The sequence below is a fragment of the Cibotium barometz genome, chromosome 31 (genome assembly GCF_041138505.1).
Source record: "Cibotium barometz isolate CiBa-2024 chromosome 31, ASM4113850v1, whole genome shotgun sequence".
NCBI lineage: Eukaryota > Viridiplantae > Streptophyta > Polypodiopsida > Cyatheales > Cibotiaceae > Cibotium > Cibotium barometz.
In genome coordinates, this window is record NC_141076.1 from 28,998,287 (window position 1) to 29,070,375 (window position 72,089).

General features: G+C 44.3%; 1 protein-coding gene across 1 annotated transcript; it reads left to right on the forward strand.

The window, feature by feature from the left end:
- Nucleotides 1-13,671: 13,671 nt before the first annotated feature.
- On the forward strand, nucleotides 13,672-56,882 carry LOC147620708 (uncharacterized). The gene is made up of 16 exons (XM_086824981.1): nucleotides 13,672-13,842; nucleotides 22,683-23,442; nucleotides 23,558-24,064; nucleotides 28,444-29,291; nucleotides 29,374-29,439; nucleotides 29,537-29,819; nucleotides 31,331-31,470; nucleotides 31,609-31,721; nucleotides 50,783-50,932; nucleotides 51,026-51,251; nucleotides 51,329-51,486; nucleotides 51,636-51,725; nucleotides 51,874-51,972; nucleotides 52,116-52,264; nucleotides 56,419-56,514; nucleotides 56,652-56,882. The coding sequence occupies exons 2-15, from the start codon at nucleotides 22,692-22,694 to the stop codon at nucleotides 56,478-56,480; spliced, it is 3,642 nt and encodes a 1,213-aa protein (XP_086681107.1). The 5' UTR covers nucleotides 13,672-13,842; nucleotides 22,683-22,691; the 3' UTR covers nucleotides 56,481-56,514; nucleotides 56,652-56,882.
- The last annotated feature ends 15,207 nt before the right edge of the window (nucleotides 56,883-72,089 follow it).

A 72,089-nucleotide genomic window follows, 5' to 3' on the forward strand; every position in this document is an offset into this window, starting at 1 on the left:
CTCTTCAAGAAAGGATAGGTGGCTGTGATAGCACCTACAAATCTACTTGTGTTGATCTTCCCAAAACAAGTAATGAATCACCAGTTGTCCCAAATTCTCCATATTACACAATTCCATCACCAACTGGTGTACCTAAGACACATCCAACTTCACATGAGTCTCATTTGAGCTTAGAATCTAGCATTTCAATGCCTAAATCCTCTTATCTTGCTCAAATTCCTCGACAATTGCTGAAATTTCCACATCTTAAAGAGAACATAGCCAAACCCAAAGATAAGGCATTAGCACTACAATTGAAGCTCTTTGGTAGATCTATGTTTGAATAATGTGGTTCCTTATGCCTTTAGAGGATTATGTTCTTTTTGAGATAATATCCACCACCAGCGCAAGGGTAAGTAAAAACGACTCCACAATAAGATCGACAAGCCAGGGTACTTTTCTCCCATTGGGTTTTTCCCCTTGGCTATATTCGGTGTTTGGCACCAATGGCAAATTTTATTTTTTTCTTTTCTTTTTGTGTTTGTTAATAAAAATTTTACAGAAATCTCCGTAAACAACAAGAGCATCAAACACGCCCCAATAGTCCACCTATCGTGCAAACAAATTAGGAAGGGGGGAGACATGCTACGCTTACAAAGATCAAGGAGGAGTAATCTGCACAAAATCAGCAATGCATCAATGCAAACGAACAACATCAACAGGGCACTACAACAGGTGTATTCAAATCTTAATCTTTATTTCTTTATGTGCTCTTATCTTTCGAATAAATGGTTTGCATGTTCACACAATGTTGGCTGGTTGAAGTTTTTGATTAGTTGTTAAAATATGGTGAGTGAATTCTAGAGTCTTAGAAGACTCAGGAAAAGATATTTCTATCTAAAGACAGTGTAGGATATATACCAATGGAATATGCCAAGTTCTTATGCTTTCAAGGTATATTAGTTATCCCTAGTGGTAGCTACCTCTTAGATATGAGCTAGGTGCTAGGAGTAATAAAAATTTATAAAAAAAATTATACCCTTTAAAATATATATATATATATATATATATATATACAAAGTAAATTGAGACATGATGTGTCTACAGCCATGAGAAATGCTTGGTAGGACCTGGGGTTGTCTTAGCACCTTGAGGCCGATGCCTTGGTTTCTATGGGATGAACACTGATGTCTAAAAGCTTCAGAAAAAGACCTTTGAGGAATCTATCGCCTTGAAGGATGTTGGTAGGACTCTGGGGTACACTATGGGCCCTCGAGACCGATGCCCTCATCTTCATGGGGTACTCCTTATGTCATTAAAAAAAAGAGAGAAAAAGGGTCTGTCGCCCTTGAGATACTTAGCGGTCTTTAGATTCTCTTGGAGGAGGTCTCTTGGCCATTGCTTGAGTCTCTTTGGGATAGAACCTTAATCTTTATCACCTTCTACACACATATCAAAAAAAAAAAAAAAGAGTTCCAATCACCTTTGCTCATATTTAGGAGTAGGTTTGCCACTTAGGAATAACTTACATACTTGTAGCACATTGAGACTGCGGTCATAACCTGCGGTGTACAAAGCACACTTGCCTTTGCATAGCATTATCTACCAATTAAGTCTCACTTTCACTAGTCTTTACTCACCTATTTTAGTACTCATTAAAACTTTAATCAGCCTTGCACTTATATGCTCACGTGTGAAATTATCATTGCTGTTTTTTTCTTTTCTTTTCTTTTTTTTCAATAAAAGACTTTAATGTATCCATTCTTTTTTTGTTGCAACTCTTGCTACTACCGCGCTCGAGGACGTGCGCAAAATAGGAAGGGGGAAGTGTTGCATGACAAATGAAGATCAATACAAGGATGCAACAAAAAAAGACACTTAGGGCTCTTGAAAAGAGTTCAAAGTTGTAGATGAATGTGGGAGAGGGCTTGACAATAATCCCACATGGGAACTTTTGGGAGTTCTAGAATTTTTGTATAAAAGGTGGCTCATTTGAGAGCATGGACACATTGGGAAAACTCATGTTTGAGCTCTCTTGAGACTAGCTCTCCCTCTTCTTCCATAGAGGTGCAAGCTCTTCTCTCTCCCCATCTACATTGTTGTAAGTTCTATTCTTTTGTTAATTCAATGCAATGAGTTGATATTTGTCTCTCTTCTCATGTCAATTCTCTAGTGTGCATGTTTCTTATTGATAGCTTCAAGGATTGTGTGCATGCTAGGGAAATGAGTATTTGAGAATGAAGAATGCTTTGATCTTGTGTAAGCAATAGCTAAGCTTTCTTCTTGTTTGGATGTATGGATGAGTGGAATGTGGAGTTGAGTGAGCAATAGCAAGATTGAGCTTGAGTGTGTGTTGAGTCTATGTCATTAGTAGTAGTTTTCTTAGCATTCTCTCCATCAAATGGATAAGCTTTTGTGCACCGGTACGGGTTGAATCCCTAGCTCCGAAAGGGATGCAAATCCCATTGGATTGAGCTAAGTGTGGATCATACTACTCTTGCTACAAGTGAGAGAGTTTTTCCGTCTCTCCATCCACCCAATCAAAAAAGGAACTTGGCTAAGCCCCATAGTGATCATGCCAAAGAAGAATGGCAAGCTAAGAGTTTGTGTGGATTACAGGAAGCTGAATGTAGCTACCATACCATACCCATTTCCATTACCTTTCACAAAAGGTCATGGTGGATAGATGGTGCACCCCGTGAGGGGGATCCCACCTCTCAGGTTACTTGCACCTCCATGGGTTCACCACCCACCAGCTCGCATACATGTTAGACTCATTGGTCCATATTCAATATGATGGGCAAGATAGTCACTACTACTACTAGCTAGAAGTAAATATGCCAATGCCTAAGCCTAATGGGCAAGACAGTCACTACTACTAGCTGGAAGTAAATATGCCAATGCCTAAGCCTAATGGGTTTAGAATTCACAAGCTCATAGACTAATCAGAGAATGCACACAGAAAACACAGAATCTCACTCTCTCACTACCTCACTCAAATAATACACAATGAATAATGTTCAAGCACGTGGTATTACTATACTCCTCAAACTTGTACAATGCTACTTTGCTCAAAACTCACTATGTCTCGACTATTCTCTTTATCCCTCTATATCTCTATCTCCTAATTGCTACTGCTTCTTACTTTACTATCTTGGAATGACCCTCTTATTGGCTTGTAATACCATTGCCCTTACTGTTATAAGAACATTCTATTATCAAACTATTAAAATAGTATACATATGATTACAATAAGTACATATGTGTGATGCCGTTTGAGCAATGCTATCTGTGCACTGCTACTGTTTTATTGTTAGCCTATGTTCTCTAGCCAGTTCTTCAGTCCCACCAATCTTTGGCCTTTGTCAGATAGTCAACACTTGGCACACCTGGTGGCTCTGTAACTGCCTCAGAGGTTAATCAAAATGATTGATGGATGGGTGGGGGTGGCCTAGTGTGGTTGGAACCACCATTTATTTTTCTCCAGTGCCTTTCTGCTTCCTAGAGATCACATCCTAAGCCTCCCCTATTATCACAAGGTTGAATTGTATCAAAAACTTTATCTGTATCAACATGTATAGCTTGGAAAGGTTAAGGGCTATAATGAGAGCTTAAGGGATGAGAAATACAACTCTATATCCACTTCTTATTTAGTCCTAAATATTTGCTACTGAATTAGGGTTTTGTCCTGTGTTAAAAACTGTCAAGAATTTCAAAAATCCTAAATCATATATCCGAAGCATCCCCATTGTGCATGGAAATAACCTATTGCTTAACAATGCATCAATCCACGTCCCTTGAGTGTTCCCAAACCAATTTTGAAAAATTTCAGCATGGCCTTTGGGCATCAATTACAATATTTCAATGTAGAAACATAAGCTTGTATGTTGCATTTTCTTGTAGGATCATTGCAAACATGATATCATTACCAATGCCAATAAATATGTGTTGATGGAGAGCTATTTGCCAATCTCCTGGGTGGCCAAGTCTTTTCACCCCCTTACTAAATTTTAGATCCAATGGTAAGGGTTGATGCCATGTCTTCACACCATGTACCTACTCCCCTTTCGTATCGCTTTACCATAGCACTCACGCACGAAAGATTCAAGATGCACTCCCCTTTAGCCACTCCACCTAGTGCTAAAAGCACCCTCTCAACATACTAGATTCTATAAACATTTTTGGAATTGAGATTTGTATATAACCACAAGCTTAAAATAAAGTATGTGAGAGTTCACTTACAACATAGGCACTTATATAATTGTATGCTAACACAATCTATCTCAATTCAAGATTTTAATGTTGCTGGTGAGGTTTACAAAGTTGAGCTCCAAATGGATGTCTTCCAATATACAACTTGAAGCATTGCCTTGCATAATCACCAAATGCTATAGCCAATCCCTCAAAACTAATTATGCAACTCAAGATCAAATGCATGCTCAATATCATGAAGAGCTTATGTCTTTGATCAAATGAATGAGGGAAAGTCATGCATTGATGTTCAATAAGCTTGATTAGGGCTTAAATTAATGAAAGGGATGGAGGTAAACCCTAATTTATGCCTCAAATATACAAGAAGGAATGCATGAGATCAAATGATTTAAAATGTTGGCTTAATGAAACATTAATTGTTATTGAGCAAAGATTACGATGAAGGAAACAATATATCATGAGGTTCTCCCCTCCCAAATCTTGATTCAATGCTTGAAACACCTCAAGAAATGCATCCACTTCAATAGAGATTAATTTCCAAGATCATTTGGATAATGGCTCATTAGTGAAATTAATCCATGATTAAGAGAATGAAGAAACTCAACCTTCATGAAAAACCCCTAATCTTTATGCAAAAATGGTGATTCAAGCCAGAATTGATGAAATCATTCTATGAAGCAATCAATCAAGAGCAATGTGGTGATAAGGAACTCCATTAAGCATGAATCTTAGGCAGGAAAACCCTAATAACTGGGTGCAGGGTCAATGCATGCTTGGGTGTAGCCATTTTTGGTGAGGTTCAGTGCATTTTTTGTATATAGGTAACTTTCCCGACCCATAACTTATGCATTGCTCAATGGAATTTGACAAACTTGGTATCCAAGCAGTAGTACACATTCCAATATTCAATATGAGACCTAAAAAACACAGAAGTAAAATTTTTAATCTGATCATTAAATTGTTACAAATTCGATGTGGCATGTGAGGCATGTGTTCTAAATAACATATGTTATAACACTTTATGCAAAAACATCAAAAATTTGTTCTGCACATACATGCAACCAAGTAATCATTCTAAAGTACACTAACTGAGCTTCTCCTCAACCATAGGACACATCCAATTGAGAATATCTGGTATGGTTTAAGGGACCTCCAATGTTGTGTTAAAATTTTGCATACCCATTCGAGGACACACTCCATAACTTTTTTTTGGTTTGTTGAAAACTTAAACGGATTGAAAAAATGGAATCCACACTAGTGGGACTAGTGCATGGTGGTCTTAAAACACTGATAGTTGGTGATATTGGTACCTTGATTCACCCTGAAATAGAAGAAATTGAAAATGTTCAATTTTTGCATGTGCAAAGATCTTTTAATAAATCCAACACTATTTACAATTTTTCATTGCTTCTTTTTCCCTGCAGTTCCTTGCTATATGATTCATAAGCATGTCAAGTGTCATTACATTTCACATTGCACCCCATCAAATCCGATAGCATACCCTTTGGCCTATTGGTGTTTTGAAGCATTTTAGGCCATATTCCACTTGCTTGGGGGAAAGATGTTGCTGATGTGTAGCACCAGAAGGGGGAAACCACGGCGAGTGAAAATTTCAGTACCCCGTGGACTTTCGAATTTTTACGCCTCCCGCTCTAGTGAATGTTTTGAATAAAGTACATAACCTGCCCCACGCTGTGTTAGAACCTACCGCCTCCTATGTTGCAAGGTATTGTGTTCGTTTTCTTTGTCTTCTTTTCTTTGCTCTGTAAGTCATCTTCTATTCTTTACTCGCCTCACCACCTAGCTGGTCTTTGTCTGATCGTCTCCATGGAAATGGTAAGATGTAGCTCGTCCCCCGTCCTACAAGCTGCACGATTTGGTGTGGCATTGTCTTCTTTACCCTGGTAAGTTGTCTTCTTTGCTTTTTTCACCTGACGAGCTCGGTGGTCTCTATCTGATTGCTTTGCTTTGCTCGCCTCACCAGCTCGGTGGTCTCTATCTTCTTGCTTTGCTCACCTCTTAAGCTAGATGATCTCTATCTGATCATCTCCATGGTAATGGAAATATGCAACTCTTCATGGCTTGCAAGAGAACCAGACAAAGGTGGCAAGATAGGAAAGCTTGGTCAAGGCACAAGGAGCAGATTACAGGACGAGGAAAGAAATGGCACGGACGAGGAAACAAGCTCAAAGTGGCAACACAAGATAGTTTTGCAACGTATACGGAGGGAGAAACAATGAGAAGACATAAGACTCCTTACAGACCAGCAGGTAGGAAGCGGTTGCAGATGGACGCATTTGAACATTGCCATCGAAGCGAAGAACACGAGTTGTGGCCAATCGATTGGTGGGAGAATTCATGGCAGCAACATCTGGCTATTCAGATGAGTACAAGTCTCGTGTCATTAGAAGCTTTACCTTGCACCCTAAAATTCATAGAGTGACAACCCTGCCAACACCTCAGGAGATGCACGCACAAGACACACTGCTTTCTAACCTGAGAGATGGCCTACAGAAAGTGAAAGGGGTGCACAGCCTAGATCAACTAGCTACAAAAAGAGGACGACATTAGCTATGCTGGTATCCCCTGAAATAAAGAAGAAATGGCTTGGACGCACAACGTCGAAGATGTTATCAATCAAAAGGTCTAACGTTGCTCTAGCAGTTGGACACAAAGTAAAAGTAATGCAGGATGATCCAGAATCAAAAAGTCTATGGGCTTCAACAGAGCGAAAGAAAAGGAAAGACAGTTTGACTGCGGAACTCACTGCTAGAGTGACATTGTTCTGGCATGAGAACACGAGAGTTTCTCCAAACAAGAAGGACATTTGCAAAAAGCGAATGGGACGCAAGCAATTTGAGGAGCACATCATACACTTGCTTGACACGATGCAAGTCAGTGGTTGTCCTAACCAGGTGGTTGTCTATGCTTCTATAAAGCTTCAGTACAAATTGTTTGAATTCTAAAGTGATTATCCTAAACCAGCCCAACCAGCCTAGTGGTTGGAACTGGAACATCAACCAGCCTAGTGGTTGGAACTGGAACATCAACAGCAATATAGTTGATCACATTCTAGACCAGCCCAGTGGTTGAAATTGTTTAGTTTTCTTATAGTGAATAATTTGTTTTGTTTTCTAGTAGTTGCTTAGTTTAATTTTACCGAATTTCCAACTGTAAAAAACAGCAATATATAGTTCACATGTACCTTTTTTTTAAATTAGTATTGATGGGTGGTGAAGTTGATTTGTTTTCTAATGATTGAAGGCAGTTGAAATTCTGACTGTCCTAAACCAACCCGGTGGTTGAAATTGTTTTGTTTTCTCGTAGTGAATAATCTAGTAGCTGTTTAGTTTAAGTACTGAATTTCCAACGGGCTGGTTTCGGCTTGGGTGAATAGATGGAGTTGTATCTCAAGTTTATGAACTGAGAGCCCTGATGTTTCGATTGGGCAAAGGCGCTTTGAGCATTGTAAGCCATGGTATGTGAAGAAATTCAAAGACAAGAATGTGTGTTGTTTCAAAACACACATAGACTTTGACAATGGCCTGGCAAGGTTTGAATGACTTGAGATCTGATCATGTTGGAAAATTGCTCCATGGAGATAGATGCTCATGTCTCCCAGATGAATGCTCAGTTTGCAGGCCACCTAGATCCTCGTCATGTGTAGCAAGTGAGAGCAAGTTTGGCAGCCTGAGGTCTGTGTGGGAGCCAACGCTCTGTCCAAAGCCTGCAAACTCTCAATGGCACTCCATTGAATGCATTAGAGGTACATGCACACGCTATGGTGTGAAGAAGCAGCATGATGTCTATCCAAATGAAATGAGGGTCCAAGAAAGCCTTGCTCTAAAATGGAGGATATTTGAAATGGGCAATGTTGAAGGATCCGAGAAGAAGAGATGGCTACTATCGTATAAGAGCACTCAACCGAGGGAGCTTATAGATCACGTGGTTGCATCCATCCCAAAATATGTGCTTCACAATTTCACGACCAACTGGCAAGATAAGCAATTCAGGACGTGCCTTGCCAATTTTCCACGACACTATTGTCTCTGTCATAGATTTTGCAAAAAATTACTCATTTTAGGAACAAGATGAGATCCAAAGTGCTCACTAGCACAACAAGCAAATAACAATTCTAGTGCATGTAACGTACAGTCATGTGCTATACTACCACCGTGTTGGTGACCACTTATCATAACTACCACCGTGCTGGTTAAGATCCCTAAAAAGAGAGACTAACCACTTCCTAGTACTACCACCGCGCTGGTTGCGGTCCTAAATTAGCTTAATTAAATTAAATATCACCGCGCTGGTAACTACCACCGTCCTAAATTAAATATCGTGTGATTTATCTGCCGATACCAACCACCGCGCTGGTGCTAACTTATCCAATACTACCACCACGCTGGTTGCGGTCCTAAATTACCTTAATTAAATTAAATATCACCACGCTAGTGACTACCACCATCCTAAATTAAATATCGTGTGATTTGTCTGAAAATACCAACCATCGTGCTGGTGATAACTTATCCAATACTACCATCGTGCTGGTTAAACCACCGCGCTGGTGACCACTTATCCCCTGTACTACCACCGTGCTGGTTAAGATTCTTAAAAAGAGAGACCAACCACTTCCTAGTACTACCACCACACTGGTTGCAGTCCTAAATTAGCTTAATAAGGGAAAGTTGAAAGTTGTGATCCTGGGACTTATTAATAAGGGAAAAGTTGAAACATGCAGGAGAGATGGAGATATGCGGAACCACGTGGTGGTTGAAACAGTACTTGAAAATATCACTGGCGTGGTTAGAATAGCAATGTGGTTCATTCTTTAAAATAGACCCAGCGTGGTGGTATTACCTATAAACACCAGTGTGATGGTCATTTTCAGTAGATTGCATGCAAAAACCAGCGCAATGGTGGAGAGAGTTAACCAGTGCGCTGGTGGAGAGAGCCATGTAGTGACACGTGTCCAGATCTGCATAATGGCACCGCGGCGGTGGAGGGAGTCGCTCGTGGAGGGAGCCATGTAGTGATACGTGTCCAGCTCTGCGCGATGGAAAAGATCACCACGGTGGTCTTTTCCAGTAAAGAGCGAGACTAGCGAGGCACGCGGGCTACATAGTCACACGTGTCAAGCTCTGCGGTGCTGAGAACAGGGAGTTTTAACAGATTGCGTTTGTGTGATGACATTGACTGGTGACAAGGACCGTAAAATGCACACGGAGTAAATGCACGTGGTGACGCGTGTTGAGGTCTACAAGGTTCAAAGAAGAGTTATTAATATGCTAGTATGCTGGGAAAAAAAATCGGCAAGAGCACCAGCCCGCTCTAAATCCAAAATCTCACCCTCCCTCGCGTGTGCTACAGCCCCAAAAGTGCCCCAAAAATAGTTCCCCGAATGGCTACACCCGATCGTACATTGACCCTGCAGCCTGTTTCCCTCATACAGGCTCAAGAACATGCCATCCATAAGCGTTTAAAGCACATTATGTCTTGTTAAGACCCCTTAAAACAAGATTAATTTATTTATGATGGCTAAGGTTAGCAAGAAGCACCGGATGTAGGCGGCGAACATGTGCGAAGTAACAGTGGAGGAAAAAACAGCAACAACATCAAATCTGGACCATTAAGACATTAAATCACAGCTCCTAGACTCCCTGGTGACTTTCTAATGTTCAATGGAACTCCTTCTTTCTCCATAATCTCCATAGATTTAAAAATGTGAAAAGAGGGAAGAAGGGAAGAAGATGTGCATGTCCACACCACACAAATATTATCCACTGCACACTCACTTTGGCCAAAACATGTTTGCTTGTCAAAAATTGGTCCAACTAGCTCAAATTTGAGATCAACTCATGTCCTAATGCCATGGACAACACTGAAGATCACCATTGCCCTAATTTTTGTCATCAAACTTGAATTATTTTCCATGTTTGCACCAATTTCTTCAAGAAAATCTTGGTAAAATCAAGAAACTTAAGAATCCCTCAATTTTTTTCTTGAAATGAAAATGAAGATGGATCAAAACCTAGCTTTAATACCAATGAAAGAAAGCAACATCTAGATTATCCTAGGATTAGTCTAGCTTAGCCTAGCTTAAGGAGATTAGCCTAGGTTTAGAGAGAGGAAATAGTAATTTCTAATATTCAAGTGAATAGCCCCATCTATGGCTTATTTTTGGTATATATACCTGACCATCCCTTTCAAACTATGATTAATATTGTCCATGAGCATGGTCTATTGGCCTTGGGCCCATTATTACATAACAATTTGTTACCTTTTTCCTCAATTTGAGAATTTGAGAGAACAAGTCTAAAAGCTTGTGGTGGTTGAGTATCGGCAACATCACTTGAAGTAAGAAAAAATGTAAGAGGATACAACGTGCAATGTATACATGAGAACACTCACAAGAAGTTCTTTCACATCACAAAACTTTAAAAATTCAAATTACACAAAAACAGAGAGAGAGAAGAATACTACATTACTGAAGTGATATAATAGCTGGCAAAGCCCATGTGTGCTCGTGTGAAGGGAGCTTCGATGACGGATCTGGAACTTCTAAGACAAAGGTTGTATAATAGAAGAAGCTAGGGAGTAAACTCATAGTGATAATTGATGAACTATGTGGAGAAGGGGATGGTCATGTATTAATATATGTATGTACACGCTGGCCGTGTAGGTCCGTGATCATAGTTATTGCCAATTGTAGTTAGCCCCACCCCCCACAATCACCGAGCTCATCTTGGGTCCTATTTGGGCCCCACAATGTGAAGATAGGGTGTCTAAGAGTAAATTCTACCTACTCTATGTGCGGATCGTTTATGGGATATTTGTCGAGTGTAGCATGTAGCATATTTGGTAGTGTGCCAAACCTAATCCAAGCCATCTCTAAACCCGGTCTGGCCTCCTAGGCCACGTTCTTGTGTGTATAATAGAAGGATGTTGAGTGCTTGTGTTGCTCAACCATGGCTCCTCCTTATAATGGGGGTCGTAAAAACATGAGTTAGTAAGTGCCTGAAAAATATAATACGAGGTGGAGTGTTGATATCCAACAAAAACAAAAAGAGCTTTTTTTCTCCAAAATCATGCAAGGATTTGAGAATTTGAGAGAAAAAGTCTAAAAGCTTGTGGTGAAGAGTTTTTGTCTAATGGGACCTAAATTTGAGAGAAAAAGTCTAAAAGCTTGTGGTGGAGAGTTTTGTCCAATGGGACCCAACTTTAAGGCAAAAAAATGCAGCTGTGGGGGTGAGTTTGTCCAATTAGTGGGAGGCATGGAACCCACGTATATACCAAAAAGTGTACTTTACAAAACTAACTTTATAAAACTACCAATGCAAAAATTATGTTCTTAAATAAAAGTTAGGTTTGAGGCATGTGACCCAATTATAAGGGAAAAACATTTGTGTGAGGCATAGGACTTTAAGGTAGAATAATGTACTTCTTTTTAAAGTTTTGGCTTTATAAGATTTTTGGATTTTTATACCTCATAAACATTATATTTCTCACCCACTTTTTCTCATATTCAATGTCCCACCCTAATGTTTGTACCATGTAAAATTCAATAAATGTTACAAAAATTAGGTGCCATCAATAAAAGATGAATATTTTAGCACTTTGTAAAGTTAACCTTATAAACGAAATTCCCTTTTTAAAAAGCTTTTTTGGAGGGAAACAATGAATAATTAGAGATTTGAATCACACTAATTATTTGAACGCAAGACATTATATGTATGACAAATACTTAGTCCATAACGAAATTTAGCCTCTTAAAGTTGTACTCTTTTTTCAAGAAGAAAATGACATCTAATGTAGTTAAGGATTACACTTGTGAGGCATAGATTAAAAAATTTACTTATTTTTAAAGTTTTGGCTTTATAAGCTTTTTGGATTTTTATACCTTGCAAACATTATGTGCAGCCTTTCCCGCCCACTTTTTCTCATATTCAATATCCCACCGTAGTGTTTGTATTGTATAAAACTCAATAAATGTGCTTATAAGTTTGTGCTTTATAAGCTTTTTGGGATTTTATACCTTGTAAACATTATAAGAGCACCCTTTCCCGCCCACTTTTTCTCATATTCAATGTCCCACCCTAGTGTTTGTACTATGCAAAATTCAATAAATGTGCTTATTTTTTAAACTATCTTTACAAAAATTAGGTACTATCAATAAAAGATGATTCTTTTAGCACTTTGCAAAGTTGACCTATTGATGCTTTTTGCAAAATACCCTTTTTAAAAAGTTATTTTGGAGGGAAACTATGAATAATTAGAGATTCGAATTACACAAATTATTTGAACACAAGACACTATATGTATGACAAATACTTAGTCCATAACATAATTTAGTCCTTAAAACAAATCTTTCTAGGAAAATTATATATACATAGTCTGTCTAAATGCATATATGGAGAAATGTCTTCCTTGAATATTGTTTTTTATAAGAAATTTAATGTAGCCATAAATAATCATAATATTAGTACACAACATGGAGATCTTAAGCAATGCCCATTTCTTGCTTGCATGCATTAATGTTGGTATTCTTTTTACACCAAACATGTATGTTCAATGCCTCCTAAACTTGTACTCTTTTTTCAAGAAGAAAATGACATTTAGACATGTAGTTAATGATTACACTTGTGATCACCTATGTCTTGTAACATGACAGAGTGAAGATTTTGAATGTGGAAGACGATTTTGTACAATTCTTAGTGTGGTGCTTTGTAAAGGAGTTCTTAGTGGGAGGTGAAAGTTTGCCTTCCTTCGGTTATCATAGTCACCATGATATTTTCTCTAATGTGATAAGTGATGACTTCATTTCAAATCCATCGAAGGCATCACCTCCTAGGGAGGGATCAGCACACATCGCCTACACATTCGCAAGGCCAAGCCCATCTGCGAGACGAGTGAGTACGAGCTAAGTGAGAACGAATATCATGTGAGGGACATAGCAAGCCTCATAGCCTTCTTATCCTTGGGAGCCCTAGTCTCAATAAGTTCTCTTTTACAAGAGCGTGCCGCTCTTTTATTGAGCAAAAATTTGACGAGAAAATACACACGCCTATGTGTGATGTTGATCTATGAGGACCTTGTAGATTGCACCCACTGGGGACTCTTTCTCACCTAATTCTAGGTGCCTTCTTTTGGGCACCCTTTGGGTTGGATATTCCACATTCTCCACCTCTTTGTATTTTTCAACCTTAGTCATATGACTAGTATAGTTGCTACTTCATTTGAGGGTCACACAACACTCCCCTCCTTGCTCCTAACATTCACAGAACATCACTTGTTATTTTCAACATTACCATCAAGTTCTAAAGATTTGTGTCCTTAGTTCTCAAACCTCATAGGGTGATGAGAACTGAGGAGTGTAATCGTGCATGATTTAGACTAAATCTTTTCCACAAAGTATGAAACATTGTTAAGTGTGGGTGGTGGGTGCGCGAGGCGACGTGTGTTAAATTGCCATTTAAGTTGACAAACATTCTTAATTATGCTAAAGGTGACGCTGACAAAAAGCACGAGTCTTTCTCTACAAGCCATGCACAGTGTTTGTTAGCGCATTTTCGTCATAGCTTATATTCGCAAGCTAACTCTCTACCTGCTGATCACAACCATAAAGTCTGTGTCATAATCGCTTCGCTCAAGGTATCCCACTGTATGATTTTGAGAGAAACCACGAAATGGGCGATGAAATGTTCCACAATCACCTTCTTATCCTTGGTGCAAGATAAATAATATTGTTAATTTATATATTTTTCGAATTTGAAGCGATTTATTTTGCAGAAATAGTGCTTGTGTTGTGTGGAATTTCTGCTTGGGCACAGGTATTTGTATGTATGTGTGAGAAATATGGTATCTGTGTGTTTGTGTGAGTATATATATTTACATTCTGAAGGAATTTGTTTGCCAGAAATAGGGCTGCATGGTCACATTATTTTGTGGCATTTATGTGTGTGTTGTGTGTGTGTGTGAGAGAGAGAGAAAGAAAGAAAGAAAGAAAGATTTTATTAACGTCTTCCAAAAGACCGAACTCGGCCTATGAGACAAATCGGTGTACCTGTATGGGGTATCCTCTGTCATCCCAACAAAATGAAAAAGTACTGAACTAAAAAGCTGAATCTGGGTGTGTAATAAGTACAATGAGTGGGGGAGGGGATGGAGCTCTACTACTAGGAGAATGCAAAGCTATATGCATGGAGTATACAAGCATGATATGCAACCTAGTTAGCTCCATCCTGTACCATACTGGGGGTATAAAATGGTATACATCAATGAAGGGGGTGTCCACAGCTCCCTGAAGAACATGCCTGGGTGTGCTCTGAAGCGAGCTAGTCGCTCGGCACCCTCTATGTGAAATTGAGCTTTGATCTCTGTCATCTCTCTCTGGTATAGGCGTGGTGTCTGAAAGCCAGGTGTCCTCTGTCTCCTGCGGGCTCTGAGTGTCTCTGCTCTCTGGAGATTAATTTCTTGCTGTGTAGGGGCTGGGAGTGGGATGGATCTCTGAAAAAATGTAGTAATCTGTGTTTGTCGTCCCCCCTCTGGAGCTGTCTGAGCCTGTAATGATGTCTCTCTGTGGCGCTGTATGTCTAGAATGCATCTCCCCAGTATGTGCTGGTCTGTTGCCTCAAAGATCAGGCGTAGGGAATGTGGCTCTCTGAATAAAATGGGATATCTCTCTCTGATGGCTGTATATGCTCTGCATCTGCATACATAATGCTCCTCACTCTCCACCTCCTCTCTGCACAATCTGCATACCCTCTCCTCTCGGGGGATCCGTGCTGCTTTGCTAGTCTCAATCTCCAATCGGTGTGATGAAACTCTAAGCTGACCAATAGCCACTCGGGAGCCGTGTGGTGAAAAGCCCTCCATGTATCTAGGCCTCTATAAATCCATCATCAGTGATACTCATGAAGTGATCTCTGTAGTATAGCATCTTCGGTGGAAGAGGCTATGTAGGCGATATCCATGTCTCTCGTGTATAGAGCTGCCAGAGGTCTTGTCTCAATACTCTGTTCCTCTCACTATGAGAGAGACAGATATGTGGTGCATCCCTGTCATACTCGAATGGTGGTAGATGATCCATGTCTAGGCCATGCTGTGAGAACCAATGTGTGACCTGTGCATACCATGATCCTCTGTCTCCTGCCTCAGCCAGCTGTCTAGATGCCTCAAAAGCTCTGTATGACAATCTGTCCTGTGGCATCTCTCTGAATCTGTCTAGCAGGCATATAGTCTGAAATATAGCCTCTACCATCATAGGAGGCGCAGCAAACTTTGCTCGGATAATGTCATGAGGTACTGACGGTTTGCTGCGTATCATGCGTGCCATCATGAGGGCCTGTGGTCTCTCTATCTGTGTCCACCAATGGGTAGCAAGGCCTGGCGCCCATACCGCTGCTCCATACATCAATGCCGGTGTGACTAATGTGTCAAATAGGGGCTCTTGAAAATGCGCCTGGTGACACTGTCTCTCTAGCATAGCCAATGCTGCATATCCCTGTGTCAATCTAGCTCTGGCTGCTGAACCCATGGTGAAGCGTGTGGCTGCCTGCAGAGAAGGTAACCCCTAGGTACACGTATAATGTCACCACCTCCATCTGGCGTCCTGCGAGAGTGAATGTCAGCTGACTCCTGCCCTGTCTCAATGTATGAAAGACCATAACCTTGGTTTTCCCAAGGTTCACAGTAAGACCCCTCTGTGTGCATAAATCATCGAGTGCATGTAGATGTTGTTGTAGACCACCTGTTGTAGACCACCTGGAGACTCAGACACTAATACAATATCATCAGCATAAAGCATAATATGTACTGAGGTACCTGCTAAATCAACTCCATCTCCGCCTCCCTGTGTAATGAAGTCAGCCACCTCATCAATGTATAACCCAAATAGCGTGGGGGAAAGTGGGCATCCTTGCTTCACACCAATGGTGCTAACAATAGTCTCGGACATACCTCCTGGACATCTGACTCGCCCAAAAACCTGCTCATATAATGCATAGATGCCCCATGTCATATGTGATGGTATGCCAAGAGGCTGCAGGCGCTGAAAGAGCCTCTCTCGTGGTACTGTGTCAAATGCCTTGCGGAAATCCCCAAAGCAGCAATAGAGCTTTCTCTTCCTCACTCTGGCCTGATCAATCATACATCTCAAAGTGAATACATGGGCAGTGGTAGAGAAAGCTCTCCTGAAGCTTGCGTGCCCTGATGAGCATAAACCTGCTCGCTCAGCATATAAGCTAAGCTCTTGCTCCAACACTGCACCATAGAGTTTGGCCAGCACGTGGCCAACCATAACCTAGGCAGGACACCTAGGCACAAGGGATTTTTTTGAGAGGATAGGGCCTCACCACTAGAGGGACGGCATTCGAAGGCTTAGAGGATTGGACGGCACCATTATTTCTGAACCGCTAGCCATAGACATTGGCTTCTTCAATTCCCTCCTCACTGCAGAGCCTCACTCCCCGCTGCTAATATAGGATGCAAGAGAGGATCTGGCAGCACATGTGTGAGGTGGTTTCACCGGCTCTTTGGAGTTTCTTGATGACACCCTTCTCTTCCGAGGAGATTGAGAGGCTTTGCAGGCACTCCCTAGGGGCAAGTATTCTTGGAGGTCCTTGGTCCCTGAGCCCGAGATGGATCTTCACAGAGATGAGGTCCCGTGGCCTAAGCTTAGCCTTGGAGGACTGATTTGCGGCCAGCCTCTTTCGAGCTTGGGACCACATTTGTTTTTCTTCTCACTAGTCTTCCCTAGTTCTAGACGAAAGAGAGACTTCGTCAGACATTGGTTTGGAACCTCACTGATTTCGTCGTTGTTGGGGTTCCATGGCCGGAAGTAGAGGAAGGGGAGTTACCGTCGATCCGAAAGGACCGGGAGGCTCAAACACAGATGTGGGATCGTGTCCACGCCAGGGTCCGTTCATTTATCTTTCTCAACTGCACACCGCAGGTAATCAATCATGTAAAGCATATGACGCTGGCCAGAGGTATATGGCAGCATTTGGCCTCTCTTTACAACAGGGTATCGCCCATGAAGAGGATTTCCTTGGAAGTACAGATGCGGGTTATGAGCCCTGCAAAGTCGTCGACGATGCGGGAGCATATTAACAAGCTGCAGGCTCTTCAGCAGGAAGTTCTTCAGGCTGGGAAGGAGATATCGTCAGAGAACATGGCCATAACGTTGCTGTCGCACTTGCCCTCTCAGTACTCAGCATTTTACTTGTCTTTGATTACCAATGGCAGGCTCAGCACCATCACGTGGGAGGAGCTTGTGTCCATGGTCTTGGACTAGGAGGAACGATTCACGAACCCGCCTCAGGGTGGAGGTTCGGAGGCCTTATCTGGCCAACGGTCGAAAGGTTGTAACACGGGCAAAGGGAAGGCTTCGTGTCGGAGAAGTCGTCTGAGAAGAAGTCCGTTACTCACCGCGAGAAACTAAAGGCAGAGAGGACCTGTAATGATTGTGGCGAGAAAGGCCACTATTGGAGGCAGTGTCCCAAGCGGAAGACCGAGAAGGGTGAAGATTCCTCAGCAGCAATCATGAGGACTCCGGCTTTTGTGCACTTGGAGGTGGTGGACACTGATGTTTCATTTTCTTCAGGCAGGGAGGAGATTGGAGGACTCTCCGCAACGGATACTCGGGAGTGGATTCTAGACAGTGGTGCTTCCATTCACATGACTCCTTCCCGCTCTAGTTTACAAGATCTCTGCAAGCTTTCTGGTCACATTCTTACTGGGGATACATCCACTATCCCAGTTCACAGTGAGGGCAGGTTGGAGATAGTTCCCGATGGCAGAGGGGGGAAGCATTCCTCCCAGGTGTTGTATGTTCCGTCACTTGGTTTTCATCTGTTGTCAGTGCATCAGGTTTGCAAGACTGGCGTATGGGTGGAGTTTGATGAGCATTTTGTTGCTCTCCGAGACAAAGCAACACGCCAAGTGGTTTGGGAAGGCGGAGTGGAGAATGGAGTTTACAAGCTTTCAGCACTCTCTCTCCCAGGTCCTCAGGTTTGTGATGAGTGGCAGTCTGGTAATGGCCACTTAAGTGTGGATACGCTGCAGGTGCAGGCTTTCCGGGACTAGATGGTGGATAGCTTGCCAGTAGATGGCAACAGTTGGCAAGAACTCTCCAGTACTGATGTTGGTAGTTCTTGTGTTCATCAGTCAGAGGAAACTGAAGAGGTAACTTATGCTCTGATGTCTCGTAGTATTCGGGACAAAGAACCTCGAGTAGATGAGGATGTTCTTTCCATGGGGACCTTTTGGAAAGCCGAGTAGGTGGCAGTTGATTACTTGCAGAAGGAGGTAAATATTCCAGGCTTTGTGGTTCTGGATTCAGAGGGGGTGGTTGACGGGTTTTAGAAGGCCTTGCGTGGTCTTCAGCAGGTTTCCAGGACTTGGTTTTGCACCGTAACAGGTGTTGCTCCTTGTGAGCAGTGTGATGCCTCTTTGACTCAGAAGAAGCAGAATGGTTCATTGATCTGGTTGATGGACACCAGATTGGACAGGAGCTTCCTGATGAGGCAGTTGAGCTCATGGTTGCGGATGACTCTTTGGGAGGCAGGATTGCGTTTTCTGTGGTTTCTGCGGCATGCGAAGGATCATGGACTCTTGTACATAGGAGGGGGATTGTTGGATGGAGTTCGACTCCACGGTTGGAGTGACTCAGTTTGGGGAGGAGATCCGGACACGAGGAGATCTACTTCAGGCCCAGGAGCAGTTTTACGGAGCAGTAAGAGACAGTCGTCTTTTGCCTTGTCGAGAGTACCGGGCTGTTTGTGATGCTGCTTGTAAGGTGGTGAGGGTGCAGAGGTTGCATTGCAGGTTTGGGCTTCCACTGGAGGAACCCATGGTCATCCAGAGGCACTTTGTTCGTGAATAGATCGTTGTTGATGACATCTTGCTAGAGTTCTGTTCGACGGAGGACAGTACGGTGGACATCTTCACGAAGTCGCTATCTCAGGATTTGCTCAGGCGGCACCCTAGCTCCTTGTGGTTGGTTTTACAGCCAGGAGCTGAGAGGGGGTGTTAGAAGTCATCTCCTGTCTATTTTTATACACCAGGGCGTTTGTTGTGGGTGTGCCTGCCCTTATGAGGTGTTTTCTCATTTTTCCCCACTCCGTATTTTTCCCCATTTTTTCCCTATTATTCTGTGGCATGGGAGGCAGTCTAGTAGTGGCAGGAGGACCTTGAACCTGGCCGACTGCATCTGTGGAGATTCTGGAAGTGGCCGACTGCACTGCATGAGTCGTGGGACCACTCTGCTGCTGGCCGACTGTGATTTTTCAGTCGTGGAGGTTTCTTGTGTCCAGTCGGCTGCCCTACAGCAGGCCGACTGCTGATGGGGGGCCATATAAATAGGCCCCCAGCCCCTTGTCATTTTTTGGATCATACTCGGGATCTTCTTGTGTATATAGACCAGAGTTACACGCCTCTATCTCTCTCTCTCTTGTGCTGTGATTTTCTGCACTGCGTTTTGCTCGTGTTCCCAGATCTGGTCATCATCTCCGCTGCGTATTCTGACAGACTCGCCTCCCCTTCAGTGGGTAGGGGTTTTCTTCAGACATGATATCCTGATGGCAGTCCATGGTGCAGATGAAGGCCGAGAGGCTTTTTTGTGGATTTGGAGTAGCGGTGCTTTCCTCAGGATTAGAGAGAGTGAGGTTACTTGGATTTACAGGCCACTTGTTTGGTTGTTACCTGCTCCCCCATTATATGAGATGGCCTGTCTTCGCGAGTGGCCACAACTAGTGACGAAGGGTCCCTCTCTATCCCCTGGTGGTTTTCTTGTCTACCTTGATTGATGCTAGGTCATGTACTTAGCCTTTTCAGCTCTATTTTTGGTAACTAATGGAAGGTTCTTCTCTTGGGTTAAATAAAAGGAATGCTACATTCTTTTTACACAATTAGAGAAATGGCCTTGGTGGGTGAGTTAAAGAGGAAAAATAAGTATGTCTTCTAGAAAATAGACTTCTTTTAAGTAAAATAAAATCATACAAAGGGAGATCTCAAACCAAAAGGTAGGGAGATCTCAACCAATCAGGAGCACTATGTTGGCATAAAAGCCCTGTAGTAGTGGAGGAGAAGAAAATAACATGGTAGTCTATTGCGTTTTGTTTGCGCAGCTCTAGAAGATCCCTAAAGGAGGGCCCAGATGGCCAAAAGAGAGTGAACGTGTCACTCCATGTATTGATATATTGTCTCTTTTATGTTCAGGTATGCTTTAAAGGAGTTTCCGTTTTTGAAAAACAGAGGAGGCAACGAATTGTGGAGGCAAGCTATATTTCTGGCTGGGCAATGGAGATAAGGGTTGAGACGAAGGTAGAAGAGGCATTGAGCTAAGAGACGGTCTTTTTTTTCTTGGGGAGGGGGATGTGGAGTAAAGTAACAAGGTAAAAAGAGGTCGACACGAAGATAGGAGGCATATGAAGCAAGAGAAGGGGGGATGGAGGTGGAAGTCCACCCCCCCAACCCCCACCACATGCGGCAAACAACCCCCCCCCCCCCCCCCCCCCCCCCCCCCCCCCCTTCCTTCAACCCCCCTGGGATTGCATTATGTGGAATAACTTGATCTTGGCTGAGAATGGTAGACCTCTTGGGGCAGCTACGCTTAATCAGTGGGCTGGCTCGGAGACTTGCTTCCCCATAGTGTTGGATTTGAAGAGGCTTAAAATCCTCATGGAGGATGAGAGAGGGATGCTTACACAGTATTTGAGGGGCTCTACTTAGAGGATTGTGTAGATTGATGCTGCCATAGCCAACCACTGGATCACAGGGACCTTCTTGGAAGGGCTTCATCACTCGTGGTTTGGAGTTTTCTCCAGGATAGGTGTACCTCTACAGGTTATGGGCCTCCCCACTCGGAGGGAGGATGGTGGATGGTATTTGGAGAGATGTGACGTGCATGATATCACTGACGGCCTAGTGCTGCATTTTGTGAGGGTTGTTGGTAGAGCAAGGAAGCACTGTTATACTGATCTTCCCCCAGGGATGATCATAGATGCTTGGAGCCTTGGTTGTATGGCAGATTGTGCAAAATGCCAAGCATCTTGTCATGGGACAGGTTTAGGGAGTCCCTACTCTTAGATCTCATAGGGAGGCTTATGGTATCACACTTGACATTCAGAGCACTTTTTGAAGGAGGAGGTGGCATTCTTACAGGACACAGATATCCTCCTTTATCTCTATCTGGTGTCCTTGCCACCAATCAGTGGAGATCAGTTGTTGGTGTTAGCCTAGCATGCAAGAGCTTCAGAGATAGTCTAGCAGTGGCTATGGGAGTGAAAGGAAGCACCGATGCAATAGCACGTCTCCTTGGAAGGCTGATGAAGGATGCTTACATTTCTTTTGGTGCTATCATTTGGTGGACATAGTGGGCCCAGAGCTGAGGTATAAGGTGAACATCAGGGATTAGCCATTATGAGATCTAGTCATTATGATCAGCCATAGTGGGCATAGTGGACATAGTGGGCCCAGAGCTGAGGTATAAGGTGAACATCAGGGATTAGCCATTATGAGATCTAGTCATTATGATCAGCCAGGCGGTGCCGTCTTTAGGGCATGCTGGAGTCAAGATACGTCCCCGAAACATAGAGGTTGTAGTGGAGATTATTGCTAGTACTGCAGCCTGGCATGTTTGGAAGGCTAGATGCACTGAGGCCATTGAAAGCACTATGGTTTATGAGACACAGTGCATTTGCAGGATTTGGATTGATATCATCCACACCTTCATGGCCACTTGGGCCTAATCTAGGGATCTTTGAGGGCTGCGGAGAGAAAGCACGGCCAATTTATGAGACACTGGGATTATGGCATCTTTTTCACTCCCACTCATATGTGACCTTGTTGGCAGCACAAGGTACCAGATTGGTTGAGATTTTCCTGTTGTTTGGTTTGAAATCTCCCTTTTGTATATTTTTTCATACTTAATCAGAAGTCTCTTTTCTAGGAAAAACTAAAATGGCAGAGGGCCAAGAAGGGGATATCCACCCTTGGGCAGGTCTGCCCAGCCAGTCGGCTAGGCCTGGGTGCTGCCCAACAAACAGGCACCAGCCAAGAAAGCGTGCGCAAGGAGGCCAGGGTCTGCAGTGTGCAAGCGCTGCCTAAAAGGGCAATATCTGCATCTGGACCAGGTCGTGGAGAATATAGAAACAGGCCAACTCCTGGGGGGGAGGTATAGAGTAACATTTCAGAGAGATGGATTAGGAAATAGGATGGCAAATCTGAAAGGCAAGCATGGTGGGGGTGGTGGCGGACATTTGTTGCAAAATTGTCTATATATTTGTGAGCTCAGTTATTTTAATTGCAGCACAAAAAACATGGTTTCGATGTGATCTTTTGTGTGTATTGTTTGGCCTCTGTTTGAACTTTTATCTCATTGAACCTTGCAATATGTTGGTTAGATAATGCCCCTTGAACCATGTAGCATTCAAGGTATTCATATGTTTTTTTTGTTGGTGTAACTCACTTGTGAATCGGATCTTTCAAAGGGGTTGAGGATGGTAAGATGTGCCAGAAGCAGCAGCAGTAGCGATAGCAGATGCTGCAATGGAGTCAGCAGCAGTAGCGATAGCAGTAGTTACAACAGCAGCAGTAGCTGCAGTCACACAGACCACATCAATAAGAAACTTGAGGAACACAATAGCCTGCAGTGTGGGTATTTTTGCGGGAGGGCTGATGGGGACAGGAAGAAACGGTTCAAATCAAGGCATGCGATGATAAGCAGGAGGTGTAGGGACGGACACGACGGGAGACTCTGGATTTGGCATGGTATCAGAAACAAATCATGTAAAAAAGAAGGCAGGCACTGTACGGGACGTGGTGGTTCTATAAGAAAAACCAATAGAAAAGACAATAAGCCGAGACAGTGTGCTAAGAGAAAGAGATACAAACATAGAACCTCTCCTGAGTGTTGCTGCAAAGCACCTGCTGGGGATCCTTGTAACGGTGACTTATATGGTTTTGTTGCAGCAAAGCCAGGTGCTGATGATTTGACCAGGAATTACTACAACCAGAGAAAGAGAAGGCGTCATGCATGGAAACACAGTGAAGATGGCTCTTGTGAAAGGCCATTCAGACCTAAAACCTTAAACTACGAAAGTGCTTTGTACAGAGAAGACAGTTCTACATTATTACTTGTTGATATGGGTTCGAAAGGAGGATTGTTCACTGGCATACCAAAACCAGAGCAGGTGACCGTGGACAAAAGTGCTGGTATTGAGGAGATTCCAGCACACAGTCTCGTTAGAGGTATGTTCTATAGTGTTTAATCTAACAATCAGTTATACTATACAAGTGTCCATTCAAAACATCTTTTCTGCAGCAGTTAAATGCGTGGGAATTTTTCTTTCTTTTTTTCTTCTAGATGCTTCTTTGAGTATGAAATCAACTGAGAAACGAAAACAAGTTTTTCCAGCCAGTGGAACAGAAGGACCCAAGTTTAGTAAATGCACGAGTGAGACTGGACAAGAAAGGGACATGCTGCTCTTATCGTTAAACTGTCCAGAACCATGCAAGCCAAGAGTTGAGGACATTCTTCATGATGACTTCAAGCTTAGTCTACCTGCATACTCTCTTTGCAGACATGCAAAGCCAACACCTGCTATCGTTCCGGAAACTGCAGCAGAAGGCTTGGGAGCTTCTACGCCTTTGGGGCTACTACGAAAACCTTCAAGTGATCATTTCAACCAAAGTCTCCCTGGTTATGGGCTTGGGCAGTCTGAGATTAAAGAGATCGATTTGAACGTTGCAGTAGAAGAGAAAAGTATGATGGAGATATCCAAGCTTTCAACCCCTCCATCGTGTGTATTAGAAGAATCGTCCCCGATCTTTCAGTTGCCTGGTCCTCGTGAAGTGTTTCCAAAGCATAAAGGTGAGGTTCAAACTGTTCCTGTCAATCTAGCTTCTTGATGTCGTAAAAAATATAAAGTTATCTTGGAGACTTATATAAGCCACTAATGGCACACCTAGATGCTGTTCTCTTCTTTCTTCTGGGGATATTTGTGTTGGTTAATGAAAAAATGAGAATAAAGATGCAGCTGAGATTGAATGGTTTGCCAATTACTGAGTCTGCCTCGTGTGCTTATGAAACCTAAGGTTAATGACAAAATGAGAATAAAGATGCAGTCAGATTGAACCTTTTGCAGTTTACTGAGTCTGCCTCATGTGCTGATGATGAAACCTATGGTTAAAGACCAAACGAGGATAAAGATGCATTTCGAGATAGAACGTTTTGCAGTTTACCGAGTGTGCCTCATGTGCTTATGAAACCTATGATGAATGACAAAATGAGGATAAAGATGCAGTTGAGATCGAATGTTTTGTAGATTATTATTATTATTATTATTTTTGCGAAAAAGAGACTTCTATTAAGTATGAATAAACCTTACAAAATCACGGCTGGAGGCCAGAGCAAAACAAAACCTCATCCCAAAATGTAGGTTGATCTCAACCAATATGGGACGAGCCCATGTGGCTATAAGAGTGTGAATTATATCTCCCAATATAGTACAAATGCACTGAGTGTCATATATATGAGTGCCCTCAATAGCCTTTGTGCATTTGGCCCTCCAAATCTGCCAAACTGTGATACTGGCAACGAGCTCCCAAGTTGTATCAATCCTCTGCAGAGGTGGTCTATACTGGGGTATGAGGAATATCCTATAGCATGCAGCATTGGGCCACACCTCTCCAGAACATTATGGTAGTGTCGTGATCCCTGCCCTCAAAAAATATTTGTGGAGCAGACTGAGTGAGCCAAGCACTAGATCCCCGAGTAACATAAATTGTCTCTCTTCAATCTGCACATAAGTTGAGGTATAGAGCTACAAATCCTCTGAGCAGCTCTACACCCCCGATACAATGTTGCACTGTCTTAGAAGCTCCTTGGCGGGGTCTACTCCAAAAATAACCCTCCACTGATTAGTGGGAAGGCCACCATATAAGAATAACCAAAAGAAGTGAGATCCGGCTGAGTGCCAAAGTCTATGCCAAATTCTCTTTTTAATCAATGGGGTGATGTTATAACTTTCCCACTGCAGCTTAAGTGTAGGAGTCCTCTGAATCATGATCCCAATGAAGATATCTGATAGGACATCCACCATACAACCAGACGCACCAAGACCCATGGGTCACAATATCAGGCAGTGCCAGGAATAGTTGCTAGCGTGTCACATTTCAACAATCTCCATCCTGGCTGGATAGAATAAAAAACAAGATCTCCCTCCTGATCTAGCAAGGCTAACACCTGTGATGGAACTTGTCTTGGAGAAAAGTCCCAGCCACCTAGGATGATGTTGATCGTGAAATGTGCTAGTAATCCACTCATGAGGTACAGCTGCGTGAATTTGGTCGATTCGTCTAAGACCTCCTCTAAGGTGCTGTGGGTGGAGACAAGTGTAACTTTTAAAAGAATTCCAGGCAATAACTAGTGATGCACTTCTCTCCTAACCAGGTCACTCCAGAGGCAGGCAAAGGTCGTCCAACCTCATCTATAATGAGGTCATTCCATGTAATGGGCTTTCTATCAGCCTCATCCACTGATGTAGGAAGCCTCTGTCTCAAAAAAGGTCCATAAGTGGAGAAAGTGGCGGCCTATACTCTGCCTCGGTGAAAATAAATGTGAACTGAGCATCCAATCTCCACCACCATGAGGTGAACAACCGGAAATGTGAAACATAAAAAAATCCTTTCAAGGCTTAGTGCCTTGGAGGAATGTTTTGACCACTAGCCTTGCAAAGCAATGCCCTACACTGTATATCTGGATCTACAATATTCAGCCCTTTGTGTCTAAGGTGTATAACAGTCTCCCAAGCCACTCTGGCCCTGGTGTCTGGTGAACAATCCAAACTGGACCAAAGAAAGTTATGGACCAATCTTCGCAGCTGGCCAATGCATCCACGAGAGAAGCACCAACAAGAGGCAATGAACCCGGCTAAGGCAAGTAGTACTTGGTTAACCACCAAAGCTCTGGAGGCTAGATCCAATCTCCTAGAACTCCAATGAAGAAGTGTCTTCCTAATGCTCATAAGTACTGGTGCAAACTATTGTGTAGGTGAAATATCAACCCCAACTTGACACCCCAAATATCTGGTAGTACAACCTCTATCAATCCAATTAAACCCGCGCTTTGCACCCCAATTGACTCTTTGGGAGTCAGTAATCCAAAGGCCAACTGACTTATGCCAATTAATGAGAGCCCCTACAGCCAAGCAAAACTCCTCTAAAGCAATCAGAAAGGAATATAAACATGTGTGAGGCCTTGAGGAACATAGCAGTATCATCAACAAGCTTAGAGTCCAAAAGCTCATCCTCACTGTGCAAAGGCAGACTAAAACTAGAAACTCCAGCAGTGGAGCGAAGAAAAATGCTCATAGCCTCAGCAACAATGAGATATAACAAGGGGGCTAAAGGGCATCCCTATCGTATAGTGTGACTCGCGAGAGATCTAGAAGCAATCACCTTTACTATGAAGAACACAATCATCAACATAGAAGCAATCTAAACGTGCATAGATGGAACCTGCATCCCTCCTCCTATTAGACCAAGAAAAGAGGAGAGAGGATGGCCTCCTTTGAATATCATCCTCAAGCCAACAATCTTTGCCATGTATAGAAAGAGTAAACCTCTTCCAAGAGGCTCTCTCAAGTGGGTGCACCATACCCACTTGTCCTCTTTTGTTTGTGGGCTGCTCAACCATATTAAAATCACCCCTAATGATCAATTGATCAGCATGAGGCGGCAAGTCAGTGAGGGCCTTCCAAAAGGAAATCCACTCCCCTCTATGATTACGTGCATACATGTTCAGAATACTGATGTGTCTTCCATACTGCATAATGATGATCCACTGCGCTCTAGCATGCAGAATGCACCATGGCCAATGATGCAAGGCAAGATAGGGGCTGACACTGAAATACATACACCACCTTTGGTCCTTTCAGCTCCTGATCAAAAGGTGTGACTAGATAATAACTTGCCAGATCTACCACATTGGCTGGCATTAAGTTTATGATCCTGGAAGAGCAAAATGTCCATAGAACCTTCCGTGACTGCAAAATGAATCTGTTACTTGATAATTTCTTTCTAATGACGTGTGAAAACACCACCAAGCCCCTGTATATTCCATGAGACACTTGCCCTCCTCTTTCACCCTCCTTCGCCCCTTCCCCCCCCCCCCCTTTCTAGTTTCCCACCTGCGCCTCTTCCATCTTCGCCTTTCCGCCCGCTTTCCTTTTCCCTTTGCTCCCTTGTTTTTATTCTGATCCTCTTGGTCTTCACCCTATCGTCTTCAGCCTCTCCTTTGACATTTTTTCAGCTTTCTTTGGCAAGTGTTAGTGTCTCTTGGTCTTCACCCCATCAAGAGGACTCCATGGCAGCTGCTCTGTCAGCCTCGATCAAGGCCACCATCCCTTGCTTACCCTTTTCTGAAGCAGATCTTCAGCTCCCTCGCATCAACAATTGCCTCCTTTTTTTTTTTTGAGTAAAACAGGGCTGATTATATTACTACAAAATCTCAGACAAGCACGCGCTAAAGCATGAAAAAAAACAAGTGCGACCAACCACACTCAAAAGGCAAAATTTATGCCAATTTCTTTCTTTGTCAGGGGTCTATTTTCCAGGAGCATGCACTTCAATGATTACGGGTCTGAGTGTATCGGAAAAGCAGGAAATCCTCTATCAAGCTGCACAAGGGTTTGAGGCAGACCGAGAAGCTCTGGAGTCCCTTCTTCCGCATGCCTAATGGCGTGCGTCTGTCAATTCTGTCTCTAAAAATAACCTTGGCAATACAAAAAAAAAAACATAAGACTCATGGTCTTTTTCGATGGCATCCATCCATCCATACAAATGTACGCATGCACGCACGTGCTTGTGTTTGTGTGTGTTTAAATAATGGAATATATGACCATGCTCTTTTTTAACCTTAAATATGTGGAAATATACAACATTTCTATTTGTTTGTATGTGCGCGTGTGCATGCATGCCTGCATGTTAACAAGGAAAGATATATGAATCAGGTTCTCTTTTTATGCCATACATATTCGTACATCCATCCATAATAAACACACATACATACACACATGAATACGTACTTGCGTGCGCATGCGTGCTTAAATAATGGGAGGTATGAATCATGTTCATCTAGAAGGAATTTGACATCCTCCAGCATGGGTGATGTTTCTGTTTTTTTTTTTCATCCAGCCTAACATGGTCTGTGTGCAATTGATTTCTGAACCAATCTGTTTCTTGCTGCAGCAAACACAGACACTTGTTTATTGAAAGAGCTGAAGAATTCACAAAAAAATATATCAGAAAATGAATATTCACTCGGTGCAGAAAGCTGCTGTAAAGAAGCCGAGGTAGTGTTCGTGTATGAAAGTGGAGGTGAGCATATGATGGTTGAGAAAATAATCCCAGAAAGGGATTTAGGGTGGAACAAAGATGAGTCAAAATGCTTGTCAGTGTCCCCTAGTAATATACAAGGGGCCAATGATGAGGCAATACCAAAGAAATATGCCCATATTCATACGAGTTCTTACATGCAAGATGAACACATGCAGACCGGTCAGAACAAGTCTCTGTTCTCGACACTTTCAGGGGATGATACATTAAATAGTGTGAAGATTGGGCCAGATGTAGTGATAATTGGATTTGAAGGTGATGGTTTCAAAGCACGAAAGAAGCGCTTGATTCATAAAATATCTTTGCAAGAGCCTTCTGCCCACGGCAGCAGAGACCACAAAGAGGTTGAAGTGGATGTTGGCGTAGCTTGTCAAGAAGAGATTGCTGCCACCAGGATAGTTTGTAGTGAAAGGGTTGCTTTAGCCGAAATAGTGTGTGATGAGAATGTTTCACAAAAAACCTTCTTTAAAAGAATGGTGGCATTGGAGACCCAGCGGTGGGACCCGGATATATTGTGTGACTTATGCCATCAAGGCCCATCCTTGTCATTGGGTGAGTGGTACTCGTGGTGTTGTGGATCACGCCTTCAGAACTGTTGTTGCGGTCCTGAATCACTTGAGTATGATTCTCTCTCTCGCAAGAAAAATGAAGACGCATGTAGTGGCAAAGTTCACAAAATGTGTGCTTTATGGTCCAGCAAGGTAACATAGATTCTCAGGGTCCTGTATAGCATATTAACTTGACTACTCTGTTTGTCCAACGTTCTTTCCTACCTTGTTGTAGATCTATATAGATGAAAGTGGCTCCATTCAAGGTCTCTCAAATGCTATCAATTATGGGAAATCCTCAGTATGTACCCTTGACCTTGCTTTGTTTGTTAGATCACGTTTTCCCATTTCCGGTCATGTTTTGGCTAATTTTTGGCATTGTGCTTTGTGGAACGTAGAAATGTGCTAGATGTCAACAATTTGGAGCCACACTATGCTGTTGTGTGGAGACATGCAATCGAAGCTTTCATTATCATTGCGCAGATTTGCTTGCCAGTCAGCTTTGTTGTGGCATGTGGGATGGAACTTGGTTTTCATTAGCTTGTCATGAGCATCGGCTCATTGTGCAATCAGGCCAAAATGCCGAGACGATATTGCTGGATTTGAAGAAGAGATTGAAAAGGGTTTTACTGAGGTTGACATCTGACACCGCATCTCAAAGTCTCTTGTCAACAGAACAGAGTAAGGTGTAATTTGGTGTATCAGCTTACGCTGTTGAAATATTATTCTATGCCGTGCTTTCTTTTGAAGAGTTATTTCTTATGATTTTCGGACACACTGCCACGTGGCTTAAAAAGAGTTTGGAGACGTGCCCATTGGGTCACTTGGAATATGAAGTGGATCGCATGCTTGTGTCGTCTTCTTTCTTAATTTTTGCAAACACTGTTGTGGGGTTTAAAAAGGGTTTGCTTTCTTTTAAAGAGTTATTTCTTATGATTTTTGCACACACTGTTGTGTGGCTTAAAAAGGGTTTGGAGACGTGCCCATTGGGTCACTTGAAACATGAAGTGGATCACATGCTTGTGTCATCTTCTTTCTTAATTTTTGCACACACTGTTGTGGGGCTTAAAAAGGGTTTGAAGACGTGTGCATTGGGTCACTTGGAAAATGAAGTGGATCACATGTGTCGCCCATTGCGTCACTTGGAACATGAAGTGGATCACATATGCTTGTGACATTTGACGCCGCATCTCAAAGTCTCTTGTCAACAGAACAGAGCAAGGTGTAATTTGGTGTATCAGCTTACGCTGTTGAAATATTATTCTATGCCGTGCTTTCTTTTGAAGAGTTATTTCTTATGATTTTTGCACACTGTTGTCGGGCTTGAAAAGGGTTTGGAGACGTGCCCATTGGGTCACTTGGAACATGAAGTGGATCACATATGCTTGTGTCGTCTTCTTTTCTCTTTTAATTTTATCTGTCTTTCCCTTTCTTCACCCAGTCTTTTTTTTTCTCTCGGGAAAAAGATCCTTCTATTAGTTACTGAGAAAAACAGCCAAAGGCCAAGTAAAAATCCGTCCCCAGTCAAGATGAACAGAGGGGAGAATGCACTTTCCCTTGCTTGGTCTGAAATCCCCCTTGTAAATTTTTTGCATACTTAGAAGTCTTTTTTCCGGGGAAAAAAAAAGTCGTGGGTTCCATGGTTGTATATGCACATTGTGCACGCGTGTGTTTTGAAATCATTGCGTTGTCAGCCCAAAAAAAAAACAAGTTTTGACTAGCTTTTGATAGTGTTGGGGGATAGGAGGTAGTGAAAAGGTTTATGAATTTAGAAATCACTTCAAAAAGATTCTAGAATTAGGCTACATCAGAACCTCCAAAAGAGCGAGACTTACAAGGGGCGTTGGTTTATATGTAGACAAGAACACATTAGATTTCAAAATGGGGAGGCCCTAAGAATTATTCATTTGTGCCGACGGAGTCGTAGCCCAATGATAGGTAGTCTCACCCGAGTTTTTTTTATAAAATTTGGGGGGGACTGGGTTACAGCTGGGGAAAAATTTTCACTAATGCAAGATCTCTCATCAGAAACAAAAATGCAATAATTCGTTTGTTATGTATTATGTTCTATGACTTCAAGATAGCTGTTTGTATGTTTTACAACTTAAAGATAGCTGTTTTATTGGAGGTTTTTGGTTTTAGAAAACTCCTTTCTTCATCTGTTCATTAATTTGTTGCAAGTTTAATTGTAGGCAGTGTGTCTCAAGGCCATCCTTTCTACACTTTTCAACCAGTGTTTGCAAAATCTGGTGAAATTGAAACATATTGCGACCGCCCTAAGTACATAGATACGTTGATTGAAATTTCAAGTGACAGTGAAGATATGGAAAAGGTAGGTGAGAGATACATCTGATGTTTACACAATTCTTATGAGAAGCTTTGACATAATCATGAAGTTAGAACTTTCACATCTTTGATGCTTCATTTATTCAATTGCACTGATGCAGAAATTTTCTTTTTCTTGCATCAGACAGAAAACAAAGGCTCACACATGGATTGTGACATTGTTGTCTTACGTTCCCCTGATCATATAAATGGCTCAGTTGAAATAATTTCCAACAATCAAGGGCTTTCAACATCAAGGTACACACTCTGATACCATAGAGTGAATTACTTTTCCCATTCATGAATCATGTAATTGCTAGCTCATAGAGAGGTGAAGCAAACATCAAATGCATAGTAAAGGATAGGCGAAAGTAAGGAAAAGGAAAAACAAAGATGATGTTGGGAAGGTTCACCCTTTCCAATGATCTTACTCCATCTCAATAACATGTGTGAATGTTTATTTTACATTGCAAGACACAAGTAATAGGATATCCCTCAGATATGATACACACCACCTCCGTTGAGTATTGACACCACTTGGGAGATTATTGCTAGTATCACGGTGTGTCATTGTCTGGAAGACCAGATGCTTAGAGGCCTTCGAGGGTATTCATGTTTATGACACCGAGTGTATTTGCAGTATATGAAGTGACATCGTTCATACTCTTTTGGCCACTGGACCTGTATATAAGGATCTTCTAGGGCTGTGCAAACAAAATGCAATAGATTTATGACAGAGTGGAACATGGTATTTTTTCTCCTCAACTCCTACGGCTTTTTATGGCAGCATAGTGACCCCGATTGGTTGAGATCTCCCAACCTTTTGGGTTGAGATCTCCCTTTGTATAGGATCAAAGAAAATCATAACTTACATCTTTAAAAGAGAACACAATACTATTAGGTGATCTGCTCCTGCGAGCTCCTCCTCATCCCCCTCCCGTCTACCTTCCCCCTGCTGCTTCTCGCCGTCGCGCGCCCCCCTCTCCCCCCCCGCCTGTCCCCCGCCATCTCCTCCGCCTCTCTCCCCCGCCTCCTTCCTCGCTTCCTCCCCCGCCATCTCCCCCCCCCCGCCTTCTCCTCCGCTTCGCGGCTCTTCCCCCCGCCTTCTCCCTCACCTCCCCCTCCGTCTCGCCCCTCCTCCCACCGCTAGCTCCCCCGCCTCAGCTCCCCCCTCCCCCCCCCCCCCCCCCCGCTCCGCCCCCGTTGTCCTCTCTCCTTCCGCCTCGCCGCTTCCTCGTAGGCTGTGTCCCTCCCGTTGGTGACCCCGGTCTCTGGCCTTTTCCCTCTGGAGGACTCCATGGAAGCCGCTCCGACTACCCCTGCCGATTCCGGTCTCCTTCTGGAGTTCACAGATGCAGATCATCAGTTGTTTGTTTCCACAGTATCCGCTCTTGAGGCCTCCTCCTTGGTCTGCAAGATAGTGGGTAGCCGTCCGATGCGGAGAGAGCTTCGCGACCTTCTGCAAGGCAGCCTCGTTGGCGTGCCTGCCAAGATCGTCAGCGTCGATTTTTTGGGACGTGGCTACTACCAGGTGGATTTCGAGTCCCCCCAGGCAACTCAGACGGTGCTGGCTCGGAGCCCCATTGCCCTCCGCTCATCCCGGGCGTTCCTGGTGCGATGGACTCACGGTTTCGACCCCGCTTTTGACCCGCTAGCAGGTGCGATAGGTTTCCCCATCACTATCTGCTTTCCTGGACTACGCAGGGAGTACTTGCCCCTCTTGTCATCCATTGGCAAGGCGTTCGGGTAGGTGGTGGAGACGCCTCAGACAGCGGCTTCAGTGATAGCTCGGGCAGCAGGACTCCCGGCCATTCGTGTTGTGGTTCCGTCACCGGAGTCCCTCCCGAAGACGATCCTCCTCCCTTGTCTTTCTGGAGGACATCTGATACAGCGCGTGGAGTATTCGGGCCTCCCCGGCCAGTGCTACATCTGTCGGGAGATGGGCCACCTCGCACGCGCCTGTCCCCGCAAGGGGGTTCATCCTTCACGCTCTGCCGCCTCTGGACCCCCTTCAGGAGGCCCGAGGGGTGGCCATCCACCTCAGAGACCGGACATCCCTGGCTCGTTTGAGCAGGCGCCATCATCTGACGAGCAGGCCCCGGCGGAGGATGCCGCGCAGACCCAGGAGGCTGGCGGATGGCAGGAGGTTCGCTGGCGGAAACGCCCGACCCGCAGGGACCGTCGCAGACGCCAGCAGGCAGCACAGGCTGGCGGACAGGTTGGCGGACAGGCGACTCCGACTGGCGTCCAGGCACCTACCCGCACTTATGCTCCAGTCAGGGATAGGCGGCCAGCGGGTCCCACCCCGATGGACGAGGATTCAGTCTCAGTGCCCGTTGAGGCCGCCGGTGGAGCCCCCCACGTGGAGACCCTGCTCCCGCCTCCCCCCGCGGGGGGCCCCGCCCCCTCCATGGAGCAGATTCCTGAGGATCCCGGGCCGCACTCTGCGGCCCCCGGCCCCTCTTCCCCTCACTCGGAGAGCACTCCTTCCACCCCCCCTCTCCCCCCCCAGCCCCCCCCTCCCGCCTCCCCCGGCGGCCCCCCCTGACACCTCTCCTCTGGCAGATGCCTCTCCATCCTCTCCTCGCTCTCCCCCCTCCTCTTCGCGAGCCACCATCCCTCCCTCGGCTTCTCTAGGATACTCCTCCAGACCACCCACTGCCCCGGGGCAGCACAGCTGGGTAGGCCAGAGTTCAGTTCAGCGGCTATTCCACTGCCACTCCGGGCCGGTGGAGATGGCGATCCTAGCTTGGCCCGCCACAGAGTTCTCTCCAGCCTCCCCTGGGGGGCCCCCGCGAGTGATGGGGCTCCCAGTGGATTACGGTTTTTTCAGGTGTCTCCAGCTGGATGCTGGCCTGTTCGAGACATTGGTCGCGCCCTTGCGAGTTTGCGTGGTGTGCCATCCCTCTCGTTCTCCTTCAGTGATGAGCAGCACGGTGGGCTTCTCCTTTCCTCTCAGTGTTGCCCCAGACACAACATGGGATTGCAACTCTGTAGAGGAAGTTTTGCGTGATCAGATACTGGAGTTTTCTCACCACTTCAGTGACTTGGGGCTCACGGAGGCTATTGCAGACCCGATTACACTCAGCCCGCATGAGCTTGTTTGGTATAGGAGATTGGCGGGCGGATCCGGTCCACACCTCAGTTGAGGCGGTGCTACTGATTCTCCTCCACGCCGCCCCGAGGATGTAGCCTACCTTTAGATACATATATGCAGAGGATTGGTCTCACGCCTATGCCCTGGACAGGGCGAAGGTGGAGTGGGGCTGGACACAGAGACAGGTCACCCTCTTTTTGGAGAGACTCCACACCCGGACAGACAGCAACTATTCTCCCTCCAAGCCGGCGCCCAAGACTCACAGAGTGGAGGGCAGCTCATCCGGGCCGGCTGAGAGGGGTGAGCCAGTGGCGGCTGCTTTACTTGCCATAGCTCATCCATGAGGATCCTCTCATGGAACATCCAGGGTCTTGGTGGACCTCGCTGCTACATTGGTCGGGGCAGACTTCGCCAGGAGATCCAGAGGGCTCTCGTTGGAGGACCCATAGATATCCTTTTCATCCAGGAGCACCACCTTTCTGCCGGGCGTACCCGCACCTACGGGAAGATCTTGCCAGGTAGGAGTCACACTTTTTGGTCACCGGCATATGGCTCCCAGGGGAACCAGGGTGGAGTATGCATCTCAGTCAGCGAGCAGCTTCTATCCGAGGTTGTGGATTCTGGCACTCTGGTCCAGGGTCGAGCGCAGTGGATCATCCTTCGGGTTGGGGAAGACCGCATTGGCTTCCTCAACTTCTACGCCCCTAATGGGGCGACCGAGAGAGCTGAGTTCTGGAGCACCATTAGGCAGTCCCTCCCCATGGCAGACCATTGGTGCCTAGGGGGGGATTGCAACATGCTGGAGGATGCAAAGGACGGGATGGGGGGCAGCAGGCCGGAGCTCGCTGCCTGGGAGGAACTAGTGCTGCAGGTGAGAGGCCAGGATCCATGGACTCTTTCGGAGTTTGGCAGGTTGCAGGGGAGTTTATCTTTCTCGCGCTCGGATAGACGGGCCACAGGAGTTAACCTTTCCCGCATCGACAGGTTTTACATTGATGAGTGGGCTTGCGATAGAGGTGGCACTATGGGTATACTTGCAGGCTCCTCGTTTTCAGACCACTTTCCAGTGCTTCTGCAGATCGAGGACCCTACGAGAGGAGAGCGAGGCCAGAGCGTCCGGATTCCAGATTGTCTCATAGAGGAGCCTGAGATTGTGACCAGAGTTGAGCAGGTCTGGCAGGAGCTTCAGTTCAGGAGAGGATCGGCAACCAGCGATCTTGACAGGGGTTTGCAGGAGATCAGTAGGATGCTCCGACAGGCTGCCCTGGACCGTCTGGAGGCTTTCAGAGAGCAGGAGAGGAGCCTGCGGAGGAGTCTAGCGTCCCTTCAGAGACTTCAGGAGAGGGATCCTACGAGCCCTTGGATTTCAGAGCAGATGGAGTCAGCTCGCACTGAGATCAGATCCATCGAGGAGAGGAGGGTGGAGTTCCGATTCCATGCTCGGGCTTCTTTTTGGACACAGGCTGGAGACAGAGTGACTCGAGATTTCTTTGAGGCGTCAGGGCCTCGCTTCAGGCGAGAGGGTCTCAGGCGTCTTCGGCAGGCTGATGGCCAGGTAGTGGTGGATCCCCCCAGGGTTCGGGCGATCGCCACAGATTTTTACGGGGATCTGCTCTCTGCTGAGCCAGCAGATGACAAGGTGAGAGAGGCTCGGGAGGCAGTCTGGAGCTTCACGAGACCGGTTGTGCCGGCCCATTTGTAGCACTCCCTTCTCTCCCCCTTCTCGGATAAGGAACTGGAGGCGGCTCTTCAGGCACTTCCTCGGGGCAAATGCCCAGGAGAGGACGGTCTCTCAGTGGCTTTCTTCCAGAGGTACTGGGGTCTCTTGCATAGGGGTTTCAGATTGGCATTCCAGGAGATCATGGAGTCGGGAGACATGCCGGACAGCATGGCAGAGGGGTTGATTCACTTGATCCCCAAAGAGGGAGGAGACAGACTAGAGATTAGACAGTGGAGACCGATCACCTTGCTAGGCACGGCCTACAAGGTCCTAGCTAAGGCGATCAGCAGCAGGCGGCTTCAGCCTCACCTTCTGGACATCATCCACTCCACGCAGACAGGCTTCATCCAGGATAGGAGCATCTTGGATAACATCTTCTCTTTCTGGGAGGCTAGGCTTTGGCTAGATTTCGGCAGGAGGATCTGGCAGTGCTCCTTCTCGACTTCGAGAAGGCATATGATCGGGTGGACTGGGCCTTCTTGGAAGGCACTATGGAGAGGATGGGCTTCCCCCCTCGGTGGATCCGTGGGGTCTCTGCACTCTACACATCGGCTCATAGCCAGGTGCTGATACAGGGCGTGCGTGGAGAGAGGTTCCAGCTCTCGCGCTCGGTGCGGCAGGGGTGCCCCTTGGCGCCCTTTCTTTTTCTTTTTGTGGCGGAGGCCATGAGCACTTTCTTGACGGCACAGGATACAGGTTTGCGGGGCCTCTAGCTCCCCATCCGCACCTCGGAGGAGCTCCTAGACTCGGAGTTTGTGGATGACACTGCTGTCTATCTTCAGGGAGGGGAGGAGAACCTCCGCTGCTTCGCCTCAGCCATGGACAGGTTTTGCAGAGCTTCGGGCGCTTTGATCAACTGGCACAAGTCGTGTGGGTTGTGGGTCAGTTCTGTGCCCCCCCCGACTTGGAGGCCAGTTGATGGGTTTCAGTGGCTGGCCCCCGGCGCTACAGTGCGCTATTTGGGATGCTATGTGGGCATTGACATATCTCCGGAGCAGCAGATAGCCCCCCTTCTTCTGAGCATTCGGAAGAAGCTTCTGTATTGGAGTACCGCTCGTTTATCTCTGGCTGGCCGAGTGGTTGTGGCCAACCAGGTTCTGCTTGCTACCATGTGGTACATCACTTCTTGCTGGGCCTTCTCTCGGGCGTGCATTGGCCAGGTGCAGAGGCTCATCAGGAACTTTCTTTGGTCCGGTGGCGACGGGCGGCCTGCCAGGGCCAAGGTGGCATGGGCTGTGATCACTCAGCCGAGGGAGAGAGGCGGCCTGGGCATAGTTGATCCTATTTGTCAGAGCCGAGCTTTGCTTGGCAAGTTGGTGGTTCGTGGCCTCCTACCAGGCGCTGAGCCGTGGAAGGAGTTTCTTGTTTCCAGGATTCTCAGCCGCACTACTCCTCTTAGCGGCCCCTGGACCCCCAGCATCAGGTGGATCTTTACAGAGCAGCGATCTAGAGGAGTGGGCCTTGGCTTCGAGGAGCGTTTTGCAGCTAGTCTTCTGAGGGCCTGGGAGCATCTGAGGCCGTCACTCTTCCAGACTCCCCCGGGCACCGATGAGGAGCACCTGAGGCAGCCATTGATCTGGAACCCCTTGATCCGACTTCCCAGTGGTCATATGGTTGGATCGCGATCTCACGTGTCGTGGGGCCCGTTGAGCTCTGGCCCAGCCCAGTCCCTAGACGACTGGATATGTTTTCAGCAGCTGCCTCTAGAGGTTCAGGAGAGGAGACTCAGCGGGATGAGGGGCAGAGAGTTGATGAGGCAGGACATTGAGGCAGCCATCCCCGGGAGTGGCGGACTCCAGTATAGGACCCTCCACCTCCACAGTGGATGGGCGTCTTTACTCGGCATGAAATCCTTCTAGCGGTCTGCGGCTCAGCAGAGAGAGTCGCCCCACTCACCTTCGAGGTGGGAGAGGGAGGCCAGCTTCAGAGGACCCGACTAGATTTGGATGAGTTCCAGGGTTGTATCTTTCAGAGGGTGCGGGTGGTCGGCTTTCATCAGAGATAGTGGCATGTAGACCCCTCACCGGCCTCGATAGGGGAGGACTATTCTTGGCGATTATGGGCTTGGGACAGCAGGCCTCTTATTCGCCTTCAGTGGGATCCAGGCGAGTGGCTTTGGCGAGATCCCTATTCGGCCCCTACCAGCCCAGGCACCCCCTTTTTTCAGTACACAGCGAGGCTGGGGCGGCGGATCCAGAGGCACAGGATAGCGGGCACCCCGGCGGCGGCCGAGCATTGGCGGCGACAGGGGCTCTCCCTTGCCTTCCTTAGGGACTTCTGGCAGCGCCTTTGGGCCAGCTTCCGGCCCAGGAAGGTGACGCTTTTTCTCTGGCTTACAGCGCATAGAGGACTGGCTGTGGGGGCTTGGCTAGCTTTTGGCAGACACCCAGCGTCCTGCCCTCGGTGCGGCCATGCACAGGAGTCGCAGCGGCACTGCTTATGGGATTGCCCACAGGCACAGCAGGTCTGGCAGCGCGCTCTCAGGATGGTTTTTGCAGGCTCGCCAGGTGAGATGATGGTGACGTGGGGTGCGGTGGCTTGGGCCACGGACAGCGGCCCGGCCCTTGGATATGAGGACGTCCCTGGCAGTGTGACCATCCAGGTCTCTGACAGGGTGATGGCGGTGGTTCCGACGCCAGACTTCTCTTCGGCAGTCTCCCAGGAGGGGGACGGGCACAGATGGGAGATGATCAGCAGCATGACGGCTTGGCACATATGGAGAGCCCGATGCAGGGAGGCCATAGACCGCCAGGCGACTCCACCGGCGGAGGTCATACAGGCCCTCTGGGTGGACATCATTCACACCTTGAGGGGACACTGGGGGAAACTTTAGGGCGACTTGGATCGCATGAGAGATCGCCGCAAGGCGTTCCTCCGCGCTTGGCAGCCTGGCCCTTTCTCATCGTGAGGGGCGAGGATGTCACTTGGCACTACAGGCCTCCAGTTTGGCTCTTCTCACCTCCCGCATGTACTACTAGGTAGCCCCCCCCCCCCCCCCCCCCCCAGAGAGCGGCCAGCCACGGGGGTGGAGCTCCGGTGTTCACTGTGTTTATTATCCCTCCTTGTGAGGTGAGCTTTGTAGCCTTATGGCGTTTTCTCATTAACTAATAGAAGGATCGTTTTTCCAAAAAAAAAAAAAAAAAGAGAACACAATAATAAGTAAAATAATTAAGTATAATCTCAAGGCATGAAGGTGAATTTTATTGTAAATCCTCTCACAAAAGTAAGCTGCAAGCTCAACCATTTATAGCTCAACGAGGATGTCCATGCATAACCGCCAAGTTAAACCTAGCATGTCATCTTAACCACCCAGGTGGCCTAGACCCATTATCATCCATGCATCACTCCAGTATATCATCCATGATCTTGTCAAGAATCTAATAGCCTTTTTCACATCTACTCATCAAATAACCAAATAACCTGAGGCCTTGTAGACTTTATATACATGAAAAAAACTAAGAACTATGCTTCCCCTCAATTACACAACCTTCATCATTATAATTTTCAACACTCTCCATTGGTGATTGGCTTCCCTAACTCCATGTGTGCTTGCTCCTATACTACAAAAGTCTTGGCTAGAGTAGTTTGGACCAGCTGCCTCCATATTGGACTTTTTACGGACCTTGATCCTGTTGGTGGGCAGTACCAGGACCATATACAGAGTGCCCAAGCAGATATACAGCTGGCCATCTAGACCTGGTTGGTGATGTCAGTTGTTGACATGGCACATTATGATGCTGTCATGCTGATGTGGCACATGATGACGTGGCATCGGGCGGCCACCTCCACAGCTCTTAACCTCCGTATGCACATTTATATAAAGGCCCTGTGCCTCACTGGAAAAGTCATGCATTCAGTTTTCAGCTTAGAGTGATTCTTAGCATATCTGATCACCATTCTCTCCTTCTCGCTGAGAGTGATTCTCAGTTCTTGTACACATTCATCTTTTTCTCATTAATACAAAAATGTTTATAGTGTGATTGTGCTGTCCTGAACCCCTCTCTCTCTCTCTCTCCTTGTGCACTTTACAAGAGAAATTGCTCTTCATTCTTTACACAGTATCATAGCAAACCCTTTCTCTAGTGTAGTTTCTCTTATCTCTTTCATATTATCATAGAAAACCCCTTCACTAGTCTAGTTTCTCTTATCTCTTTCATACTTCAGTCTTGTTATGAGCCTATTCTCAGCCTTTCTTTCACGACCCTGTGTTTTTCTCTGGACAGTATGCAGGTGTGCACGGGGATATGGTGGACAGTGTGAATGGCACCAGTTTGGGGCCATGTGATTAAAGTCTTTTTTTTCTTCATTACCCCATGCAGGGGGAGGGGACAAAAGGTTTTAAAAAGCCTTAAAAATAAAAGAAAACTCTTAGCTTTAAAGGGATTGTGGCCCAAAAGCTATATTGGGGGCCGCGTGTGTGCTTTTTCAGAAGAGGGACTGGCGGCTGCTAGAGGCGCCTTCTTTATGGGTGAAAAAGCAGATGGCTGCAGGCACCTTCTTTATTGGTGAAAAAGCAGATGGCTGGATGCGCCTCTCTACTGGTGGAAAAACAGTGGGACTGCACATGCGCCTTGGCTCTCTCTCTCTCTCTCTCTCATGCTTTTCTGGAAGGACTGCTGGTGGACAGCGCTACTCCTGTTTTTTTTGGGAAAATAACTGCTGGGGGGCTGCGCTTCTCTGGCTGCTGTGCTACAGAGAACACAGGTGCAGATCAGGTTTGCTTTTTGGGGAGAGAAGGTGGGCTGGTTGGCTGCTGTGATACAGAAAACACAGGAGGTTAACCTTCCTCTCTCTCTTTGCTTTTTGGAAGGAGAAGACCAGTTGGCTGCTGGACAGAGGTGCACAAGTGTGCTGATCCTCCTTGCAACAGGGATGTTTTGAGGCTGTTTATGGGCTGTTTTGCTTGGCTGCAAGTTCACTGTGTACATGGGTTATTGGCTGCAAGTACAAGGTCACTTGGTTATGTTTCTTGGCATAGGAGTGACGCAAGCTCTCATGGGTGCATACCCATGGAGTAGATTGCTTTCTTCCTACTTGGAAGGGACAAAGGGACCTGCAGTTTTGGGCATACCTATGTAACATAGTTGTGGGGCAGAAATACAGCCAGACATATTCAGTAAGAGTTCTCTCTTTTGTTTGCGTGTTGTGTTGGCACTATATTTGAGTATGTGCCGAGAATGTTTTCACGTGGAAAAAGGGCATGGGTTTCATGCTGGGCCAGACTAGATGTTTAATGGGGAAACAGGTCACCCGATGTTTGCTGAAACAGGTTTTTGTTTCATGTGGAACATGTTTTTGGGTTTCTCCAGGACATAGGTCACATGCAGGCAACGGTCACAGGAGTGGACACATGTTTGGTACAGCCTTGCTACTAATTAGACAGGGGATAGGGAATCCATGACTGAGATGGATAGTACCCTTGGATGGTAGAGAGGGAGTGTACAGGCATGTCTACTGTATGGTATGTTGTGCTGTGATGCGAGTTCTCTTTCGGAGAATAGTTTGAAGTCTTTGTTGTGATGCAGGAGCACTGGCTGTGTCAGGGTGTGATGCTGCTCATATGGTGAGAGGCTATGGATCGTTGTGGCAGCCCTGATCATGGGAAAAAGCTTCTGTATGCAGGAGTCATGTGAAAGAGTCTTTTGATGTGAACAATGGTTGGACTTGTTTGTGGATGCCGAGTGGACAAGAAGCCATGATGCAAGGTCTTTGCAGGCTTCAAGAGTTCTACTGTGACGGCTGAGTTTCCAACCTTTTTATAATCAAAGCTCTCTTATAATCAATTAAAGAAATACCGCAAGGGACGCCACTACATTTTGTGTTGAGAAAACGTGGTGCTCATGCTAGATCAAGTGTGTGGAGAGGAGAGACTCAAAAAGTACAAGAACAAACTCTTGCTTATTACGTTGTTTATGCATACAACTAGGCTTTGCTCACATACAAAGTGCCTCATGGCCTCATCTTTAAATAGATGAGCTAGTGGACCTTAAGTCCATTCACACTCACACCCTTCTCTCACCTTCTACATAACCTTAGTCTCTTAATACCACCCCTCTATACCAACTATGGAAGAATGGAATAGGTGGTATTGGACATAGGATGCCTTTATAACATTAGGCGTACAAGGCTTGGAATATAGGTGTGGTAATCTAGGATTTACAAATGTGTTCCTAGAGCCTTAGAGGCTAATACATTGATGTCATCTAAGTCTTTATTTGTTGTCGATGAAGATGTACACCATGATGGTGCACCCCACTCTTTGTGCTTGCTTGACTTCTTGTAGATGACATGGTTGAGATATACATGCCATTGCTTCCACCACATGCTTTCCACCATGACCATTCTCACACAATGATCATGACAAGGCTGCCACCCTTGCTTAAGTGGTTTGCTTTTAGATGGTCCTCCAGCATGCTTTATGCTTCCTTGAATGCCATATCTCCTCCATGGGTTATGAGGTAGATTTAAATGGGGAAGGGAAATGGAGGGTCTTACCACTTGCCTTATGCATTGGTCAAGGGCAGTGTCTACTCCACAATTACAATAGCTTTTATGCATGTTGGTTAAATGATACCCTTTAAGGTTTGAAGTTACAAGCTTAATGAGTAATTGGTTGAGGTAAATACTCAAACAAATAAGGTTTATCATCTTTGGCTCAAGAAGGAGAGGACATGGCTCATAATGTTGCCAATGCCTCTTACAAAAATAATGCCAAAAGATGCTTACAATCATGACAAACAACAAGGTAGAGCATTTAGGGATTCTATGCTTAACCTTACAACTCATCTTATACGATGAAAATGCAGAATATGCAGCAGAATGACATGCCTTGGGCTTGGAAGGTGAGACAATATGGCTTATGGCATGCCTATGCCTCTTACAAACAAGGGCCTCAAGGGTAATACACATAAACATTGAAGATGAGCACTTAATGTACATGTGCCCAACTTTAAGAACACTCAAAAATCTGAGTTTTATGATAAAAAACCAGAATTCTTCAACCTCTTTAGCTTATGAGATGAAGACAATTGGTTCATGGTTGCACCATTTCTTTTTCGAAGAAGCGGTTTGTCGATGAAGACTTGAATGTGGCACTTATGGTGTGTGCCCGGCCTTCATGTTGATGAAGAAGAGCCTTCTTAATGTAAATGACCTCCTCCTTTGATGGTTAAGACCACCTTAGTGTTGAGCAACACTTTAGTTGATGATTAATATCACCATTAGTGTGTATAAAACACAATTAGTGCTAAAAAGTATATTTTTAGTGTAAAATAACACTTATTTTGGTGATTAACTCACCATTAGTGTTTAATAACACTATTAGTATTTAAGAACACTTTATAATAACCTCCCTTTGTTGGATTAATAGCTTAATTAGTGTTAAACAACACAATTAGTGCTTAAAAGCACACTTTGAAAGCTTTAAAGTTGATGTTGATGTTGAAGCTTGATGGGAATGAGATTTATGAATATCTCATGTGGTTGGAATCTCTTCAAAATTAAGAGAAAGCTCAGCAACAAACATTTAATTCATCACTTGATTGATTAGAGCAAAGGAGGTGATGATATGAGCAAGAAAAACCTCCAAAAATCAAGCTTTAATGGAAGCTTGAAGGGAAAAGAGAGAGGCGACTGGTTTTCTTCTGATTGCCGTCGCGTCAGGACGCCATCGGAGCTCAAATCAGAGCTGTAGTACCTCCACTCAATGGACTATCAAAGCCCTAAGGTGGCTTGGCTTATTGTGGCCCTAGTTGGAATTTCTGAGAAATATGCCCTCTACAAGCTTGTGGAAGGCCTCCACCATGAGAGGGTTGAGCTCCACACAAGAAAGATAAGCAAAAAATGGATATTTTTGGGGCCAATCGGTGTCGGTGTACTGTTTGCAGGAGCACTCTAGCTCCCCTTGTTTGTTTTCCATTTTCTTGGTCCTCAAAGGTGTTGAAGTGTTTTGTGTGCAAGTTTGTTTTTGCACCGCCCTTTGGTTTTGTCTGAAGACCAAGGCCGGTTTACAAGGTTCCGTTGTCGAGACATCGTCGACTTTCTCAAGTAGGTGAGCCCATGGTTTCTCTGGTCAGGACAATCGCCAACTTTCCTAAGGGGGTGAGCTCATGTTTGTCTCATGAGAGTCACATCAAAAGCTTCAACATGTGGAAAGTGAAAAGGAAGTGCAGGAGGCAATGCAGGATTGTGTGTCTTTGCCTGTATGAGGTGAAGAGCATAAGATGAAGATGAAGCTCAGGAGAAAAGACACCAAGGACAAGAAGTAGTTGGTCAGGAATAAGAAGCAAAGAATAAGAAGCAGTTGAAGTGTTATGGTGCAAAAGATGGGTTGAAGGCTATGGCTTTCAACACTTTGTCACTGGTGGTATCTTCACGGAGGCTTCATGGGTTCGGAAGGCAGCTTCTTTCTATGTTTAGCAGTGTTGGTCTACTATGCTTCATTAGGGACTTGTGCTTACCACTTGGGTGGAGTGCAAGCAAGTTTTGGATGCTTGAGGATGTATCAGATGAGGCTCAGACGGAAGTTGAGGAACTTGATGAGGTTCTTATTCCCGAGCAGATATTGGCACATAAGGAAAGAAAGATACAAGGTAAAGTTTCCCGTCGCTACCTTCTTGTGAAGTTCAAGAACTATTCACCGATGGATGCGAAGTGGATGGAGGAGGGTGACTTAGCATATTCACCTCAAGTATTGCAGCTTTATCTTGATGCCTTTTGGTTAGGGCCGACTCTTGCTACGGCTCATTCAGGTTCAGCAGAGCATGCTGGAGCATTGCCTGATGCTCAAGAGGGGGGTAGCACCTCCGCTCCCTTATTACAGATAGGCTCAATCGTCATCTAGGAGTCGCTTGGTGACATCTTTGTATTCACCCGAAGGTACTAATAGCTGATAGTATATCTGCTTATGGGACTTCTATTATATTGTGTACTAGTCAGTGTACTAGTCACATGAGATGGTAAAGTTGGGTAAGGTTCACAGTTGGCTGCACCATGAACTATAACTGCAACTATGGATAACTCTGTCTACACCTATGGTTAACAGAGATGGTTTTTGCCTTTGGAACTAAGGTATGACTGAGGAAGATTGGGACGTTGATCTTTGTCATATGGTTCTGGTTGTTCTTGACCATAGGATTGGTCAATTGGATATTGAGATGATGCTATTTGTGGAGCTGGTCTCCTTTGGAATAGCATGGTTTGGTTGAGCTCAAAGTTTGCGGCAACTTGAGCTAACACTTCGAGACTCTATGAAGGGCGTAAGTCTTGCGAGTAGTTCTAGAGTTGGTTTGGTTCATGGATATATGGATCGAACTATATTTGTGCATGTATGCATACACTTTCTGAGGTATTATTGTATTGTGGTGCCATTGGATCCTGGTACCCTTGAGAATACATTGGGAATACTCTGGATTGTGTCATGTGAGGCATGTATGTTGGTATGATACATCAAGTACTTTATTATGTTCATGGATGCACCACTGGGTGTGGCTCCTGCGGGATGGCCATAAGCAGAGTGGGTAAAGCATCAAGAGGGACATATGTGGAAAGTACTTAGTGGATGTATTGTTTGGATGCATTGAGTGCTTTCATATGCTCATGTTGTACCACAAGTCGTGGGTCCTGCGGGATGTCCATGGGTGTAAGGCTTGCGAGAAGCCCTTAGACTGTTACTTTAGAGTAGGTAGAGCATCTTGAGGAGCATATTGTTTGCGAATGCATGTGTGTCATGCATATGTGTGCCATATCTAGAATGATGCATGGTTTTGTTTTTGGCTAACACAAGTTACGTGTTTCCACTTGGTTTTAGACTCTTGCTGCAAGTTGTGAAGGAACAAGCAAGAGTTGTTTGTCACTTTCACGTGACGGTGTGGCCATATTGTGCACGATGATTGTTTCATCACCCAGATGCACTGGAGGGCCATTGCTTTTGTCATATGGGGCGTCTTTGCTCATAAGATGCCTTACTGTGCCATTGAGTGCAATCGACGACGCTTGCTATTTTTCAAGAGGGGGGTATGTCACGAACCTGTGTTTTTCCCTGGATAGTATGGAGGTGTGCACGGGGACATGGTGGACAATGTGAATGGCACCAGTTTGGGGCCAAGTGATTAAAGTCTTTTTTTTTTCGTTACCTCATGTGGGGGGAGGGGACAAAAGGTTTTAAAAAGACTTAAAAATAAAAGAACACCCTTAGCTTTAAAGGGATCGTGGCCCAAAAGCTATATTGGGGGCCACGTGTGTGCTTTTTCAGAAGAGGGACTGGCGGGCTGCTGGAGGCGCCTTGTTTATGGGTGAAAAGCAGATGGCTGCAGGCACCTTCTTTATTGGTGAAAAAGCAGGTAGCTGCAGGCGCCTTCTTTATTGGTGAAAAAGTAGATGGTTGGATGCGCCTCTCTACTGGTGGAAAAACAGTTGGACTGCACATGCGCCTTGGCTCTCTCTCTCTCTCATGCTTTTCTGGAAGGACTGCTGGCGGGCAGCGCTACTCGTGTTTTTTTTTGGAAAATAACTGCTGGGGGCTGTGCTTCTTTGGCTGCTGTGCTACAGAGAACACAGGTGCAGATCAGGTTTGCTTTTTGGGGAGAGAAGGTGGGCTGGTTGGCTGCTGTGATACAGAAAACACAGGAGCTGAACCGTCCTCTCTCTCTTTGCTTTTTGGAAGGAGAAGACCAGTTGGCTGCTGGACAGAGGTGCACAAGTGTGTTGTTCCTTCTTGCAATAGGGATGTTTTGAGGTTGTTTATGGGCTGTTTTGGCATACCTATGTAACATAGTTGTGGGGCAGAAATACAGCCAGACATATTCAGTAAGAGTTCTCTCTTTTGTTTGCGTGTTGTGTTGGCACTATATTTGAGTATGTGCCGAGAATGTTTTCACGTGGAAAAAGACATGGGTTTCATGCTGGGCCAGACCAGATGTTTAATGGGGAAATAGGTCACCCGATAGTTGCTGAAATAGGTCTTTGTTTCATGTGGAAACATGTTTTTGGGTTTCTCCAGGAGATAGGTCACATGCAGGCAACAGTCAGAGGAGTGGACACATGTTTGGTACAGCCTTGCTACTGATTAGACAGGGGACAGGGAATCCATGACTGAGATGGATAGTACCCTTGGAGGGTAGAGAGGGAGTGTACAAGTGTGTCTACTGTATGGTATGTTGTGCTGTGATGTGAGTTCTCTTTTGGAGAATAGTTTGGAGTCTTTGTTGTGATGCAGGAGCACTGGATGTGTCAGGGTGTGATGCTGTTCATAGGGTGAGAGGCTATGCATGGTTGTAGCAGCCCTAATCATGGGAGAAAGCTTCTGTATGCAGGACTCATGTGAAAGAGTCTTTTGATGTGAACAATGGTTGGACTTGTTTGTGGATGCCGAGTGGACAAGAAGCCATGATGCAAGGTCTTTGCAGGCTTCAGGGGTTCTACTGTGACGGCTGAGTTTCCAGCCTTATTGGGGTCCTGTAGCCCAAATTATGGGCAAATTGAGTGGCCGAGCCATGCATGTGACTTGGGGGGCAGTTGCTTGGCTCTCCCAGTCCGGTCCGTAACTTTTTTATGAGGGCAGTGGTACAGATTTTGTTTTTTTCATTCGTAGAGGTATTGCCCAGCATGGTTTATTGTAGGATGTTCCTCACTCTGATTATACACCCCCTAGACAGAGGATTGACACCAGTTGGGAGATTATTGCCAGTATTACAGCATGGCAGATCTGGAGAGCTAGATGCACGGAGGCTATTGAGGGTGTCCGGATTTTTGGGTCTTAGTGCATTAGTACTATATGGGGTGATATCATCCACACTCTTATGGCTACTTGCGCTCGCATTCAGGGGCCCTCTCGTTCTGTACAAGCGAAGCGTGTGATATTTATGCGGGAATGGGACCATGGCATCTTCTTTTCCTCTAGTACCACAGGTCTTACATGGCATCATGATGCTCCTCAGTGATTGAAATCACCTTACATATTGGGGTGATTCTATTCTCTTCCGGCTTATAGCTGTGATTGTTGTATGTTTTTCTCATACTTAATAGAAGTCTCTTTCTGAAAGAAAAAAAAAAAGAAGCTCTTATAATCAATTAAAGAAATACCGCAAGGGACGCCACTGCGTTTTGGGGCCAATCGGTGTCCGTGTGTACTGTTTGCAGGAGCACTCTAGCTCCCCCTGTTTGTTTTCCTTTTCTTGGTCCTCAAAGGTGTTGAAGTGTTTTGTGTGCAAGTTTGTTTTTTGCACCGCCCTTTGGTTTTGTCTGAAGACCAAGGCCGGTTTACACTTTCTTTGGGTGGTGAGTGATCGTGAGGTACTATATTTTGATTTCTAATCTTGGACAGCCAAGTATAGAATCAAGAGCCATGGTTCGTGTATCATCTCTTTTATTCCCCGAAACCTTAAAGCTTGACAGGAGCAACTGCCCTTTGTCGAAGTTCAAGATAAAGAACCAGCCCAGAAGCAATGGAATGTGGCAACTGGTGAAAGATCCTTGCCTCAACTCGAAGATTGAAGGTAGGCAAAGAAGCGGACAAAAATTCCCAAGAGTATGCCGTGGAGCTGGAATAATGGAAGAGAAGGATGTTATGACCCTTGCCTTAATTGGCATGTGAGTGGCCCACAATATCATTACTATGTGCCAAACAACAAAGAAGACTGTGGAGTCTACTTTGAGAGAGCAGGAAATAAAAGAAAAGAAAAACTTGCCCATCTCCTATCCGAGTCCCCCCTTCCTGTTGACTCGGAATCCCTGCCACCCACTTGTCCCACTCGCATTGCCTTCATGCCCCCCTCTCTTTCACGACTTCTTTCTCTTTCTCTCTCTCTCCACTCGCCCACTATTGTGACCCCTCTCCCTCTTTCAATGCCTCGCCCCCCACATCTCCCCCTCTCACCGACTAGCCAACCTGCTCTCTAATCGACATGCCCAACCCCTATCACACCAACTCGCGAACCCCCCCTCTCACGACTCGACCCATCCAACCCCCCTCTCACGACTCGACCCATCCTACCCCCCTCTCACGACTCGGCCGCACCCACCCCCCTCATGACTCAGCCATCCCACCTTCTTTCATTACTTGACTTGTCCTACCCTCCTCTCCTGACTCGACCACCCCCACCCGCTTCTCACGATGTGACCCCGCACCCCCCCCCTTCCCCCGCCCCCTTCACATTCACTCCCTATCCCTCTTCTCTTCAGCAACTCCCCCACCCCTCTCAACGACTCTTTTCCCCCCCACTCTTATGTCCCCTTGCCTACACCCCTCCTCTCGCCAACTCACCCCGTGACTCGGCCAACTCCTCCTCTCCCTCCTCCTCACCCCCCCACTAGCTTTTCGCTGTTGAGCGCAGCCAGCCCAAAAAACGAACCACAAAAAGAAAAAAGAAAAAGAAATCTCTCCGTACCTTCCTATTTCGGATCTTTCTCGTTTTAATTCTTCTACCTCCCCATTCACTTCCTCGTCATTCCCTCATGGACGGATTAATTGCTGATTGGAAAGCAATATTGCAATATGTTGATTGGTCTAGAAGACATCCTTAGATAGGAAATTCGTTCAATCAGAAAAACATACATTGGAGTTGTTGCTCTATTGGTGATTATAGCTCCTAGATCAGCTTATGTTCTGTCTATTAAAGGCATATGCACTGTGCAAGATGTATATGTATATATATATACCTAGATGAATCTAGGAACATGCCCAAGATGCCATATCCCTTGAGAGACGTGTTCTATCTTTGGCTCAACGAAGATGGGGTTTGGGTATGCATCACAGGCCTACATGGCAGAAAATCCAAACACAACTACAGCCCTTCCAAAATGTCATTTTGGACCTTGGCTAGGATAGATTGGAAGATTAGATATTTCATAGAGAGGAGACTTTTGTTTTTGTGAAATTTCCTTTTTCATAGATCACAGCAGCAAGGATCTACCGAGTAATTATACCACCACCATGGTTTTCAGAGCATGGAAACATGTTATGGAATATGAATAAGTCAGTGATATGGTGGAAAACAACTTGGCAGAGGCTATGGAAAAGCAAGTTGCCTCTCAAACAGAGAGTCTTCTTTTGGTGATGCATTGCAGGAGTACTGCAGATGTCACTCAAGGAATATGACATCTTGCATATACTGCAAATACACTGGGTGTCATAAACATGAATACCCTCAAAGGCCTCTTAGCATCTGGTCTTCCAGATATGCTATGCCATGATACTAGCAATAATCTCTCAGGTGGTGTCAATACTTACTGGAGGTGGTGTGTATCGTAACTGGGAGATATCCTGAAGCAAAAATCTCGGAGCTATGCTCCTACGGACAAGAATAACAGGATCTGCACCCCTGCCCTCAAAAAGAAGCTGTGTTTTGTTGCATGGTTGCTTGGGGTGATCCTATGTATATTACTTAGGGTGGTATTGCATGGTTGATTCAACTATATTTGGAGATAAGGATAAGATTTCTTTACAACAAATAGTTTTTGAGCAAAGCCATTGGATTTCTAAATAAAAGTGTTTGGCCCTGGTAGGCATGGAGGCATAACCAGGATTTTGTACTGTATCGGGAACAATCTTTTATGCACGGACATCTCAGGTGGATGTGAAGCCGTGCCAATCCCTTGCACGAATGACGTAGATATGGCTTCTGCACCCAACATCAAGTACATAACCCGGAGCAGGTTAATATTAGAACTAGCCAGCATTCGTTGGATGGTTGGTATGTTGGCATCTCTTCACAACTAAGAAGCTTCTGTATCAAAAACTCTACACAGGTATCTTGCGAGTGCAAAAAGGATCTTCAACTCCCTGCTTTTGGAGAAGAAGAACTTTGCACTGCCTTGCAGGGGATGCAATTGTGTTGATATAGACAATCCACACACAGAAGTCTCAGTCCATGTTGCTTTGAATGATGGCCAGCGTCATAGTGACACACGAATCGATTGGCAAGGTCAACCAATGTTTGGTCGTCTCCCTTATGATCAGTATGGCCGTCTTCAGGTAGAACTGTTTTTTTGCAGGAATGTACGCTTCTAGTGCCACTTAAGTGATCACTGATACTGGCGGCCAAAGAATAGGTTGGACCTGGAATGGACATTGTGGAGTGCAATAGCAGATGCCCATGCAGCTTAACATGCCTAAATAGAGAGCTTCAAAAGGGTCTAAGGCTTCATTTGGAGGTCTTTCGAACCAAAAATCAAGGGTGGGCAGTGCGAACCACGGAGCCGATCCCAAGGTATAAACCCTCCACTCAGAAGTTGCTTACAAAAATTCATGTTCTTCTACGGCTTTTAATGGGTGTGCAAAGTGTTACACTTTAAGGTCAATGCACTTGCAAAGTTTCAAAGGAGCTATTTTGATGATTGTGCAAGAGCTTTCCTGCAGGGGAAAGTTTGTGGTGGAGTATGCTGGGGAAATTTTGACACATGAAGAAGCCCATAAACGTCGGGGAGACTACGATAAATCCAAATTCAGGTATTTTAGTTTCTTTCAAGGACATTTGAATGGCCATCCGGCCATGATAATTCTTTTCTACATTCAGATATTTACTTGTGCTAAGACTTCAATGTAGAGAGCATATGAACATTTCATGAGGATTCAAACTGTGGGTGGTTCTAAGCAGTTGTCTCTCAAGTATGGATCATCTGGATGTGTCTCCCATGAATCTTCTCGTGACTGACTGGTATAAGATATCAAATGTTGCACGCTTTATAAGCGTCAGGTTTGATTATGACCTTCAAAGCCTTATGTGCATCTACTAGTACCAAAGAAAGAGTGTTATTCCAAAAGTTTATATGCTAATAATCATTAAAAGATTTTGGCATTAAGGTAAACACTCTTTTGTCATTTTCAACGTGTTTACAGCTGTCAAGGGAACTTGAGGATTCACAGGGTTTACACTCATACAATGGATCTCCGGTTTTACCGCATTGGGATGTATTCGATCCGTGATATTGAGATAGGAGAGGAGCTCTCATATGGGAATTATCATCGTTTCAACTGCAATCACATGGGTAAGATCAATTTTCAAATTTAGTAACAGCTGATGTGAATCATGAGTCTAGATTAGATGTCTTTCTAATCAACATAGTGTTGTCATGTTTATGGTACGAAAATCACTTGATAATACATTTTGGTTGCTTTTTGGAAGAATACAAAAAGCTTAGAGATGACCGGGACTACCCATTCTGGTAGGTTTTTCCAAAGCTTCTTTCCCCACTCATGAGGATTATCCCAGGAGCATTCAAGGAGCATGGGGTTGAGTAATGGCATTAGGAAACCAGCCATGAGTGATCAATCCCACCCCTCTGTTGTGAGGGGTGTGAGGGGGCTGATAGACACATACTCTTTGGGAGCATGACTTCTTGTGTACAAGAAATGGCATGTGTGATTTTTTACCTCAGCCGCTATCTCTGGTATTCTTGTAGAGGGCTGAGGCTAGATCATAGTGAGTTGTCATTCAAGACTGCAAGACTAGTGATGCACCAGTCTTTTTCTCTGTACAGGATGGATGGTATTTGGAGAGATGTGATGTGCAGGATATAACTGAGGGCCTGGTGGTGCGTCCTGTGAGAGCTGGCAGAGGAGGGAAGCACTTTTATATTGATCCTGCCCTAGGGATGATCATAGATGCTTGGAGCCTTTGGTTGTCTGGTGGATGCCCTATCAAATATTTGCATTGGGACCCAAGTGAGTGGATGTGGAGGGATGCTACCAACCTGATGAAGAGCATGATTTTCTTCAATTATAGTACACAGAACGCTAGGCATCTTGTCCTAGGACACATTTAGAGAGTCCCTACTCTTAGACCTCATTGGGAGGCTTATGGTATCACACGTGCATTTAGTGGTCTTTTAAAAGGAGGTGGTGGCATTCTTACAGGAGGACACAGATCCTCCTTTATTTGGCTTTCTCTACTTGGTGGCCTTGCCACCAACCTGTCGATTGTTAGTGTTAGCCCAGCATGCCAGAGATGTGTAGGAGCTTCAGAGACGGTCTACCATTGCTTATGGGAGTGCAGGGAAGTACAATGGATTTGGACGGCGATAGCACATCTCCTTGGAGGATGAGGAAGGATGCTTACATTTCTTTCAGTGGTATCAGTTGGCTTACACAGTCAGGCCCACAGATCAAGTTTGAGGGGGACATCATTGATCTGGTCATTATGATCAGTCAGGGAGTTGCTTGGTGGTGCCTTCTTCAGGACATGCCGGAGTCAAGATATGTCCCCCCCAGCATAGGGGTTGGACAATGCATGGGAGATTATTGCTAGTGTTGCAACCTGGCACATTTGGAAGGCTAGATGCACTGAGGTCATTGAGGGCACTTTGGTTTATGAGTCACAGTGCATTTGAAGGATTCGGAGTGATATCAACCACATCCTCATGGCCACTTGGGCTAGAATCTAGGGATCTTCGAGGCCTGCAGAGAGCGCGGCCAATTTATGAGAGTGGGATTATGGCATCTTTTTCACTCCCACTCATAGGGGACCTGGTTGAGAGCACAAGGTACTGGATTGGTTGAGATTTCCCCCTCATCTTGTAATTTTTTTCATACTTCACATAGAAGTCTCTTTTTCAGAAAAAAAAAATGTTGGATTCCTCAACCTTTATGCACCTAATGTGAGGAGAAATAGGTCTTCTTGCAACTACTTGTCCGGCACCTCTTCTTTTCAAATGCATGGATCATTGAAGGTGATTTTGATATGGTTAAGCAAATCATGGACAAAAATAAAAGGAAGGCATGAGGGCATTTACTTTTTAGAGAGAGCTTCTTTAGGAGTGTTTTCTTTCTCTAGGAATCAGAGACTCTGACCTCTCTTTTGTGGATCCATCTAGAGGTGATTTTGATATGGTTGAGAAAACTGTAGAAAAAAGAGATGGAGATGTTTACCCCTTAGGGAGCACTCCTTGTGAGTTTATGGGAAATCCAAGAGTTAGAGACTCTCCATAATCTGCTTTCCAAGAGATTTGGGATACAGGCGTCATTGCCCCCACAACAATCCTCTCCCCCCCCCCCCCCCCCCCCCCCCGCGCCCCCCCTTTCCCGGTTTATCTGATGGATTGAGTCATCTTGTTCAAAAGGGGGGTGATAGATCCAAGAACATAGAGTGGAGGCCTATAACTTTTTTGGATACAACATACAAGATCCTTGCTAAGGCAATTAGTCTTAGATTGCAACCACTGCTCCTTGACCTCATTCATGATACCCTTACAGGTTTTGTGCATGGAAGGACTATATTTGACACCATCTTCTCTACTGAGAAGCTGTTGAGTGGGTTAAGCACAGTAGAAAAAAATTGGTCATCCTCTTTTTGGATTTGATAAAGCTTATGATAGAGTTGATTGGGGTTTCATGAAGGGAACTCTTCTCTGTCTAGTCTTATGAGCTTCATGGGTCAGAAGCATCTCAGCGCTCTACCACTCTGCTCACAGTTAAATACTTATCCATGGAGCTTGAGTGACAGTATTGTTGTTTGTGGAAGAGGCCATGAGCACTTTCTTGATATCACATACAGATTTAGCTTGCCTTATGCTATTGATTAGGCAGGAGGAGGAGCTTCTAGACAGTGAGCTTGCAGATGATGCAGTGACCTGCTTGGAAGCTTCCACGCATAGCATGTATATTGGGTTCACATGGATACAGAGAAATACCACAGTCGGACATTTGGGCTGCCAGCAGTTTGGTACTGATATTTCTCTGAAACAGTAGTTTGCGAAAGTTATTGGTAGCATTTGCAGGAAATTCTTGTTTTGGAGCTTTGTGAAGCTAGAGTTGGCTTTCCAAGGTGGTGGTGGTTTTGTTTGCCATAGCCTGGTTTGTTGCCTCCTAGTGGTGCTACTCACGCTCTTGCATAGGACAGCTAAGGAGGTTGATTAGGAACTTTCTATGCTCCCGATTGGATGGCACAGCTACTACTAGAGCTGGAGTTGCCTGGGACATTTTGAAGGGAGGGCCTGAAGATCCTCGACCGAGGTATTCAGAGCAAAGCTCCTTTTTGTGTAAGCTTTCTGTCAGAGGCCTTCTTCCAGGCAATGAGTTGGATCTTAATATGCTGGTTGTCAGAGGCCATCTTCCAGGAAATGAGTTGGGTTATTGTAAGCTTGTTTTCAGAGGCCCTCTAGGCAATGAGGCTTCTTTTAATCTTGTTTCAAGTGGGACAAAGGTCAAGCTAAATCAGTCGGACCTTGGAAGGTGATGCTGGAGCAGGACTCACAATCTACTAATTAGGAGTCTTCTCAAGCATTGGTGTCCCTCTTCAGGTGATTGGCATTTCTTGGGGCATGGTCCTACTTGGGATAGTGGTGATGTCATGTTGCACTTTCTCCAATGTTCAATAAATGACACTTAGACATGTAGGTTAGAAGTATCTTTCACAATGTTTGGGAGGCAATGGAATGGGCAAAGGAGATCAAGTAGGATTACACACATTGATTCTAACATTTTTGTATTGTTTAAAAAAGCATTGGTAAATACCAGATGCCCCTTTTTTGTTTCTGGGAGTCCCCTGTATAGGAATCATGCTATCGATATGCAATGCGATTTGTGGAGAGCTCTGACAATCATGTATATCCATGTCTGGTGGCTGACCCATGGGAGATTCACGATAGAATCAGGTGAATGGTGTTTGCCAAATGCCCATAGGCCCTTCTGGAATATTCCCTTGTTATAAATGATCATCATAACTTTTCCACTTGGTTCGCAATAGGATTTCATTGGGGGAACTAGAGCCATTCAGTGGTTTTTTTTTTTGGAGTCGTCCTGTGGACCCCTAGAAGAAATCATTTTGGCTAATAGCATGTGGCGAGATGCATGTAGGACACTGGGAATAGTCCCAACCTTGGGGTCCCTCTAAATTGGTAGAGTCCAAATGAAGTGCTTTCATCCATGGAGAAGCCCTCCCAAGGTTCTTTTTTGTGAAAAGAGAAGATTGTAATAGTTGTCGCTGAACATGTCTGCATTTTGTGAGCACTTGGATCATCCATGGAGAACCCCTCCCAAAGGTTCTATTTTGTGTGTACCTAGGAGGTAGTATTTGTCGCTGAACTCTTCTGCATTTTAGAAGGTATTTGGAGCCTAAGGTGAGGGTATGTACACGATGTAATGTGCATTGTGAAAGATTAACTGGTTTGCACTCTTAAATCCATCTCATTATCTTTTTTTCCAGAAATCAGCTTTCCTCCTGCACCCCTGAGGAGATCAGATGGACTGATGTATGCTTCAGAATGAAACAAGGTCAAGGAAACATTATGATCTTGTGCTGGTAATCTTGGTCGATAAAGCTTGCGTAGTCTATTTTTCGCATGAAATGTTTGATCGGATGTCGCTCGCTCCAATCACTTCTTGCTATGCCTTTTTGTCTAAATTGATAGAAACGTTCACAAACCTTGTTATTTGCAGTTGGTGCAGCTTTTGGTTGAGAAATCAGCAGCAACCAAAGCTACACAATGGGTAGCTCTAGTGTGCTGTGTCTTCATTATTTTCTGGATAATTAATACACAAACAAGAGAGCACTCTCTCTGTAGTGTCTCGTAAAACTTGTATGTTGAAAAACCTCCATTTTGATGATGAATAACCACAGTTCAATATTCAATGTAATGCAGCTAATAATTTTGGGTTTTGAAGTTTTAATTTCGCTGTCTTTCTTCTGCTATGCCAGCTATTTTTTTTCTACCTGCTAATCTTTCTATGGTTAGGTAAACATTGACTGGATGCACACCATGAACTCTAGCTACTGATGTTGGCCTCTTCCCTTGGGGTTTTTAATGTTGAGAGTTTTAGGCAGCTGCTAGGCTCTTCCAATCAAACAAAGGTTGGCAAATATTAACTTCAGGGAATGCATAGCTTCTTCATGTTGTCATTCCTTCAAGGGGTGAAAAAATTTTGAGGCTCGGGGTGAATATCAAACTCTTTCAACCTCTATCTAAATTCTCATGCTAGAAAGATGAAATTTTTGCTGAAGCCGGAGCTGCTGTATGTCCTGGCCTGTGCACGTCTGTCCTCTCCACCTGTCTGCTATCTTCTTGTTCTGCCCGCCGCTCTTCCCCTTCTCCTTCTGCCTGCCATTCCCCCTCTTTTCAGCACATTTCCCTCCTGCCCACCATTCACCCCTTTACCTGCATCTCGTTCTGCTCGCCATACCCCTCTCTGCACCCCCCCCTCCTCTCTGTTTGCTCCACCTTCTTCTCCCATCTCTCCTTCTTCTTCCCTCTACCCTTCTCTCCTCTCCTCTCCTGTGCAGATAAGCCTCTCGTCCTACTTCTCCCACTTCTTTGCGTGTGGGAACATACGGAAAATTTTGTATTATGTTCAAGTTGGCATTATGGCTTTTGCCCAAGCCAATCATCCTCCACCCCCACCAGCCGGGAGAACAATCCTCTTCTCCAAAGACAACCTTATGACCTTACCTTATGGGTAGATTTTGATAAAGAAGTCAAGGCTGCACTCATTGGAAGATTTTTGGGTCTCATCCTCCTCACTCTTAGGCTAGGGATTGGATCCTGGCGGCACTGGTTGGAGGGGCTTCTTCCAAACACATTTCAATTCAGCAGAGGCAACCTCACTCACTTTTGAAAGCAGCCCGTTTTGTATTGGCCCTAGGAAATTTTTCTTCTTTCGATACTGTTGGAACTTCGACACTGTGCTGGAGGACCGCATCTTTTGTCCGATCATCCTCAAGTTCCTTTTTTTTCTTCTTCCTCTTCGTCTTACTCCTCTTTCTTACCCTCTTCTTCTTTTTCTTCTTCGTCTTCTTACTCGTCCTTTTCTTCCCCTCTTCTTCTTCTTTGTCTTCTTCCTTGTTTTTCTACCTCTTCTTACTCATCCTCTTTCACCCCCTCTTCTTCTTTCCTCTCCTTACTCCTCATCTTCTTTCTCCCCCTCTTCTTCTTCTTTTTTGTCTTCCTCGTCTTTATCTTCCCTCTCCTTGTCTTTATCTTCCTCTCTTCATTATGTCTTCCTCTTTCTTGTTCTTTGTGTTCATCCCCTTCCTCTTCTTTGTCTTACTCTTCTTCTCTTCTTATTGTTCTTCTGTTTCCTCTTCCTCTTCGTCTTTTCCGTTCTTATCCTTGTTTTGGTTGTCTTCTTCTTTTTCTTCGTCTTATTTGTCCTCCTCCTTTTCTTCTTCTTCTTTATCTTATGTGTCCTCCTTGTTTTTTTCTTCCTGCTTTGTATCTTCATCTTCCTCTTTATTTTTCTTCTTCCTCTTCCTATGTCTTCTTCCTCTTCTTTGTTGTACTTCTCATTGTCTTTCTCTTCCTCCTTATCCTCTTAAAGTAAATAGCACCAAAGTCCTATTAAGCGTCATGCTAGGATGGTGCATGCATCTCTCTCTCTTGAGCTTGAAGGTGGTTTGGTGTAGGTACCCTATGGTTGGAAGGTGAGTATGCTTAATTCTTTTCATATATTCTCTATGCACATGCGTGTGTGAGCTCTTAAGGTAAGACAATTTCTCATTCGTATCTTCTTCTTCCTCTTTGTCTCCCTCTTTTTTTGTTGAGAGCTTTTTTCAACTCCCACCTTAGCTACAACTAGCTAGCACTCTTTCATCAGTAAAGCAAGATGAGATTAGGTATACAAGGCACCACCCCCAAACACCAAACAAAACAAACACACAAAGTGAAGGTCTTGTCTTGCCTCTCTTTAGCTCAGTGGACTTTGCTTAAATGCAACTCTGGACATCTCCTGACAGCTCCTGATTCGGACATCTTTTTGATTCAGTCAACTCTTGTTCTGAACATCTTCTTGACTATTCCTAAACCCATTCAGATCCTTTCCTTGATTCAAACGGATCTTGCTTCTGATGTTTTCAGATCTTAACACCCTTTTTGCTTCAAACATTTCTGATTCAGTTAGCTCTAGATCTATCTCTTCCTTCTTCAGTTGGCTCCGTTTCTATCAGCTTGCATTCAGTCAGTTCTCAATTAGACAGCTCTCAACCTAACACTTTTTCTTTCAATCCGCTCTGATTCTGACAGTATTGATTCAGTCAGCATTGATCCTATTACTTCCTCCTTCCATCAGCATTGGTTCAGTCAGCTCTCAATAAGTCAGCTCTAATTCAGATGCTTCCTCTTTCAATCAGCTCTCATCTTGTCAGCTTGGTTCCTTTGCTTCCTTCAGTCAGTCGTGATTCTCTCAGCACTGATTCAGGCAGCACTGATTCTGAACACCAGTCTTAACAAGCTCCTAATTTGATTGTATTTGACTCAAACAGACTCAGATTTGACAGTAATCGATTCAAACAGACTCGGATCTTTTAGTAATTGATCCAAAATTTGTCAGCTCTTGACCTGACCAGCCTCTAATATGTCAGGTCCTTGACTGACAACTCCTAATTTGACAATTTCTCATCTGGACAACTTCAAATCTGTCGAGTCTTCTTTTAGACAACCCTTGATCTAATTAGTATTACTTCAGACAGCTCCTAATCTGACTGCTGTTGACGTAGGTAGCCTATCTTTTATATCATCTGATCAATTCCTAATTAGACAGGTTCCGATATGAGATTGAATCCTGTCTTTCACATCCTCTCTAAAGGATAGACATGTGCCTACAAGAATCCCACTCTCTAGACTCTCTTCTCACACTGAATTGCTTTGTTCTTATCCTTCAACTAAGGCCTCTCATAAAAAAAACACAAACAACTAGGCTCATCTTGATCCAATAACTCTTGCCTTTCAGAAACACCACCACGAACATAAAATTGACATTCTTGATAACCCAGAAGCAAATTTTAGTATGCATTAGAAAGATTCTTATAGAAGCTAGATAAACACGAGGCACTCCACACTCATCAACTGATAACTAGACTTAAACAGAACAAGATTCGATAGACCTTAACAAAAAACTCTCCTTATTGTATCGATTACACAGACCCTGTATCTCAAACAAACTCTCACAATGAAAAAACAAGAGACTCCTTCAAACATGTTTAAACGTCTTACAAACAGAGCTAACAGCTTCTCTCTCTTAACCATCACCATTTGGTGATACTTCATCTGCATCCACAAACAAATTTGGCATCACATCAATTTGATCATCAGAATCATTTGAATCCCAGTTGACTGGCACAGTCTCTGGAAGTAGGATTTAAGCCTCCAACGATTGACCTTCCTTTTGCACAAAGTACCATCTTAACAATCGCAAAAAAACGTAGCACAATGTGTATTTGCCACGAGGTGTAAGATAATACCCTTATCTCTTGAGAACGTAGCACAATGTGTATTTGCCACGAGGTGTAAGATAATACCCTTATCTCTTGAGAACTGTTCATCAAATTTTTCTTCTCTATATTGTTGTAAGGGCTCTGCTTGATTCATAGCATCTTGCCTCTTCAACTGCAAGTCAACCAAGCTAATTATCCTGTCTGCTATTTCTTGTCCAGGTACAACACTAATCTTCTTGAGATATCACAAACTAGATACATCCAATTCCACAGGGTGTAAAGCCTCATGTCCATATACTAACTGAAATGGAGTAAATCCTATAATGTCATTGTAAGTACACACCTATAGGCCCAAAGTGGTCCATCCAAAGCTTTATCCCAATGCTTGGGATTACCCTTAACAAGCTTAGTGATAAGTTTACAAATAACACTATTGACTTTCTCTACTAGCCCATTGCTCTGAGGGTAATAAGGAGTCACATGCTTATGTCTGATATTAAGGTTTTTTAATGCCTCATCCAGCTCTTCCCCAACAAATCCTGAACCATTATTAGATATAATTTTCAAAGGAGCAGCAAACCTGCAGCAAATCTGACTGTAGATAAATCTGTGGATACCCTTACACGTGATCCTGGTAGTGGATATAGCTTCAACCCACCAAGTCATGTAATCCACACCAAGTAAAATATACACCTTGTTGTTCTGGGTCCTAGGTAATGGTCCTATAGCATCTATGTCCCATTTTTCAAAAGGGCCCATAGCAGTAATAGGTTGTCTCAGTCCATAGGTAAGTCTTCTATCTCCTGCAACTTGACAAGCATATATATCATCATGCACATCCTTGAGAATTTTGGGAATTTCATCATTGTTGGACACCCTTCTCAGAATCAGATCTGGATCCTTTTGATATACCATTTCTTCCAATCAAACATATGATAGGGCTTTTTTGGCCAACCTATACCTTTCCATCTTGGAGAAATCAACTAGGTACTCTCTAGATTGTAAGTACATAACCATATCTTGAAGATGTTTCAAGCCTTGATAATTAGGCTCCTGAAGAGAAACTTTGGAGGGGCATCTTTTTGGAATCCACTCGCCTGATTCCCAAAAAGCGCTCGCTCGAAAATGCTCTCCAAAAAAAACCTCCCTGCGCTGATGATGAACACCCAGAATCATGACTGGTTAAGTCATGTGGTGTTAAGCGCCCAGAATTACAACAACAGGTTACGTCGAATAGTGATCTGCCTGTTTTTATTGGGCAAAGAGATAGGTGGTGCCAATAACGCCCACCAAGAACGAGATCACACCTTGTTGAAAGGCGGGAAGCTTAGCAAGGGCTATGAGCGTTGAATTCTCGACCGCCTGGGATAGAGGATGGAGGTCCCTTGGTTATCTCCTCTTTTCCATGGGTAACGGGAAATTGGAAGGTCAGATTCTAGATCTTCCGACTAGTTGTACTATCAGTTGGTTAAGCGACAGATGCATGTACTTTTTGAAAGTTTTAAAGTTATAAAATTGTAGGACTGTTTTGGTAGACAATGATTGAACTTGTCTGAATAGTGTTTGAAGGTTGTTTCACGGAACATTATGCCAGGATTAAATAAAGAAACTTGTTTGTATATGTAAAACAGTGTGGTAGTAATTATGAAACACTCGGGTGCGTGCGGGGTGGAAAGTGGGAGATTGGTTGCCCGACAACACCTTTGTATGGACGGGTGCACCCGATCAGTCGGGTAGCTTTCTGATACTTTTGACAAAAGTACGGTGAGGATGAGTCCATTTTGGAGACCTCCCATCATGTAAATTTATGAGCATATAAATATACTGCACTGGATATTACCAAAAAAAAGTGTGTGTGAACGCATTTATAACAAGGGTGTGAACACTTTATGTGTGGTTGTGTGTGAGCCCACTCTTAGATGGAGTGGATACATGTGCATTCAATGTTGGTCTATGAGGTGGATGGACCTCTAGTCCTATATATTGTACCCATCACTCAACTAATATACACACTTGAGTATTGTGTCCATGTTATCCCCTTTAGTATTGTGAGCACGCTCCCTCTCTAACTCTCTCTCTCTCCCGCTTTATCCATATCCACATCATGAATATCTTCTACCCTCCGTAGCCTATCTCCTCACTGTGCTCTTTGATTCACAAAATTGGTATCAGAGCGCCTTCTTCAACTGTGGTCATACTCGCCAAAACACGGACGTGCACTGCACTGTGGTGACGGCGAACTCTCCATGCAGCTTTCCAACGACTTTTTATCTACTGAGAAGTTGCGTTGGGCAACACATGTGCCTGTGACAGCGTCATCTGCCTCTGCCTTCCTATCTCCTGTAGACCGCAAACTACTTGCTTTTGCAGCTACGCCTTCTCAGTCTTCCGCCTACCAACATCAGCTTTATTGATGAGCTCCGCCTGCCTTGCCCATCTCAATGTCGCAGCAAAATCAAAATCGTTTTAAAAGTTTTTTTTTTCCTGTTTTCTTTTCACGGCAGGGCTGCGATAATCTCAACATTAAGGTTTTTCCAAAAAAAAAAAATATGTATTTTCATTTTTCAATCAATCTCTAAGGGATGGTTCACATGCCGAGGGGTGTAAGAATGTGACAAGTGCATTATTTTTGGGATTTTGAGCAAGGGAGATTTTTTGCGTTTTGAGTTCCAAGCATTTCTCTTTGTAAAGGAAGACAGACACGCCCTCTGAGTTAAGAGTAGTAAGACCCTTCCTCATAGCCATGAGCTCTCATATGCTTATAGACAAGTTCAATGGCCAAGGTCTTCACACTTGGCAAATGAAAATCAAGTTTCACTTGACGAGAGAGAACTTGTGGTGATTGGTTAAAACCAATGAAGGTACTTCTTCGAGTGCATCCAATATGAAGGAGAATCTACTAAGGGAAAGAAACCTCAAGAGAGTGCTAGAGATAGTGCTAGAGAAGAAAAGGCTTATGCCATCATTTCTCTTGGTCTTGGTGATGATTACCTTCATCACATTTCTGATCTTGAATCACCTTCTGGAGCATGGGCCAAGCTTGATTTACTATTTGGAGCTAGTTCTAAAAACTCTAAATTTTCTTTGAAAATTACTTTCTTTGAGCTACAATTGAGAACATGTGAATCTCTTACTACTCACATCAATAAGATGAGGAGTCTTATGACTCAACTAGTTGCAGTTCAATCACCAGTGACTAATGATGATGCCATGGCAGTGCTTCTCAAAAGCATGCCTAAAGAATATGACAACCTGGCCACAACCTTGAAGCATTTACCTGATCCAACCCTGGAAGGAATTATCAGTGCCTTGCAAGAAGAAGAAAGAAAGAAAAAGCAAAGATCAACTAAAGTTATCAGTGAACAAGGCTTTGATACAAAGTTCAAGGGATCTTTCAAAGGCAAACCCTGCAGATTGTGTGGTAAAAGCAATCATTTGGAAAAGGATTGCTTTACAATTAAATCTTGTGGTATTTGTGGTGTAAGAACAATCATCTTGAAAAAGATTGTTATTCCAAGAAGATCACTGCAAATGTTGCTGAAGAGGAAGAGATTTCCAAAGAGGAAGCTAATTATTGTTATGATGATTGGGCCTTTTAGTCCAAGATGTGTGTGTAGGGTACTCTGCCCGGGCTGTCCCCTAAAATGAGATGTAATAATTTGGTCTATGTCATTTTTCTCTTGTGTGTGTGACCTGATTCCCGTGTTGTGACTCTACCCAAGTGGCACCTCTACAGGCATGAGAAACTGGGACATGAACCCATGATTTATCCTTGCTAGCAAGAGAGATAGTCCTTGAGGGGGGTTTGTTAGGAACAAGGTCTTGTTAATGTGTGTTGTGTTATGAGTGTGTACCCTATTCCTTGTTTGTTCCTACCCTTGGGAACCACCTACTAGCATGAGAAACTAGGCTATGGGCCTAAGATTAATCCTTGACTAGAGTGTGGCAATCCCTTGAGGGGGAGTGTTGGAATGAAGGTATTGCCTATGCACATGTATGTGTGTGTGTGTGTGTGAACGCATTTATAAAAAGGGTGTGAACACTTTATGTGTGTAGTTGTGTGTGAGGCAACTCTTAGATGGAGTGGATACATGTGCATTCAATGTTAGTCTATGAGGTAGATGGACCTCTAGTCCTATATATTGTACCCATCACTCAACTAATATACACACTTGAGTATTGTGTCCATGTTATCCCCTTCAGTATTGTGAGCACGCTCCCTCTCTAACTCTCTCTCTCTCTCCCGCTTTATCCATATCCACATCATGAATATCTTCTACCCTCTGTAGCCTATCTCCTCACTATGCTCTTTGATTCACACAATGTAAAGGACTATCAAAAAAAGCAAGCCAATGAGAAGAACGACACTATGAAGACTTCTTCGAAGGGAAAGGAATCAGCCAACAACATAGAAGCAGATCTCAAGCTATGGGTCACCATTGAAGAGGTATGCTCATCAACTCAGATTCTTGTTGATGATTCTTGAATTTTAGATATTGGTGTATCCTGACACATGACAAGCAAGAAAGACTGATGTAGTTCTTGGAAGTCTCTATCGGAACCCATCAATGTCATAGTCAAAAATAATGCTAAAATTCCAGGTATTTCTACAAGGATCTAGGGGTGCCATCTAGGGTTTAAGTCGAGTATGGGTTTAGTTCCCAAGACTTTACCTAGAGGAGCCACTATTCTCTTCATCAAAGGGTACAAAGAAAAGGGTAGATTTGGAAGCTCAAAAAAAAGGTAAAATTGTGATTCTAGACAATCCCATTGGCCTAGTTTGTCTATTGGAAACTAACAAAAAAAACTACCCATATGTTTAGCCTAATTTATCTTTTTAAGACAACTTGTAAATTCATTGCCCGTAGTGTTTGTTTGTTTTTTCCTTTTTCCTTCCTCTCCTTTTAGGCCAGCGCCATTGTGCACACGCGCATCTTGTTGTTAATGTTTAGTGTTAAGTTATCTACATGTGTTCAAATTTACATGATTTGGTGCCCATTGCTATGTGGACATATCTGGATCCTGCATGTCTTGCTGGATGGTCTTGTGGCTTCTTGAAGTATTGGAAGCCTTATACCTTTGTAAGCATGTAGTACATGCAGACCTTTGGAGCCCTTGCTCTCTGTCTCATCCTCTTTCCCTTTTTTGTAATCTCCCTATATACTTACTTTTTAATACAATCTTCTTTCTTTTCTGGAAAAAAAAAAAAGTTATCTAGAAGGCCACTGGCCTCGTAGAAGAAGCAACCAACTTTGAAAAATTGCAGACCTTGGACCAATCTCCCCCCCCTTCGTTGTTGCTATACTTATATATATATCATTGATGTAGGCTGCTAGAATAGAATCGCTCATCTTATTAATCTCCATATCCAGAGCTTGAAGCAATTCAAGTAATATATTGGATCATTTCCAAAGCAAGTCAAGTTTATTGAGCTATGGGAGTTGCTGATGGTCTTGCGATGGTGCACCAGCTCTCCGAAGAAGCCAGTGAGGCCTATTTCAAGCAGGTGAACATCAAAAATTGGATGCCACAGCCGCATTGTCTGTCGTTGTACGACGAGGCCGCGCGGGAGTGGCGGCAGCTTCCCCCAATTCTTTCCGTTGCGCCGCTGCGGGTGCTACACGACTGTGGGATAGCCAGTGGGGGAGGCCAGTGGGGGACGGAAGCTGTTCGTGGTAGGCGGCTGGGATCCGAAGACGGAAGCTGTGAGCGCCGAGGTGTACGAGTTAGATCTCGGGAGCAGACCGTGGGAGTGGCCGAGGAGACCAAGAAGGCGTCATTTTTGAGTTTCTCACACATGTGGATGCCAACGAGCCTGCAGAAGGCATACCCACGGATGGCAACAACGAAGCCCTGGATTCACAAGCAGCACTCCAGGTAAGCATCTATGGGCCCAGTCCTCTTGAAAAGAAGCACGACATCCCGTTGCCCTGCCTTCTGCAAGCAACAGAAAATCTACAGCCCTCGCAAGCACATGACGAAGCCTCTGCTGCTCTCTATAACATGCGGGCTGCACACCAAAAAGTGGTGTATACACATGCAAACACAGATGCAGAAGCCCTGGTCCGGCAAGGTGTAGACTAGGCAAATGATTCCCTGCTGCCCACAGAAGACCCAGACGCAAAGGAGGATGGATATCAGGCAAGAAGCATGTATGTTGCTTCGAACCAAGGTGCCCATATTACCCTTGCAGCACAAGGTGCTCTTACGGCTGCTGTTGCAGACGCAGCCCATCCCAGCACTCAAGCCGATGCATATGAGGTCTCACACACTCTGCCCCAAACGGCCCTCTGCTGCGTTTCCAAGAGACACACAATGAAGATGCAAAAACAACCCACGCAACAGATCATGTCTCCCCTGCTTATCAACACGAAGACAAGACTGTTCAAACACCACAATCAGCAATTCTTGCAAAGGGTGATCTTCTGTCTGTGACTTCCTCACAGGCAAGCCAAGATGTAAGTGGTGAAACCCTGCACCCTACATTAGCAGCACATGAACTCACTGCCATACAAAGGGATGACAAAGAGGCTATTCTGCTCATCAAGCAAGAGCATGTAAGCGCAAAGCCGCTGCTCATCGAAGATGGAAAGGCAAACACACATGATGTAAATCCTACAAACGCAGATGTATCTATTGGTACGGATTCTGCTGCCATTTCTTTTGCTGCAAAAGCACCAGTAGCAACACAACAAACACGTGGCCATGCCACAAAGGTAACACAAGAAGCGGATCAAAGCCAAGCAGTGGAATTAATCGCTCACATGCAACCTGAATTTGCTGCCCATCATCCTGAAGATTCAGCATCAGCAAATGTTAGATATCATGCAAAATATATATATATATATACCTAGATGAATCTAGGAACATGCCCAAACTCACCTTTTAAGAACATGCATGTTATATACTCATGGTAGTCAACCCACGAGACTATATATACCTAGATGAATCCAGGAACATGGAAAAAGTATTTGCCATTGGTTGAGTCTGCATACAATAACACAGTGCATTGTTCAACTAATAAGGCTCCATTTGAGATAGTTTATGGCAAGGTGGTGCTTCCACCTATCTTACGAACAAAAGATGAAATCTTTGCAGTAGATGAGTATGTCCGTGATTTGGATACTACGTTTGCACAGGTTCGGACAGCCATAGAAAGATCTCAAGCTAAACAAAAAAAGGCAACTGACAAACACAGACAAGAGGTGGTTTTCAAGGAAGGTGATCGGGTATTACTTAAGTTTGAGAAAGCACGTCTTCGGAAGCGGCCAGGTAAGGAAGGTCGGTTTCCTAAGCTTTCAAACATGTATTACGAGCCATTCCAAATTTTACAAAAAATAAATGAAGTGGCATATACCCAATCACTGGAAAATACACAATGCCTTTCATATCAGTTTGCTGAGGCCTTATGTGGGACCACCTCCTATGGAACTAGTTTTGAAAGATCCACCAGAAGTGGATGAACTTGAGGAGGTATTGCAACCTGAAAAGATAGTTTTTCATAAAGAGGGCAAGCATGCAGGTGGCAAGCTAGTGCGCAGGTATCTTATGAAGTTTAAAAACTATTCGGCTATGGATGCAAAATGGATGGACAAGGATTATTTTGCAGATTATCCGAAACTTCTGAAGGCCTACTTGGAAGCTTTTCAATTGTAGTCAACTGCTTAGAAGCCAGGGGGAATGTCACAAAATTCCTTACAGCTTCTATTTTTCTACTGTTCATGTGGCATGTGGAGCCTGACATGACATACATGTATGGTTGGTGTAGCCTGACATGGTGTGTCTGTGTGGCATATGGAGCCTAACATGACAATACATGTATGGTTGGTGTAGCCTGACATAATAGTACATGTGTGGCTTGTGGGGCCTGACATGCTGTACATGTATGGCCCATAGAGCTTGACATGATGAAATTCTCTGGGACTAGCTATCTTAGAGATCTTTTGTATTTCTGTTCTGGGAAGGTTCCAGAAGGATCATGAGCCCTGGACATTTTATCGGATACAACTGAGAAGATGGGTGTTTCTTCCAATCTAACTGCACTCATGTGTGTGCATGACTTTGATTTTATCTTTGGATGACTTGTCTTGTTTGCTCAGACAATGTCTAAGATTTTTGCTTGCGTTGTCCATGGGACCAAGGATGCCTAGGCAACCTGTGGACGTGTATGTGCACACCTGTTTGGGACTGACAGGTGGTCTACCTGTGTTTTGCATGTGGTAAGTATTCCCAAAAACTCAATTTACAGCTTTATGAGTTCACATGCTAATAATTATTGATGCAGATTCACACTCACTTATAAGTGGCCGGACAACTTAGAAGTGAGTACACATTGAGCAGGACTTATTTAATACACGTGGCAGCGGCCAAAAGCTGGGCACTGGACATTATTTGGACCTCCTTCAAGTAGTCGCCCCCCTTCTGGACCTAAAAAGCACACGTGGGAGCTAAAACTAGCGGAAGAGCTCTAATCTTGAGTAAGACTCCAGTTTTATGTGAGGCGCCTACTTTTCCAGGTGCATGGGAGCTGGTCGACTGCTTCTACATGCTGTTTACAGCCATCTACCCCACGACAAAAACCTAACAGGTGCATGGAAAGTGCTGGCCAACCCCTTCGCATGTTCTCCACTGGTGGCCAACTAATTTCCAGCTTAAACAGAGGCTGGACAGAGGATAAAAACAGGGAGGAAGAGTTGGTTGTGGGCATTGTTAAAACCCTAAGATCTCTCTAGATAATTGTTATGCATAAAAATGCATAAATCAGGCATAAACTCAACCACCCAACCACCCTCGAGCCCAAGGGATGCACACATGAAATATAATGAAATACATCATACCTCTACCTTGATGTCCCATACCATCAAGAGGTACAACTCCAATCTAATAGCATGTAGCTATAGTGTGAAATGGTAGGTGAGTAGATATGATCCTCTACACAAGAGAGCATAACATAGCCTTGGCCTCACAAGCCCAAGCCTCCAAGCCCCCCTTGAGTGTGCCCCATGCCCCTATTATATAGGAGGGCCCTCAAGTGACTCTTGACTCTCCATTTCCCATGTGTGACCCTTGGATGCCTGACCCTAACCTTAACCCTTAAGGTTAGTTCTAACCCATGCTCCACTAGAGCTTGTTTCCATGCTCCCATGCTTACAAGCCTAATGTGGATTAGCCTCCCTGTATATGCACACATAATGTGCATATAACATACTTTCCCTCTCTTGCACTCTTGCAATGAAAAGAAGGAGAACTGCGTTGAACAATCTCAACCGACTTCCAAGTCGAATCCTCAATTTTCTTATCTTTTCACTTAATTTTAACCTCAGGGATTAGTTAAGTAGAAAGTTTCCTTTCCCTGAGTGCCTTATCAGGTTCATGTGGAACTTAGGATAAATCTTCGACTTCAACGAGTTCTTGAGGAGTAACTGTGTTATTCTCACCTCCCAGTTTTCCTTTCAATCTATTAATATGAAAGACTGGATGAACTCTAACATATGGAGGTAGTTTTAAGTTCAAACGCAACCGTACCAATCCGATGTATAACTCAAAAATGGACCACAATATCTAGGAGAGAAATTCGAGCATTTTTTCTATTGACAAAATCTGAGAATCTCTAGGAAAATTAAAATAAACCAACGCTCCTAGTTCAAAAGACCGAGACGACCGTCCCCTATCAGTATGAAATCATACTCTATCCTGAGCACTCCTGATAGAATCCTAAGCTTCGGTCAGCATTTCCTGCATATCTCACAAGAAATCCCTCGATGCATCAAGCTCGATGTCCTTAAGACCGACATTAATAGGTGCCCTGGGTTGATACCCATACATAAATATGCACGGACTAAAACCAATAGCCGTATATTTAAAACTGTTATAGGTAAATTTCATCATTGGAAGATATTTTTTTCAATATGATTTTCTAGAGACATGCACGAAGCATATACTCTACAATCTGATTCATACGCTCTGTTTGCCCATCAGACTACGGATGATCATAGCAATTCACATTCAAAGTAACTTCCTCGTTGTAAACCATTCAGAATAAAGTAGGAAAACATGGCATTATAACAGCAGAAACCAAGGATTCATCGACGCCCTGACATACCCACATCTGCATATGGAATAATCAACATCCCGAGTTACCCATATCAACATAGAGTCATCAGCGTCTTGATGAGTCACATATGTCTATCTGTAAACAATCAAGTTGACTATATAAATCACCTAAAGTACAGAACTAGAGAAAGAAATGCCAACAAAGGAAGAATCCAAATTTTTTTATCCGAACACAACAAGATAAACTTGTTTGAACTCTAAAGAAAGAGATTTCAACAAGTGAAAATGTCGACGAGATTACCCTCATCAAAACATGCAGGCTATAGATAAAAGAAGTTTATCTAGATAATACCCACATGATAACTTCTAGTGAATTTAGAAAATAAGATTATCTTTGAATGTTGAGGTCAACATGTTAAGTGATGTAAGCAAAGCAACAATCTTGAGTCCAAATTATCCCATAAGATAATATATGTGAGATCACTAGCGTCCCATACCACCATGATATCACCCATACATACCTTAACAATTTGAAACTCCCTAGTATGTCGTCTAGGAAAATATGAATAAAATCTTGTATAAAAGGAATAAGATGGCCTTATCCCAAACTTTCACATACTAAAACCTGTCTCTATATTCTTGAGACCACATCAAGGAATAACCCTTATGGAGTACATCATTAGAAAAGAATTTTGAATTATTGGCGCCTTTCTAATGATAACTATCCAAAACACAATAAAGTTAGGGTAGAAAAATAACTCACCTAGATACATAAGCAACTAGGTATCCGAGTTGGAATATGTACAAGAGTACAAGGAACATAGTCCAAAATTACGTGCAAAAAACGAAGGCAAATGCTACCTTCAAAGTACATGAAATTATTCAAAAGATCAAAAGATCCTTATAAAACCATGGATAAAAGCATAGAAGCTCCTCCAATCCATGAAAATCATAGTTGATCATAAAAATCAATGTATACTATCTAATGGACATTAATCATGCCAAAAGAAGCGTTAAAATTGGTGGCTAACTCATCAATCTCCGGAGTATATGAACGTGGTGACGTTCAAGCAAAACTCCAAAGTAAGCAAGTGAAACACGTGTGTAGCACTCAATAATAAAACCCCTAGACATAAGTGATCTAGGCAGAACCTGATGAGTCCATATAAAACTTGAAAAACATCCAATAAAATCTACCAAAACAATCCGATCAACTAACCCATGATAGAATTTATCTTAGGCTTAAGAAATTAAGCACAAATCACACTTAAATAAGTGCAAAATAAATTATCATGGAAAAGTGTCAAAGGTGAAATACTTTGAACGCAGATTATAGCCATCAAAAGAAATTACACATGTCAAAAAAGAATGGCTAAATAATGATAAAAAATCATGAAAACATCGTTTAGAATTAATCCAAACAGATATAACAACTAATAGGAGGTACAGTTGTATTAATAATATACGAATAACCCGTATCTATTTAATGTCAGCGCATGAGAAAACGTACTTTAACATTAAATAATCCTCGAAAATATTAAATTCTTGAGAAAAAGAATTATCATGATTTTTTTAATTTTTTTAATTTTATAGGACCTTAAAATATAATAATTTTGAAT

Bases quoted from the DNA above. Each gene is read 5' to 3' on its own strand.
- LOC147620708 (XM_086824981.1), top strand. From the start codon at position 22,692: ATGGTAAGATGTGCCAGAAGCAGCAGCAGTAGCGATAGCAGATGCTGC. The intron at 29,292-29,373 runs GTAACATAGATT...ACCTTGTTGTAG, and splicing joins GTGCTTTATGGTCCAGCAAG to ATCTATATAGATGAAAGTGG. The intron at 29,440-29,536 runs GTATGTACCCTT...TGTGGAACGTAG, and splicing joins TCAATTATGGGAAATCCTCA to AAATGTGCTAGATGTCAACA.